Source organism: Callorhinus ursinus, unplaced genomic scaffold (genome assembly GCF_003265705.2).
Source record: "Callorhinus ursinus isolate GAN/ISIS: 27379988/994484 unplaced genomic scaffold, GSC_fseal_2.0 scaffold2, whole genome shotgun sequence".
NCBI classification, from domain to species: Eukaryota; Metazoa; Chordata; class Mammalia; order Carnivora; family Otariidae; genus Callorhinus; species Callorhinus ursinus.
The window spans coordinates 48,332,928-48,405,016 of record NW_027397064.1 but is presented as its reverse complement, the minus strand read 5'-3'; the positions used below and the strand labels follow the sequence as shown (position 1 = coordinate 48,405,016).

Genomic DNA, 72,089 nt, shown 5'->3' with positions numbered 1-72,089 from the left:
AGGGGGAGCTCTGGAATCTGAGAGCAGAGAGTAGCTGTACTGGAGAAGAGAATGCCATCCAAGATGGTGCTTCTCTCCCACTGGCGTCATGGCCCCTCTCTGCATATCTACTCTATTCTTATTTGGGAGCAGAAATTTTCAGCTTCTTTGAGCGCCTAATAGAAAGTGGCTATCTTAAAGCTCTCCAGTTTGTGGATCATTCTAGCTGTCTTGTATACCTATTTTTTAAGATTTCTTTTATTATTTATTTATATATTTATTTTTAAAGATTTTATTTATTTATTTGAGAGAGAGAATGAGATAGAGAGAGCATGAGAGGGGGGAGGGTCAGAGGGAGAAGCAGACTCCCCACTGAGCAGGGAGCCCGATGTGGGACTCGATCCTGGGACTCCAGGATCATGACCTGAGCCTAAAGGCAGTCGCTTAACCAGCTGAGCCACCCAGGCGCCCATAAAATTTAAAAAAAAAATTTTTTTTTTAAGATTTTATTTATTCATCAGAGAGAGACACAGTGAGAGAGGGAACACAAGCAGGGGGAGTGGGAGAGGGAGAAGCAGGCTCCCTGCCGAGCAGGGAGCCCGATGTAGGGCTCCATCCCAGGACCCTGGGATCATGACCTGAGCTGAAGGCAAGACACTTAACGACTGAGCCACCCAGGTGCCCCTTATTTTTAAAATTTCTAAAGATTATTTGATCAGTTTTGTTTAAGTCAGGTGTCTGCCTGAATCCAGTCAGCTGTACTAGGGGAGGAGTAGGGCACTGTCAGAGCCATATCTAGGACTAGAAGGGGCAAGAGAGGCAGAGCTGGACAGATAGTCTAAAATATATGTGAAATACATGAAAATACAGAGATCAGGCAAAACCTAACACCCATGTTAAGAGAGAATAAGTACAGTGAGGCATGTCATAACAAGAAACAGCTCCTTGGGCGCCTGGGTGGCTCAGATGGTTAAGCATCCGCCTTCGGCTCAGGTCATGATCCCAGGGTCCTGGGATCGAGTCCCACATCAGTCTCCCTGCTCGGAAGGGGGCCTGCTTCTTCCTCTCCCTCTGCTGCTCCCCCTGCTTGTGCTCTTTCGCTCTCTCTGTTAAATAAATAAATAAAATATTAAAAAAAAAAGAAACAGTGCCTTATTTTTCTGATCCATTTTGCTTTTGAATTCTTTTAATTGACTTTCCACATGCTTGGTAGACTGTAGGAAAGGAACTCAAATGCACAGATGTAGTAGAAGGTTGCTTTTGTGTACCATTTGAAAGAAAATCTTTCATGACCATCCTTTCAACCAGACTAATTCATTGGAATCTCTGGGTTTGAGGCTCTGTGGCATTGACATTTTTAAAAAACTCACTGAGTGATTCTGATGGGCAGGCATACTTAAGAACCATCATATTTATGATGAATATGAAGGAAAATCGGGAAATAATTATTGAAAGGGAAGTTTCTATTATCGATCTACTTCCCTTATTCGAGTTTATTATATGGATATTCATTGATTTTTCTAACAAATATTTTAAGTAATTTCTGTGCTCAGGTCACTGCTCACTCACACTGCTTACTTGGAATAGTGAATAAACCAAACATGGTCCCTACCATCATGGAGTTTCTAGTACCATGAGGGAGACAAATAATCTCAAAGTGGTAAGAGCTATAATTAGGGCAAGTAGAGGGTGCTATGGGAATGTATAGAAATTAGCACTTCTGGTGAGGGATGGGCAGTCAGAGAAGGCTTCCTGCAAGTATTATTCAAGTGAGTTATGCTTAAATTGTTCTTGTTACAAATCTCAACATCCCATTCTCTTTTTAATTAGCCTAATATTAATTCATTAGAGAATTTTTAAAAAATCATCTTTTTTTTTCTCTTTAAGGTGACTCATATTCTCAATGTTGCATATGGAGTTGAAAATGCTTTCCTCAGTGACTTTATATATAAGAGCATTTCTATATTGGATCTGCCTGAAACCAATATCCTGTCTTATTTTCCAGAATGTTTTGAATTTATTAAACAAGCAAAAATGAAGGTAAGTTTCATTTTGATCCACAGTTCTTCAAAGGCAGAAATTTTAAAATACAAGTCCATTATCCAATCTATTCTTTTTGTGATGAATACAGAGAACCACTATGAAATTTCTCCTCTACCAATCGTTCATGAACTCCTACAACTTTTTAGTTCTCCAGTTTTTCTTCTCAATGAGATACATACTTTTTTTTTTTTTTAAGTAATCTCTGTGCCCAATGAGGGGCTCAAACTCATGACCCTGAGATCAAAAGTTGCATGCTCTATTGACTGAGCCAGCCAGGCGCCCCTCAATGAGATACTTACTTTTAACATTAATTTCTCATCTTCCTATGGCTTCCTGAGAAATATTAGATAAAAATCTCCACTTAACTGAATTTTCCTGTGTTTATATGTACTTAGATTTCCTTTGATGGTTTATAACCACCTGCCCTCTAACCAATATGCAAGATAATTAGGTGGAGTATGGGATAGATACTGCTGTAGTCCTTTTAATGTATTTATGAAGATTAATTTGCATTTTTGTGGATGTGGTAGGGATAGTGAATTTATGCATTTTTAAATAATAGAAAGTTATAGGGTGCTCTAAGGACTAAACGTGTATTGCTTTACTGAGATTGTATGAAAAGTTGATCAGAAGCTGTCCATCGGTCCTCTTACTTTAAAAGACCAACAGATAACATCCTTCTTCAACTTTGGTAATAGATCCAAGTCAACGCTGGGCTTCTCGGTTGGCTGTTACCAGTAATTATACCTTGAAATGATACCATTTTTAGTTAGCATATAATTCTTAGAAAATTTATGTGAGATAAATAGATGGGAGTGTGGAGGTACTTACAGAGAAAAGTTAACTCTCCTGGGGCACCTAACAATTAATGACACTCAAGATTAGAATCCAGTTTAGTTGAATTCTGGCTAATGATTTCCCTTCTACCTTTTCTCCTTCCCTTTTTTCTTCCTTTTATTTAGTAGAATTTATTGAATGCCATACGTGCCCAGCACTGTTCTAGGTGCTTTCCTTTAGATTATCTGGAAAATATAGAACTCTTCAACTCTACCATTCAGCTTTATTTAATAGCAGATATTTAGATAAAAGAAGAGGAAGAGGGTTTCTAATTGAAGGCCTAGTATTGGCCAGTATTTTCTCTTATGAAAAATTTTATGAGATCTGGATTATAACATTCCAGTGTGCCAGTTGATAGTGTTAAAAATAAACATGATCATGTTTCTGTATTAGCTGCTTCTCTAAGGAGATGTGAGATATGCCTTAAATGGTAAAAGAAAAATATAGGCATCATCCATATGCATATTCATATTCGAAGATATGTACATGTTGCAAGCAAAAAGTAGAAAGGGTAATAATTGATTAAAAGTTTCCTTGGCTTGGGTTTCCTAAAAAACAGAACCTGAGACAAAGATTAAGAGCTGGTGCCTCATTTGAGAGATTGGAATCCATGGGCAGTGAGAGTGGGAGAAAGGGAAGTGACTCAGGAAAGGATGGGAAGCCACGTGAGTTGATGTGTTTCCCTTGCTAAGCAGAATTACACAATGAGCTGACAGTGGAATAGTTGGGTGCTTAGCAGGTGTACCTGCTCTGCCACTTAAGGCATCTCCCGGCAGGGAGCACAAAGAAACTCCACTTCTGTACAGACTTGGGGAGGGAGGGAAGAGAGAACTCATCTGCCTGGCTCGCTGTCAGCTCCTGTTTTAGTGGTCAAAATTTACCCCCCAGGGAGGTAACTAATCCCACAGTTCCAGGTTACACACTCTGTCCTTCAGCAGCTGCCTTGAAGCCAAACTCAGTGGCCTGTGGACTTTGCATCCACGTTTAGAAGCAGCAGGGGAATCCAGAACTCAGGGTGTACTTGTTTATGCAGAGACCATCACACGGGAAGAGCCAGGTCTTCTCAGTAGGCCAGCAAAACTCATCAGGCCTAAGGGGGACAGTGGGCCAAGAAGTGGAGGCTGAGGTGGAGAAGCTTAGGGCCCATGTAGTGATGGCACCAAGGCAATCTGAGGAGGTACCTACAAGGTTTCTGCTACTAGATGTATTAGAATTCCATAATCTGTTCTCATTTCTCAAGCATTATGTTTTATACTGCAGTCCTAACCTCAGCCAATATTTCCTTGCCCTGAAAACTCTTTACTGTTCAAATTAATACATACTTAGTTTTAGCAATAGAATTCTTGAATTTTCTTCATTTTTTTCTAGAAGAGATCTTTTCATAACTTTCTGTGTTATATATGCAGGTTTTATTAAATGTGATTACTCAGTGAATTGAGTGTCTCAAAACTACATTTCTAGGCCCTACACTTTGTTGTTTTATCTTTTCACATACAGCTGCCAAAAGGAATCTCTTCTATTTTCCCATGTCTTTTCTCATTTTCCTCTGTACTTGTAAAACCCTGTTGTTTGGTTTCTCTGCCTTTTCTCTATGTCTGCCTCATGCATTATTTGTTAGATTTATGCCTTAAGGGACAGAAATACACACAAGAGGAAAGTGGTAGAGTAACCTCTGTAGCCTTAAGAGTTCTTTTATGAAAATTTACTTGACTCCCTTTTTTTATGGACAAAAGGTTTTGCTAATATGAAAAGGTGTATTTGATAGTCCATATTTACTTTATTACTCATTTTATTAGATGTGATTTTAAAAACATGATGTAGGTAAACTATGTCATTGTAGAAAAATTGGAAAATACGAATAAGTAAAAATTTACCCTCCTCACACCATTTAGACGTAATTACTGGTAACATTTTCATATATATTTTTTTATATATCAAACGACTCATTTAAAAAAGACCTAAACGTGGCTCAGTTAATCTGTCAAGAAATATTAATCACTTATTCTGAGAGGATATGAGGGATACATACGTACTGCTGCCCTCAAGGAGCTTGCAGTCTAGTTGAAAAGTTATTCACAACAGCGTGAGAACAAAGAATGCTTGATAAATTGGAAATACTATAACATGATTTCTATCTGCCCATAGCAAAATGGTGATTCAAATTTTTAAGAGAACACTTTCTTCTTGGGAATGGAGAACAAAATTAATTTATTTGCTTGGCAAACATTCATGGAATATCTACTGTGTGCCTAAAATAGCACCAAGGATGCAGCATACAAAGATGGCTAAGAAACCCCCTGGACCCCATCTCACTCAGAGAGAACAGGCTTCTTAGAGCAGAAGCCAGTGTTAGCTGGACCAAGAAGTGGAGCAAAGGCCTTCCAGGTGGAGGACAACAGTTAGTGTGGAAAATGTTTCTTTATAAATTTTTAAATCATTACTATTTTGAGTCCTGGAAAGGGGATATAAAGCGAATAACTTTTTTTTTTTTTTTAAGATTTTATTCCTTCATTTGACAGAGAGAGCACAAGCATGGGGAGCTGCAGCCGAGGGAGAAGCGGGCTCCTTGCTGAGCAGAGAGCCTGAGAGGGAGAAGCGGGCTCCTTGCTGAGCAGAGAGCCTGACGTGGGACTCGATCCCAGGACCCTAGGATCATGACCTGAGCCGAAGGCAGACGCTTAACGGACTGAGCCAGGCGCCCAAGCCAATAACTTTTCTGAGAATACTTTCTCTCCTTTTTATTTTAAGATTTATTTACTTATTTTAGAGAGAGAGCGAGGTGGGGAGGGGTAGAGGGAGAGTAAGAGAGAATCTCAAACAGACTCCCCGCTGAGCACAGAGTCCAGGCTGGGGCTCGATCTCACGACCCTGAGATCATGACCTGAGCAGAAACCGAGTCAGACACTTAACCCACTGAGCCACCCAGGAGCCCCTCTGGGAATACTTTCAAGGACTATATGATACCCAAAGAATAATAAAAGATAAGTCAATTCAAAGGCTATAGAAAGCAACAGAAAGGTAGCTGTTACATAAGGGTATAAGAAAGAAGAAAATAATAACATTATTAAACATGAGCTGACACTGGATGCATAGTATATAAGACTGAAAATAAAGTTAGTTTCATTTTCAAAGACATATTTTGAGTCAAAACAGAGATGAGTAGTATGTAGTCAGGAAATATTAAAAATGACATTGAATGATATCTCTTATTTAGCTTACAATTCTGGGTTTCTTTCGAACATCTGATTTGTTTTGAGATGAAAGAAGTTCCTTACTAGTTTTCATCATTTACTGTAATATGATTTTTTTTTAAACTTTTTATTTATTTATTCATGAGAGACAGAGAGAGAGAGAGAGAGAGAGAGGCAGAGGGAGAAGCAGGCTCCCAAGGAGCAGGGAGCCTGATGCGGGACTCGATCCCAGGACCCTGGGATCATGACCTGAGCCGAAGGCAGACGCTTACCCATCTGAGCCACCCAGGCGCCCTGTAGTACGATTTTTAAATGCCTCTAATCTCATAAAAATGAGCTATTACACAAAGTGAGAAAAGTTGCATGTATGCATAGTGAGTATTGGTGTTAGCCCATCCTATACAGAATCAGTTAAAATTTGGAAATAGTCATATATATAAGGAAACAATTGAAATTGTCTTTTTTGATAATGAGGATTTTCAAAATATTAACTAATTTTATTGTGAATCATTTGGTTTTCTTGAAATGAGAAGCATTTGCAAATTTATTGCAATAGATTAGGAAAGGAATTTTGCAACAGATTTATAATTGTGAGAGAACTGCCTTGCAAAAGTGGAATAATCCAATGAGTCCTAAGTATGGTATTGTTAATCTATGCTTTGGGTAGAGAGTTTTCAGTTTAGTTTTTATTTTGTCCCCCTTCCCCTTTCCCATCTTTCTTTTGTGTTGTACCAAAAGAAGAATCGGGAAATGAAGTAATTAACCAGAATGTGTAATTCTGTAGGGTTCACTTCATTTCATCTAGATCATTAACTTTTTAAAAGCCTGAGATAAGCCAACCTATATCAGTGCTGTTCTGTCAGCTCCATCATTTCATTATTAATGCAGTATTACCCCCATCAGCATTGGTCTTGCACTGTGTCCCTCTTCACTTGTAAAGTATCATTTGCAAGTTAACCCAAACATTTTTCATTTATTGACCTGATCTAAGGTATCTAATTGCCTTTTCTACTTCACATTGTCATGAGCTGTTAGTGTCATCTTTTTACTACCTCATAAATGTAACTATTTTTTAAGTTACTTCCTTCCAGAATGAAGTATATACAAGGGTAGAAAATTTTTTCCTTGCTGGCCATTTTACACATAGATTACCAAGCCAGTGGACACTAGTTTCTTTACAGGAACACTGCGTGTACCTATGATGTCTCGGTCTTTCTGGTCCGTCTTATGATTGTCATTCTATTTGTTTCCACATATATTACCTGTGATTTTTCTCTTATTTTTGGATGTGTATCTCCTAAGTTTACTAGGCTTTTATATGTACTTTACTATATTACTTCAGTTTAATAAAAGATACTTTTCCAGAATTCTAAATACATTATCAAGGCATTTCAATCCCTGGAGGGTAGGAACAGAAGTTGGTTGATTGATTAATTGATTTTTTTTTCCATTCATTGCTTACAAGGAATTGTATTTTGGTGATTGAATACATTGAATCAAACAAATTGATAAAAGGAATATTTTTATAATTTCAGGTAGTATAAGAATGTACAAGTGATTTAATAACCTTTCGAAGTGAATAATGGAGATTTTTGATTGATTTTATTGCAGGATGGAGTGGTTCTTGTTCATTGTAATGCAGGAGTTTCCAGGGCTGCTGCAGTTCTAGTAGGTTTCCTGATGAATTCTGAAGAAATCTCATTTACCAGTGCTTTCTCTTTGGTGAAAAATGCAAGGCCTTCCATATGTCCAAATGCTGGCTTCATGGAGCAGCTTCGTACATACCAAGAGGGCAAAGAAAGCAATAAGTGTGACAACATACAGGAATTAGAAAGGGGTGACAGCTCATGAGTTACATTCCAGCAGATAAAGGACAACTGTAATTTCTGAATTGGCCCCTACAGCCACCCGTCCCCTTTTTTGAAGAGCAGACTACTAAAAACTTCCTTTTGTCTTGTGTTTTTCAAGTGGAAATGGAGGTTAATTGATTGTCTTGAGCTAGTGTATAAACACATTTTTAAATTATATCATTTTCTCTTTGGTATTATAATGTGTGATTGAATGCTTCTTTAATTTGCTAAGAGGAGGTAATGTATTACCAATAATTGATTTCTGTAGAAGAAAAAGATTTAATTCAAAATCTTTATTAGAGCATGAAAGGATTTTTTCTATTCCAGCAACCATTTCCATGAAGGAAAAAACTTGAAGTGCTACTTGACTTACTATTTCAGAGGGAGGTAAATTTCTTTGTAAAGAATTTGAGATTAAAAACTAATACCTTAAACCTCCCAAAGAGATAACCCAAATCTGAAGGTTGACACAATATAGGCATACCTCATTTTATTGCACTTCACTTTTTGTGCTTTGCAGATGTTACGTGTTTTACAAATCAAACTTGGCATTCCTGCATCGAGGAAGTCTATTGGCACCATTTTTTTCCAATAGCGTTTGCTCACTTCGTGTCTCTGTGTCACATTTTGGTAATTCTCACAGTCTTTCAAACTTGTTCATTATAATTGTATTTGTTATGGTGGTCTGTGATCAGTGATCTTTGATGTTACTATTGTAATTGTTTTGGGGTGCCACGAACCAGACCCATATAATACAGTGAACTTAATTGATAAATACTGCATGTGTTGTGACTGTTCTACCAGTTGGCCCTTCCCCCATCTTCCCCTCCCCTTGGACCTCCCTTCTCCCTGAGACACAACAATATTGAAATTAGGCCAATTAATAATACTACAATGGCCTCTAAGTGCTCAAGTGAAAGGAAGAGTCGCATGTCTCTCACTTTAAATCAAAAGCTAGAAATGATTAAGCTTAGTGAGGAAGGCCTGTCAAAAGCAGAGATAGGTCGGAAGCTAGGCCTCTTGCGCCAAACAGTTAGCCAAGTTGTAAATGCAAAGGATAAGTTCTTGAAGGAAATTAAAAGTGGTACTCCAGTGAACACACGAATGATAAGAAAGCGAAACAGCCTTATTGCTGATATGGAGAAAGTTTTAGTGGTCTGGATAGAAGATCAAACCAGCCACAACATTCCCTTGAGCCAAAGCCGAATCCAGAGCAAGGCCCTAACTCTCTTCAATTCTCTGAAGGCTGAGAGAGGTGAGGAGGCTGCAGAAGAAAGGTTTGAAGCTAGCAGAGGCTGGTTCATGAGGTTTAAGGAAAGAAGCCGTCTCTGTAACATAAAAGTGCAAGGTGAAGTAGCAAGTGCTGATGGAGAAGCTGTAGCAAGTTATCCAGAAGATCTAACCAGGGTAATTGATGAAGGTGGCTACACTAAACAACAGATTTTCAATGTAGATGAAACAGCCTTATATTGGAAGAAGATGCCATCTAGGACTTTCATAGCTAGAGAGGAAAGGTCAATGCCTGGCTTCAAAGCTTCAAAAGACAGGCTCACTCTCTTGTTAGGGGCTAATGCAGCTGGTGACTTTAAGTTGAAGCCAATGCTCATTTACCATTCTGAAAATCCTAGAGCTCTTAAGAATTATGCTAAATCCACTCTGCCCGTACTCTATAAATGGAATAACAGAGCCTGCATGACAGCACATCTGTTTACAACATGGTTTACTGAATATTTTAAGCCCACAGTTGAGACCTACTGCTCAGAAAAAAAGATTCCTTTCAAAATATTACTGCTCATTGACAATGCACCTGGTCACCCAAGAGCTCTGATGGAGATGTACAATGAGATTAATGTTGTTTTCATGCCTGCTAACTCCACATCTGTTCTGCAACCCATGGACCAAGGAGTCATTTCAACTTTCAAGTCTTATTATTTAAGAAATACATTTCGTAAGGCTATAGCTGCCATAGATAGTGATTCCTCTGATGGATCTGGACAAAGTAAATTGAAAACCTTCTGGAAAGGATTCACCATTCTAGATGCCATTAAGAACATTCGTGATTCATGGGAAGAGGTCAAAATGTCAACCTTAACAGGAGTTTGGAAGAAGTTGATTCCAGCCCTCATGGATGACTTCGAGGGGTTCAAGACTTCAGTGGAGGAAGTAACTGCAGATGTGGTAAAAATAGCTAAAGAATTAGAATTGGAAGTGGAGCCTGAAGATGTGACTGAATTGCTGCAATCTCATGATAAAACTGTAATGGATGAGGAGTTGCTTCCTATGGATGAGCAAAGAAAGTGGTTTCTTGAAATGGAATCGACTCCTGGTGAAGATGATGTAAAGATTGTCGAAATGACAACAAAGGATTTAGAATACTACATAAACTTAGTTGATAAAGCAGCAGCAGGGTTTGAAAGGATTGACTCTAATTTTGAAAGAAGTTCTACTGTGGGTAAAATGCTATCAAACAGTATCTCATGCTACAGAGAAATTGTTCATGAAAGGAAGAGTCCATCAATGCGGCAAATTTCATTATTGTCTTATTTTAAGAAATTGCCGCAGCCAGCCCAACCATCAGCAACCACCACCCCGATCAGTCAGCAACCATCAACATCAAGGCAAGACCCTCCACCAGCAAAAAAATTACGGCTTACTGAAAGCTCAGATGATGGTTAGCATTTTTTAGCAATAAAGTATTTTTAAATTAAGATATGTACATTGTTTCTTTAGATATAATGCTATTACACACTTAGTAGACTACTGTATAGTATAAATGTAATTTTTATATGTACTGGGAAGCCACAAAATTCACTGGACTCACTGTTGCAATATTTGCTTTATTGTGGTGGTCTGGAACTGAACCTACAATATCTCTGGGGTAGGCCTGTATTTATATAGTGGTTACAGTATTCACAAAGTTTTTATGTCTTTTTATGAAAATGTACCTACTTTTCATTTTTATTTTTAACTTAATTCTATTGCCTGTATTTATTTTTTATTTTTAAAACTTTTGTATAGATGTTCTCTCTTATGTGATTGTGAGCTTATGGTTCTTTTGGTGATCTGGTCTCTTATAGTAGGTGTTTCATATCCTGGGTCCCTAGCCTTCTGTTTTTGGGTTACATGTCATAATTTTTGGTCTCCTTGGATCTGTGGGAAAATATTTTGCACTGAAAGATCATGCTTTAGGTGTGATTTGTTCAAATCTCTTTTCTGGTTTGGTATTCTGCTAGAGAATGTATTTTTAAGGAAAGAAGACTTATGGTTTTGTAGGAAAATTTAAGTACTTTGTTAGAAAGCCTAAAATCATAATTTTATCTCTGGCCAGAGGCTTTGAATAGTTTTCTTTTCTTTCTTTTTTTTTTAATTAAGTTTCCATATTGGCAAGGCTAAACTCTGTACATTATAAATTTGCTTAAAGATATTGCTTGAATTATTCAGAATAAAGTGTACTTAAAATTAATTATAGTAATTAGGATAGAATTTAATAGCTTTCAAATAGTCTTTCATGACTTAGAAAATTTCATTGCCATCTAGATTTTATTAAGAAAGTCTTGAGCGCTTCTTAAATACACATTCTAAAGAGCAAGCATATTCCTATGTGTAAGTTGGAAAGAGCACATTGAGTACCTCTGTGTATTTGAGAAGGCAGGCTTTCTTACACTGCCATGATCAAAAAGTAGAAATGATAAATGCAAATATTTGCATTTTGAGAGTGTTTATAGCTTGACAAGATGCCATCACATGCAAAGCTATGGACTTTGCTTCTCTTGAGAAGCAGCATAAATATATGTAATCAAGCTACAGTGAGCTCTTTGAAGCAGACCAAGGAGACAGAATCTTCTCAAGTATGAGACTGATACATAATGTCTTTATGGTCAGTATTGGTGAGGGTTTGCTAAGTGAACCTTTTCGATTCACATGAAAGCATTTATTTAAATACGTTTTCTTTTGCTAGCTGCTCTTTAGTTTTTAGCCATTAAATGTTTTGACATGAAGCCTTGACTAGAACTTGTTCATAATGGATAGTATATGATTTATGTCTCTGGTTTGTGTGCTTTGTTGTTGCCTGTTATCTGGCCATGGGGCAAACATATCTTCTGTATCATCTACAGAAGTACTTTGAACATCAGTATTGTTTTATCTTAAATGATAGTAATTTGCCGTATCTAAAATAGATAAATAGATCAGTGAATGTAATTCAGGCTTTTAAATTAGGGGAACTATATAAGGCAATGGTGTGTTATATATATGTGTGTCATACACACACACACACACACACAGTATTTTTCTTGTGTGTCCCATGGATATGTCACTCTGTCAGACCTCATTACTTATAAGAAGAAAACTGTTTCATTATGATCCTCTGTCTCCTGTTTTAAAAATTAAAAAAAAAAATGTATACCAAACATAGGTCTGTTTTGAGGTGAGGAAAAATGTTTCAAGGAGTTTTTGCCTCTGTTTTAAAATAGATTTTTTTCTACCGTTTTTAAAGGGAAGAGGAATGAAAATATCATTTGCTTTTAAACAATGAAAAGAGATCTAGAGCCTTCCTAGCAAGCTGAAAAAGATGAGTAGAACAAAGGTACTGGAACATAAGATAAAATTATATTTATTTGAGGTTGATATTTTTTAAATGTTTTGCTAACTTTGTACTTTAATATAGGTTTGTGATTACCTATAATTTGAATTGAAAGTTCAGGAAGTATTTAAATTTTTGGAAAACAAATATTTTTCCTAGTTTCTTTTGGGCAAAATTTAGACCGTTATACTAACTCAAAGCCAAAGATTTAAGGGAAAATGGAGTGTGGTATTTAAAATTGTTATTGCAGTTTTTTGCATCTCTTCTTCCCTTTTGAACCTGATTGAAATGTATGGATATAGAACTTGGAAATTTTTTTGCATGTGACATAGGGAACCTACTTTGATTCTGATGGATAATTTCAGTGGTGGTGGGGAAATTTTCTGAATTTGTCAGTGTGATTATTAGTAACTCAAATGGTTCAAATGTATAAAGTAATTTCTCCAAATATTCAAAATGTAGCAAATATAAGTCAGAGTATTTTGTCTTATGGTATTACTCTGAGTTAATGAATTAACACCTCTATAAGCAAAACCGTGGTACATTTTAAAACAACAGAAATACAGCATAATGAATTATAGTTGATCCTTGAACAACACAGGTTAGGGGCATCAACTCCCACATAGTTAAAAATCCATGTATAACTTTTGACTCCCTCAAAACTTAAGTACTAATAGCCTACAGTGGACCAGAAGCCTTACGGACGGATAAGGTAAACAGGTGATGCATTATGTACTGTATTCTAACAATAAAGTAATCTAGAGAAAAAATGTTATTAAAATCATAATGAAGAGAAAATACATTTATGGTACTGTACTGCAAAAAATCTGCATGTAAGAGGGGCCATGTAGTTTAAGCCCATTTTGTTCAAAGGTCAACTGTATTTGGCTTGCTAGGTGACTCTAAATAATTTTTATGCCCAAAGGATCCTGAACATATTTAGTCATTCTGTAGTTATTGAAGAATTTAAACAAGAAGATTTTAAAGTTTTATATTCTTACAATACATATAGTGGCATTTAAAGTTAACAAATTTATGGTTTGTTTCCATTGATATACTTTTAAAAATAACTTATAGTTAGTTTTCTATTTCAAGTGACTCTTTGACCTACTTATTTTGTATCCATATTTATAATGTACCCTTAATTGTTTCTAGGTATTGATAATACTTTAATAAAAATAATACATATACTATTTTCCCCTATTAATATCTATTTCTTTGAGGCTATTTGTTTTAAAAGATTTACTACTTATTTGTTGTCAAATTCTGGGTTAAACCCTCTATTAGCAAGGCACAAAATTATACATTTTGGAATATAAGTTAGTTAAAGGTCTATGGAGATTTGTTGTGCCGGCTACTTCAAGAAATGAAAAACTAAAGGTCTTAAAATTGGCATTACTGTGGATAAATTGGCAGTGGGAATTCAATAGAAAATTCTAGTATTTTTAAATCAAGAGAATATGCTGAATTACTCTTAAAACTACTGACAGCATTGAGATTATTTGGACACAGTCTGGCCCCTACCTCCCATGTTCACACATTATTACTTCTCTGACCTCATTGCTGCTGCTTTCTCCCTCACTCTCTGCTTCAGCCACGCTGGCCTCCGCTGTTGCTTGCATACACGTAATCAAGACTCTATGGCATTACTTCCCCAGCAGAAACATCCGATCTGTGCCCAAGTGTTAAGTCTTAGTAAAGCCTTCTCTGACACCTTATTCAAAATTACCCCCATCCCTAACACTTTTATCTCCCTTTCCTACTGCATGCCCTCATTATCACCAACGTTCTATTTATTTTACTTCCATACTTTGTTGTTTTTTCCATCAAAACTTGGGCTCCCGGGGCACCTGAGTGGCTCAGTTGGTTAAGCGACTGCCTTCGGCTCAGGTCATGATCCTGGAGTCCCGGGATCGAGTCCCGCATCGGGCTCCCTGCTCAGCAGGGAGTCCGCTTCTCCCTCTCCCGCTTTCCCCTCTTATGTACTCTCTTTCTCTCTCTCTCATTCTCTCTCTCAAATAAATAAAAATCTTAAAAAAAAAACAAACTTGGGCTCCCAAACAGGGCAGAGATTTTTACTATGTTTTTTATGTATACCAGTGTGTATCCCATTGTAGTCTTTCAAAAATTGCATGTTAGAAGAAAGGGAGGGAGGAAGGAAGGGGGGAAATTGTTGCATGCTGGTCGTTGTGGCAGTTTAATACTAGCCACTGCAGGTTTCAGTTCAAGCTCTGGCAAATGGTCCACCCTGTACATCGGCAGCCACATCTGATAGTGCATGAAGGTGACAGTTTGGAATGATAGGTCTGAAACAGGATCCATGTAGGACTCAGCAGCAGCAAATATGAATGCCTTTTACCCAAGGTAAAGTCTTCTACCAAAATTATTTAGAAATCAAAACATCAGCAAGAGTATTCAGTATATGGTATTTTGCATTCACTCATGATACAAAAACAATGGTTTATGTGCCGATTATCAATTTATTGTCTCTCAGCTCTAAACCCACCCACCCTTCATTGCTTCTGCAAAAAGGAGGATGGACCATTGAAGGATTTTTTTCCTTTGACAACTGGTATGCTGCTGAGTTTTGTCAGTGGAAGGCACTGTGTTGGAGAGACCTTTCAGGAGGAAGGTCTGATCTGCTCCCGAGGTGGGCTCCTGCAGTACGGACTGTTCTCTGGCGGTACAGCCAGGGTCCCATGGTGCTCACAGCTTCTCCGCCACCTGGTCTTGTGGTGCGGGTGGCTTCTCCAGCGCTTGGCTCCTGTAACGCCCAGGGGCCAGCAGCTTCTCAGATAATTCCCTGGGGTGGTTTCGTAGTAGTACCTATGGTGAGACATCTCCCTGTCGACAGCTTTGCCTGGCGTCCTAGAGAGTGACCTCCCAGCAAGTTCTACCAGTCAACATCACAGCACTATCTCTGCCATCCAGTGAGCCATGGCTTCCCTCTGCAACAAGATTCAGATTGCAACCCCGGGAGTGTTCTTCCTTGAACTCTCAGCCCCACGCGTGGTGGCTGCTCTTTTATCTGCTCTTCCTATGTTGTTTAGTTCTAAACAATCGCTCATTACTCCAATCCTGTTATAGTTAATAAACCTTTATTAAACTTCCCTGTTCAAATTAGTGTGTGGTTTATCTCTGCTGAATGGATCCAGGCTGATCCAGCCTATAGTGTACAATTATTTTAGTAATGGTTAGTGTGGAGTATTTCTAACAGCAGTTCAAGTTATGTTACAATCATGCAGATTATCATAATAACAGCTCAAATTGCAATTAGTGTTGGAATATTTTTGAGGGTTTAATTCTATCAATATAAATGGTGTCCGATGTAAGAATATATATGCAATGACCTGATTTTGTTAATGCTTGTTATCTACAGAGCGATGAATTCTTCAGTTAAAAAAAACACACAAATAGTACAATTTGCTTTTATTCTTGTTTTTTACCCACTCTTTCACTTGCATATCAGCAGGAGAGGAAATGTGTTCCATTGCTTGCACTCTCTAAGCGCCCATTCCCCTCTTTCTATAGTTCAGTTCTTCTCCTTAATTTGTGAATTACTTAATAATCATTGTAATTACTGCTGTGCAACTTCATGAACTCTGAGGGGTAAATGAAAACAGATTATGTCTTGCCACTAGAGATTTGTTTATATATACTTTTTATAAAAGCAAATGTGTTTTTTCTGAAATAAGAGCCTGAGCTCTGAAGTCAGATTGTCTTAATTTAAATTTCTACTCCATTGCTTGTGTGGGTAAGTTAACATCTCTAGGCCTCTTCATTAAGTTGTTTTAAAGATGGGAGATAATATAAGCTAATCTTTTAGTACAGCACCTGGCACATTGTTCTCAGTAAGTATTAGTTACTATTATTAAAGTAGTAAAAGTATAGTAGTTACTGGGGTTGGATCCAGCTGGCAGCCTCATCTGATAAACTACTCCCTTAGAAATGACTAGAAAGATAGATAAATACATAAATCTTCAAGAGCACAGTAAAGCAAGAAACAATGTCACCAGTAGAGTAGAAGTTTTGAGCAATTTCTGAAAAATAGAATGTGGATTAAGGATAAAAGAATCCATAAATCGTGTATACTTAGGACTCCTTTGGAGATGGAGTCATTCCAGAATTGCTCTAAGCTGAGGCTGTGGATGGATATTGTCTGGGGACAGTGTGTTGGTGTGGGCTGGGTATAAGGGTTGGGAGGTGAGTTGGGCATTTGGCCGGCTCCTCCCCGCTTTTGCTAAATAATCAGCAGTGGGGGGCTTTAGCCACTAGTTAAAACAGGGATGTAAGTGCTTTGCCTAGTGAGGCAGATAGCTACTGAGAATACAGGAGCATTTCCTCTACTCCCCCCATTAAAAACACAAACTCCCCAAATGCCCCCAATAGTAATTAGCATCATTCAATAGTGTGGTTTTCATGCAAAGAGAGACAAATAGATCAGTGGCAGAGAGTAGAGTACAAAACAACAGACCCCGGTGTGTGTGAGTATGACTTCTCTAGTTTTGGTCACTGATAGATGCATTAGGGCAACTCAAAGTTAAATGCTTTCCCAGGAGCCTCATCACATTACTTAGAGTCTCATATTGTACTTGTAATTATAATTTTTTTGATCCTGCTTTTTTCACATCTCCATCTTGCACTTTTTCTTTGCCCCCCTCAACCTAAGTAGAATTTAAAACTAGGGGGGAAGATGGCTTACTCAAAAAGGAATTAAAGATAATTTAATAAAGGGTCAGTTTACAAAGGTGTGGACAGAGGGGACATTCAGGAGATGGAGAAGCACCTTGAATAGAGCAATAGTAGACAGCCATTGCAACCACTTGGACAGAAAGTCGGGTGGGTAAGAGAAGTTACCAGAACATTGGGAAACTTGTAGCCATGGAGAGGTCCTGCTGGATAGGAGGGAGCAGTGGCCTTAGGTAGAGGCACACAGCCATTGCCAAACTGTGGCCTGACAGGGAGGGAGCCCTGGAATTCTCTTTCCTCCCCTCCGATCTCTTTCCTGTGACTTTAATTGGCTGACTCAGCTGGAAGCAGGAAGTCAGTGGAACCCAAGATGACACAGTCTTTAGATCTCCTGAGGTGTGCGGCAGAACAGAAAAAGATAGTAAATCTATAGGATCCAAGAGAGAATATCTAGCATGCTAAACACTGCAGATCATTTGGGATCTTGATTCTGCCACCCACCATATTATTATTTTTGGTTTCATAAAATCTGTGAACTTCGTAAGAATGCTATGTCTATCTTTATTCAGGTTATTGACAAAAAGAGTTGGAGTGTCTAGGATAGAGCAATTCTGCATATTACTACATATCATTAGACACAGCTCTCTTAGTTGAATTTTCCTTTTCAAGTTAATCAACCATTTAAACAATTGTAATCCCTCCCCTAAGTAAACTCTTTTGTACGGTTTACAAGGCTAGTGTGGTGTTTTGTTTTGTTTTTTCTTTCCTATGCCTTACTTTTCTCCATCCAGCAACCTAGTAATTCCATCACTGAAAGAAGTGGTTCTTTATCGGCCATGACTTCATAAAACAAAGTTTTCTCTGGTGTATCCTTTCTATAAGTGCTCAGAAGCAAAAAGATTTATAAACTTTTCCCAGGATTCGGAAATATATAATTTCCCATAACAATAGCTTTTTATGTATAATTTACAGCATTCTCATTTAACCTTTTTTTTTTTTTTAAACTGATATGATGGGGTACCTGGGTGGTGCAGTCAGTTAAGCCTCCGAGTCTTGGTTTCAGCTCATGTCATGATCTCAGGGTTGTGAGATAAAGCCCAGAGTCAGGCTCCCGCACTCAGCAGGGAATCCGCTTGGGATTCTCTCTCCCTCTCCTTTTGCCCCCCACCCCCGGTCTAAACTAGCCAATTAACTAACTAACTAAATAAATAAATAAATAAATAAATAAACTGAGATAATAATGGCCTATCTTCAGCTGTATGGCACTCTCACAGCATGCCTCAAATATGACTGATCTGACTTTGGGGACATGATTCGCAGTTTTTCTCAGAACTTTTTCATCACATAAAAAGAACTCATTTCATATTAGGGGCTCCTCTATGGACTATTTTTTCATGGAACAAATATTTATTGGTCATCTACCACATGTCAGACACTGTTCTAGGCACTGGGGATACAATGGTGAGCAAAACAAAAATTCTTGCCCCTGTAGAGCTTGTGTTCAAAGTAATACCGTTAAGTAATAATCAGATATTATCTACATTGATCTCTTAGTCTTCTGCTGGTGAGATTTTTTTCCTATATTAAAATGTCTAAACCATGGAGCCCTTTTTCTTAGGAGAAGTAGACAAATTGCCAAAAGTCTTGGTCTGAAAGGGCAGGATTTTCTAAGCATCTCCACAGTTACTCCTGGTCTTGTTGAAGTAAATAGCAGTCTTAAGAAGAAATATAAAAAACTCCTCCTTACCAGCATCTTCTTACAATGGTAACATCAATTAACAATGAAAAAAGAAAGTTTAAAGAAAGCAATTTCCTGGTTATCATTACCAGGTAAAAATTTGTCTACAGACACCAATTGTGTATTCTTTTCATTGTAAGAAAAGATCCCTAAAAATCATAGTTTTATTTGTTTGTTTCAAGTTCAAATTCTAGTTAGTTAACAGGGAGTGTAATATTAGTTTCAGGAGTAGAATTTAGTGATTCATCACTTACATATAACACCCAGTGTTCACCACAACAAGTGTCCTCCTTAATCCCCATTACCTGTTTAGCCCATCTCCCACTCCCCTCCCCTCCAGCAACCCTGTTTGTTCTCTATAGTTAAAAGTCTGTTTTATAGTTTGCCCCTCTCTTTTTTCCCCTATGTTCATCTTTTTTGTTTCTTAAATTCTACATATAAGTGAAATAATATGGTATTTGTCTTTCTCTGACTGAATTATTTTGTTTAGCATAATAGACTCTAACCCCATCCATGTCATTGCAAATGGCAAGATTTCATTCCTTTTTTATGGCTGAGTAATATTCCATTGTATGTATATGTGTATATATATATATATATATGCCACATCTTCTTTCTCCATTCAGCAGTCGATGGACATTTGGGCTCCTTCCACAATTTGACTGTTGATAATGCCACTATAAACATTAGGGTGCATGTGTCCCTTTGAGTCAGTATTTTTGTATCCTAGGGTGAATACCTAGTAGTGCAATTGCTGGATTGTAGGGTAGTTCTATTTTCAACATTTTTTTTTTAAAGATTTTATTTATTTGACAGAGAGAGAGAGCACAAGCTGGGAGAGAAGCAGGCTCCCTACTCAGCAGGGAGCCTGATGCAGGGCTCCATCCCAGGACCCTGGGATCATGATCTGAGCTGAAGGCAGCTGCTTAATGACTGAGCCACCCAGGCGCCCCTATTTTTAACTTTTTGAGGAACCTCCATTCTGTTTCCCAGTGGCTGCACCAGTTTGCATTCCCACCAACAATGCGAGATGGTTGCCCTTTCTCCACATCCTTGCCAACACCTGTTGTTTCCTGTGTTGTAAATTTTAGCCATTCTGACAGGGGTGAGGTGATATCTCATTGTAGTTTTGATTTGTATTTTCATGACGAGTGATGTTGAGCATCTTTTCATGTATCTGTTAGCAATCTGTATGTCTTCTTTGGAAAAATGCCTATTCATGTCTTCTGCCCATTTCTTAACTAGGTTACTTGTTTTTTGGGTGTTCGGTTTGATAAGTTCTTTACAGATTTTGGATACTAACCCTTTATCAGATATGTCATTTGCAAATATCTCCTCCCATTCTGAAGGTTGCCTTTTAGTTTTGTTGATTGTTTTCTTCACTGTGCAGAAGCTTTTTATCTTGCAAAAGTCCCTATAGTTCATTTTTGCTTTTGTTTCCCTTGCCTTTGGAGATGTGTCTAGTAAGAAGTTGCTATGTCTGATGTCAAAGAGATTGCTGCAAAAATCATAGTTTTAAAACTTCCTTCCCCTGGGTTGCCTGGGTGGCTCAGTCATTAATCGTCTGCCTTCGGCTCAGGTCTTGATCCCAGGGTCCTGGGATCAAGCCCTGCATCGGGCTCCCTGCTCTGCAGGAAGTCTGCTTCTCCCTCTCCCATTCCCCCTGCTAGTGTTCCCTCTCTTGCTGTGTCTCTCTCTGTCAAATAAATAAATAAAATCTTTAAAAATAAATAAATAAAACTTCCTTCCCCAATGTGCAGCTTATGTTTTTTGAGTTTTGATCAAGCTGAGGATATATATCATATAATACATAATATATATTCAAATATAGGTAGTGAATGTTTTATTAGTGATTTTCAAAAAGAACCTTATTCTTTTAAAATATTAATTAAAAAATATTAGTCAAGCCTGATATTTAAAGAAAAAAAGTATTGATATTTTCTATTCCATGAAGGTATGGAGCCTTTGGATGACTGTATCTGTTAACATGGGTAAGCTGTTTATTAACTGTCCTCACAAGAAAGTTGAGAGAATTAACAATTGAATGTTAGCTTTTCATTTCTTGATTGAAAGGTGTTGCAATTATTATTACAATAAGATTAAGTAAGATTATTGAAGAAGTTACAATGATAGCACCTAGCTTAATAGTAGGCACTCAATTGAAAAAAATTAAAGTACATTTTCATATGATTAGTAGCCTAAGAATGAAAATTCTCACTATATAGTCCATTGGTTAAGCACTTATTTAGATCTCAAGAAGACTCTTTTTCTTTTTTTAAAGTAAGTACTAACATAACCTACAATTCTTATTATTTACAGATAAAAGAAGCATTCATAAAACTTTTACTTAAGAAGTAAATTACTATTTCAGTAGAGTTAAGAAATGGGGACATCACTAAAATTCAATGTTTTAGTCTTTTCCCATTCAGCAAGGATGAACACTGTGGACCTTGTTCATAAATAATACCCCAAACTGACCAATGCCACAAGTGTATGGCTCCTTGACATTGCAGACTCTTGGTCCAGTTGAGGCTCAACTACACTCACACCAACCAATGACTGGTCTACCTTTTGCAATACTTTGGTCAGAGGAATTTGGAGCAAATTAGGCATCAAGTCATTCTCTTTTGTTATACCAGGCAAAGAAGAAAAATCACATGATCACGTCAATCAATGCAGAAAAAGTTTTTGACAAACTTCAACACTGACTCAGCATCCTCCCAGAAAAATAAGAAAAATACAGAACTTTCTCAACTTGATAAAGAGGAGCTACAAAAAATCTATAGCTAACATACTTAATGGTGAAAGTCTGCATGCTTTTTCTTTATTTTTCTTTTAAATTGGGAACAAGGCAAGGATGTGCATTCTCACCACTCTTCATCAATATATTGCTTCAGTTTCTAGCCAGTGCAATAAATCGAGAAAAGGAAATAAAAGGTTTACAGATCAGAGAAGAAGAAATAAGTCTTCATTTTGCAGACAGCACTGTGTCTACATAAAAACTCCAAAGAATCTACAAAAAGACTAGAATAAGTTAAAGTTCAGCAAGGTTGTAGCATACTAGCAATGAACACCTGTTCACCAAAATTTAAAAGGCAATACCATTTATAATAACTCAAAAAAGAGAGAGAGAGAGAAAGAGAGAAAGGGGGAGAGAGAGAGACAGAGAGAAATACTTTGATATAAATCTAACAAAATATGTATAGGACTTCTATTCCCAAAATCTCAGAAGGCTGATGAAAGAAATTGAACATCTAAATAAATGGAGAAATATATTGTGTTCATTGATTGGAAGATTCACCATAGTAAAGATGTCAATTTTCCCCAGGTTGATATACAGGTTTAATGCAATTCCTACCAAAATCTCAGCAAGAATTTTTAGAGATATAAATAAGATTATTCTAAAATGTATATGGAAAGGCAAGGAACAAGAATAGCTACAATTCTGAAAAAGAATAAAGTATGCTTATACAGCGATAGCAGTACTTATCATATAGCTCTAAGACTTACTATACCACTACAGTAATCAAGATTGTGTGGTATTGGCAGACAGATAGACACAATGATCAATGGAACAATAAAGAATAGAGAACCCTGGAAATAGACCCACACAAACACACTGAATTGACTTTTGACAAAAGCAATTCAAACAAAGAAAGATAGCCTTTTCAACAAATGGTGCTGGAGCAATTGGATATCTGGATTTCCATAGCTTAAAAAATGAACTGTGATGTAGTCTAATACCTTCAACAAAAATCAATTCAAAATGGAGCACAAAGTTAAATGTTAAACTATAAATATTCTAGAAAAGAATAGAAGAGAATCTTTGGGATCTAGTGCTAGGCAAAAAGATCTTAGACTTGACACCAAACTTAAGATCCATAAAAGGAGGGCGCCTGGGTGGCTCAGCTGGTTGAGCGACTGCCTTCGGCTCAGGTCATGATCCTGGAGTCCCAGGATCGAGTCCCACATCGGGCTCCCTGCTCAGCAGGGAGTCTGCTTCTCCCTCTGACCCTCTTCCCTCTCGTGCTCTCTATCTCTCATTCTCTCTCAAATAAATAAATAAAATCTTTAAAAAAAAAGGTTGAAAGGATAAGCTACAGAGTGGAAGTAAATATTTGGGAACCATATATCCAACAAAAGACTAGTATACAGAATATATAAAGAACTCTCAAGAGTCAATAGTAAAAAATCCATCAAATTAGAAATGGACAGAAGATATGAAGAGACATTTTACTGAAGAGGATATACATATGGTAAATAAGCACATGATAAGATGTTCAACATCATTAGACATCAGGAAAGTGCAAGTTAGAACCACAATGAGATATCACCACATCCCTAATGGAATGGTTCAAATAAAAAATAGTGACAATAAGTTCTGGCAGGGATGTAAGGAAACTGGATCACTTACATGTTGCTGGTGGAACCGTAAAATGGTCCAGCCACTCTGGAAAACAGTTTGGCAGTTTAGTTTCAAAAAGTTAAACATGCAATTACCAAAAGGCCTGGCAACTGTAATACTGATCGTTTTCCTCAGAGAAAAGACAATGTACATTAACACAAAAACCTGTACATGAATGTTGAGAGCAGCTTTATTTATAATAACCCAAACTGGAAACATACTAGATGTTCTTCAGTGACTAAACAGTTAGCCATACCATGGTGGTAGCACATCCATACCATGGAACACTACGAACCAATAAAACGAAATGAGCTGTGACACCTGCAATAACCTGGGTGAACGTCAAGAGAGTTATGCCAAGTGGAAAGCCAATCCTCACATGTTACGCACTGTATTATTTCATTTATATAACATTCTCAAAACGACAAAATTATAGAAACAGAGAACAGATTAGTGGTTGGCAGAAAAAAAGAAGTTGGCAGCAGCAGAGGGAAGTGGCTGTGGTTATAAAAGGGCAACGTGACAGACCCCCCTGGAACTGGAAATATCTTGTGTCTTGATGTATCAATGTTCAATATCCTGGTTGTGACATTGTACTATAGTTTGGCAAGATGTTACCATTGGGGTAAACTGGGAACAGCATATATGGGATCTCTCTGTGTTATGTGTTACTTTTTACAACTTCCTGTGAATCTGCAAGTATTTCAAAATAAAAAATTTCATTTTAAAAATATTAACAAAAAAGCCAAAGTACCTGACCGCATGGAGTTTATAATCTAGCTCTCTCCCTCTTTTGTTCTCTCTCTCTCTCTCTCTTTTTTTTTGAGTGATTATAAATGGTATTGCCTTTTAAATTTTGGTGACAATCTAAACTATTATATAGTTTACAAACTATATAATAAGCATACTTTATTCTTTTTCAGAAAATAGATATTATTTTAAACATTACAGAAGTGTATAACTCAAAGTGTGGTCTTGTCTAGTTACACAGGAAAGTTTTCCTAACTTCTGAGTGACATTTGAGATCAGTTCTAAAAGATAAGTAGGTGTTAACCGATTGAGGGGGAGTGGGTTGTTGGGGATCTTTCAGAACTGAGGGAAGAACACATGTAAAGATCCAGGAAAGGGAAGAAGCACAGCACATTAATGGAAAGAAGGCTCAGTGGCTGGAGCAGTGAACAAGAGATGAGATGGTGTTAGGTGAAGCTGAGCCATTAGGCCAGTCAAGTAGAGGCTTATAAGCAAGCAGCTTTCGGATTTTGGTCTTTTAGAGCAGTGGAAACACCTGAAAGGTCCTAAGCAGGAGAGCAACTTGCTCAGAATATTGTTTTTAAAAGGCCACTCTCAGTGCATTGTGGAGAATGGATCAGGGAGGAAAGACAAGAGCTGTCAGGAAGCTAAGTTCAGGTATCAGATGATAAAGCTGGGATCTGGTTATAGCAGTAAAAACAGAAAGAAGTGGATATACTTGAAAGGTATTTGAAGGCAGAATTCATAGGACCTGACACTGGATTGGTGTTGCAAAGAGGTTGTCAAGACCATTCCCAGGTTTCGGGCTTTTCCAGCTAGATAGCTGGTGGTGTCTTTCTCTGAGATAAATATTCATGTTTTACAGAAAAGATCTTGAGTTTGGGTTTTTATATTTGATTTTGGGTGCCTTTGAAATATCTAAGTGCAGATGTCATAGAGGCAATTGGATATATAAATTCAGACCTCAGAGAATGATCTGGGTTGGTGGTATGAATTGAGAGCTGCTGAGGGAATGGACACAGGTGACATCACACAGGGAAAGAGTTTTGAGTAAGACCAGACCACAAGGGAACACTGGGTGGCTCAGTCGGTTAAGAGTCTGCCTTCCGCTCAGGTCATGATTCTGGGTTCCGGGGTCAGGCCGCGGGTTGGGCTCCCTGCTCAGCGGGGAGTCTGCCTCTCCCTCTGCCCCTCCCCCTACTCCTGCTCTCTCTCTTTCTCAAACAAATAAAATCTTAAAAAAAAAGGGGGGTTGCCTGGGTGGCTCAGTCATTAAGCGTCTGCCTTCAGCTCAGGTCATGATCCCAGGGTCCTGGGATTGAGCCCCACATCAGGCTCCCTGCTCAGTGGGAAGCCTGCTTCTCCCTCTCCCACTCCCCCCGCTTGTGTTCCCTTTCTCGCTAAGTCTCTCTCTGTCAAATAAATAAATAAAATCTTAAAAAAAAAAAAAAAAAAGACCAGACCACAAGACTGAAACTTGGGGAACAACAACATTTAAAGGCTGGATAGGGAAGGAAGGAAGGAAGGATGAGTCAAGAAAAGAAACATAGCCATATGATCTGAGAGGTAGGAGGAAAACCAAGAGAGTATAATATGAAAGAAACTAAGGAGAATTTCAAAGAGTGTTTAATGTGAAGTAATGCTGTTGAGATTTATTTAATATGAGGACTGAAAATGTCTTGGACTCAGTTTCATGGAGATCTTTGGTGACGCTGGCAAGAGCTGTTTGGTGGGTTAATGGAGAAAGAAGCCAAATTAGTTTATTAAAAGCTATGTAATATGCTGAATGACAGATAAGAACATTAGGATAAATTTCAGTTACTGAATATATATTTTATATATCTATCATTAGGTGAATAAGTCAATGTATTACATATGAGGTAGTTACTATTATTTCCACTATTCAGATAGAAGAGCTAACTTTTAGAGATTTTAATATCACATACTATTATTTAAAATCAAGATTTACTCCTGTCCTCAACAAAATGCTGCTTCTCTAAATGAAGACACTGTCAAGTAAGAAAAGATTTATTTTTCCATTGATTTTTTTTTTTTTTTGCTCACAGTTTTTTACATAAATTGGGGCAAAATGTATGACCCTTGAACATCTTAGAATTTAGGCTTTTGGATAAAAAAAGAATTAATTAGCAAACATGTCTAACATACACAAAATTGTAGAGAATAGCAAAATCAATTACCCATCAGTAATTATCACCCCATGGTTTTTCTTGTTTAAGGGATACCTTCAGCCATTATACTCCTTCCCTGCTCCTGCCCTCACCACCCCAATAGATTATTTCAAGGCAAATCCCAGACAAAGCTCTTTCTAAAATCAATCCTATTTTTTTTTCAAAGCTGTCTATTTTGCTTGCTATAAACTTCCACAGGGCTTTCAAATATCTGATTAAATCTATATGATAGTTCAAATATAAATGCAAGGAATAAAATTATACCTGAAAGTTATATGAGTTTTTAAAAAATATACCTTATTTTTTAGAGCAGTTTTAAATTCACAGCTAATTTCCCACATACCCTGTGCCCATGCTGCCCTCCCCACCATCTCCCACCAGAATGGTACATTTGTGGTGAACCTACACTGACAAATCCTTATCATCTAAAATCCATTGTTTATGTTAGGGTTCACTCTTCCTGTTGTATATTCTGTGGTTTGAACAAATTTGTAATGACATTTTTCCACTATTATGTATCATACAGGGTAGTTTCACTGCCCTAAAAGTCCTCTGGGTTGCACCTATTCATTCCTCCCTCTCAAAGTTATGCAAATTTTGATGTTACTTTTTCACTTCCAACAGATGCAAGGAACCATTTAATTGATTTAAAAACAACAGGTGAATCAGCTAACTTGATGTTTCCTGACATTTGGCTGCCCCCTTTCTGTCAGTTGTTTACTGTAATGAAATAAGACAAAACTTGTACATTCCTAAATGTAATAGTTTATTTTTAATTTATAAAGACATAGTTTTGGTGATTATTTATAGAAGTCAGATAATGCAAATAGTAACTAATGGATTTGTGTTTTTCTAGACATGTTCCCTACATCTTAAACATCACAAAAGTCTCTTGGAGATCACTTGTCCTTGGGCCCTACGAAGTCTTGACTCCTCTGTGTGCTTTATGTGACATCACAGTCTAAGTGACCGGCAGACCATACTACACCAACTGCCAAAGGCTGAGATGAGGAGAACATGAGTGATAAGATGCTTCCTCTCCCTGCTTTCTTTCTGAAGGTGATAAACTGTCCTGTTCTTAAAGTTTTCTTAAAGGTGGATATCTTTTTTTCTCCACTTTAATTTTAAAAAGTTCTTTGTTTTTATTTTTAGAATAGACTGAGCGGGGTTTTTTTAGGAGAATGAATTTATGCTTATATATAAATACTGCATATTGATAAACATAAGTAGGTACTGAGTATTGAGTATATATGATATATACACAAGTAGTTTGGCTGTGAATATATCAAATATATTGAACATAAATAAATTTTGAGATTTCATATATTTCTGAATTCTAACAAATTTGTTTTGACTTTAGAAGAAAGTTCAAATATACATAATGCCCAGAACTAATTTTCAAGTTGGGCTGTCTGTAGCCCCAAGTACTCTACCCAAGGGTTTCAGGGCTCACCTGGAGGTGTGAGAGTCCATAGACAGTTTAGCGCACAAGAGCCTGATGAGTTAGTGGGGCCTCATATTCTTCCCATTTTTTTCCAACGAGAGCAGTTCTGTTGTATGTAGTAAGTATCTGCACCATACTTTGTTTAAAGAAAGGGTTCCCTCATCTAAGTTTGAATATCAGTAGTCTACAAAAATAGCACTTTGATGAAATCTTATGTCATCAGAGGGCCGGCTTCAGGGAACCATGAATGCAGAATAGAACTAGGGAATAGGTGTTCCACTTTATGGGAAATTTTATTTAATATGTTCAGAAAGGAAAGTAGGAAAACAAGTATTGTAATTAAGATAATAATATCTTATTGTATAGAAGAATATGGTGAACATGCAATATTGTTAAAGATTGTAGTTTACCTCTTAAGGTATTGTTTCTATTTTACAGAAAATAAAATCTGGAGATATTCAGTACAAATCCAAGTAATATAGGATTTAAGTGGGCAAGTTGGGCTCTGAATTCAAGTCTGTTTGACCTTAAATTCTGCTTTAACATGTTATGATTTTAATTTTGGGTTTCTAAGAGACTGAAAGAAAAAGGGACAAATACAATGAGGCTGGTTGTAGGGGTAAGATGAGTTTGTTTTTGAGGTTTTATATGCTGGTAGATTGTTCAGCAAGCATCTAGAAAAGTAGCATTTGGCCTTAGAGAGTGGTGGGGCTTTAACTGCACAGATGAGAAGGTGGGGGGGACCAAGTTTTGACTAACAATAATATGTCCAGGTTAGAATGAAATGGAATCAGGTACGGAAAAGTTTGGGAAAGAGGAGAAAGTTGTAAGGAGAAATAGAAAATGTAGCATCACCAAAATAGGAAAAAACATTTGTACTGAGGAAAAGATTGTCAAAGCTGTTAAATACTGCAGAGGTCAAAGAGGCAGGCCTTGACTTTTGGCAATTAGGAGAGAGAGTTGGCGTCAGTGGTTTCAAAAGAGGATTTACACAGGGGCCAGTATGTAATGAATTAAAAAAAAAGATGGAGATGTTAGGGAAAGAGATCATCTATTAAAGTCTGTAGACCCTTCTTTTGAGATCTTGAAAAAAAAAGAATGTGAGTGAAATTAGTGCATGGTATCTAGAAGAAGGAACAATGTCTAGAGAAGGTTTTTTGATAGGGCAAACTGGGCATCTTTATAACTTGATAAGAAAGAGCCAGTTGAAAGGGTAGAAGATTGAAATGCAAGTGAAGAAAGGAAAATAACTTTCTTTCTTCAAAAAAGAAAAAAAGTTTTTTTTTTTTTTTTTTAAAGATTTTGTTTATTTGAGATCGAGAGAGAATGAGTGGTGGGGAGATGCAGAGGGAGAGAGAGAGAGAGAGAGAGAGAGAGAAGCAGACTCCCTGCTAAGCAGGAAGCCTGATGCAGGGCTCTATCCCAGGACCCAGAGATCATGACCTGAGCTGAAGGCAGACGCTTAACCGACTGGGCCACCCAGGTGCCCCCAAAGTTGGAAGAACAATAACAATAGTAAACAGCACCTATAATCAACCACTAAAAAGTTATAAAGAATAAGTTAAAGGCCCTTCTTAAGCACTCCAATCTACAAACCCCTCTCCTACTCCATTTTCCCTGTTAATAGTTTGGCACAAATGTGTTTCAACTTCTTCCTTTATTTAAATAAGCATTCCCCCCACCCCTTTGCATATGTATCCAAATATTCTTTTAAAGAAATAAGATAAAATGCCATATATATTTTTCAAATTACTTCTTTCAGTATATCAATCATGAAGATTTTTCTAGGTCAATACACACACTCATCAAATATATCTCATGCTTTTTAACAGGTGCATAATGTTCTTTTGTTTGGCTACATCACAATTTATATAGAAATTCCTTCATTTATGAACCCTTCTTGGTACCTTCATTCTATTTTTTTTTTAAGATTTTATTTATTTATCTGAGAGAGAGGGAGAGTGAGAGGGAGAAGCAGACTCCCTGCTGAGCAGAGAGCCCGATGTGGGACTTGATTCCATGACTCTGGGATCATGACCTGAGCCGAAGGCAGATGCCTAATGGACTGAGCCACCCAGGCACCCGTACCTTCATTCTAAAAAGGGGACTGGTGGGTGTGTTGGGCTGAATGATAGCCCCTGAAGGCATCTTCACTCTAATCTCTGGAACCTATGAATGTTACCTGACATGGCAAAAGGTGCTTTGCAGATATGACTATTGACTTAGTACAACTGGATATTGATGTGAGAAGATTATCCTGGATTATCTCAGTGGGCCCTAAATATAATCACAAATGTCCTTATCAGAGGAAGGGACAGGAAGAGTTTACGACAGAAGAAGTGCATGTGATGCCAGAAGCAGAGAGAAGCAGTGTCAGGAAGATAGAAGATGTTATACCACTGGCTTTGAAGGGGGATAGAAGGAGCTATGAGCCCAAGGAAATAGATTTTCCCCTGAATCCTCTAGAAGAAACCAGTCTTGCTGACACCTTGATATTGGCCCCATAAGACTCATTTCAAATTTCTGGCCTCAGAACTATAAAAGATAAATTTTTGTTGGTTTAGCCGCCAAATTTGTCCTAATGTAGTATGACCTCATCTGAACTTGGTTACATCTACAAAGACCTTATTTCCAAAAAAGGTCACATATATACGTACTGGAGGTTAGACCTTAAACATACCTTTTTGAGGGACCAATTCAACCCCTACACCTGTTAAAAAAAATAAATTGGTTTTAAGTTTGGTTTCTGGGAACTTGCCAGATATTAATAATGCTGGAATTGTTATTGCCTCACTCAATTACAACATTCTTGCTGGATTTGGGATTTCAGGAAATCCCAGAGGAAAGAGGGAGGGAGGATGGGTGGATATTTAGAGGATAATGAATTTGTTATGGAGCAGAGAGCATCTCAAAATATATACATGCAGCATATCATTTTCATAAAGTTAGTGAGCAAAACTAAACATTATTTTTGCACAAAGAGATATAGAATGTGAGTGTGTGTAACATATATTTGAAGACCCTCTAAAGAAAAGCAGCAAAGTGGGGGGGAGGATGGAAAGAGCACACAGGATTCTCCAGTGTGTTGGGTTCACGTGTGTTCATTACTAGCATACCTTATTTAAAATCTTTTCTATGTAATAAAACGGCATATGTATTATGCTGAATGTTAAATTGTGCCTCTATAATAACGTGTTTTTTTAAATGGCACAGAGACGGTAGGAAATACACTTTGAGAATGGGACTCACACTCTAAGCCCGAAATCAATATTGGAAAACGGCACCAACTGCTTCATTAAGGTAATTTTTCCAGGTGTCCCTTAGAAAAGCTGAAAGATGACAGGGTACTGGGTAAACTCAACGGTAATTATAAAACCGTGAGTAAAAGAACTTGTGCTTCCATGAAACTCAAGCACCAACAATTCAGGAGGCGCACAGCGTCCCCATGAACCATCGTTTCCACTGTGGTTCTTCACATTCCCCGCTAAACGCTTGTTGGAAACGCAGTCTACGCAAAGACCTTCGCCCGTTTCCAAAATGACGGCTGCAGCGCCCACAATACACGTACAGCGCAAGTCCGGAAGTTACGCAACCTCATGAGGCAGCGCGCCCTTACCCGTGGGGAGAGTTTCCGCCATTTTTGAAAATCGGGAAGGTCCGGGGCAAAGTGTAGTTGGTGCTGCGATGGCAGCCTTTGCTGTGGAACCCCAGGCGCCCACGTTGGGTGAGTGAAAAACTGCTTTTTCTCTCTGGCGCTGCGATCCACGCCGTAGGCCTGGGAGCAAGCAAGGTTGAAAGCCAGTAGTCATCAGGCTCTTTGCTAGTTTCGGTCGCGGGGACAAGTCCCTGGTTCACCCCCAAGTTTCTAGTTGTCCCCTTGCTCAGGGCGTCGCCGCCCTGCAGCCAGCAAGGCGGCTCCGGGAAGCTGCGGGCTCTGGGTAGAATGTGGATTTGATTGTCGAGTGGTTACGACGCCGTTTTGTTCCCCCCACACGCGGGCTGCGCTCGACCTGCCCATACCTGAGACCTCCCGGGGCTGGGGACGCAATGCTGGGTTCCCAGATTCGGGGAGGCTTTGGTGGGAAGGAACTGACCCGCGTACACGTGGGTGGGCGGTGCCCTGGAATGTGGTTACAGTTTACGGTTCTTTGGTCACCAAGGCTTTTAGTTCCTATTTGATTCTTTCCCTCTCCTGGGCCTTGTAAAAGGAATCTGTTATTAATAGAAACTTGAATCGTGTGATATTTAACCCGTTGATGATAGCTGTGGAGATATTGGAGTTAATAGGAGGCCAGCAGTTCGTACCATTTTCCCGCCTTTATCTTGGGGAAGTGACTTTGGAGGAGGTCTTTTCTACTAATCAGTCACGTAATGAATTTTTAAAAAAATTTCCATTGTTTAACGGAGAACCTTGCAGAAAATGTTGGAAAAAAAAAAAGTGAACAGGAGGTCGATTTCCTTTTTTTTTCCCTGACTTTTGGCACTTGTGAGAACCGTCAAAATTTTTAGAGCAGAAAAGACGCATTTGAAAATTAAGCTACAACATTCCGAGCTTGGAAAAGAGCAAGCGCGATATGTGTTTGTAGAATGAGTTTTTTGGGTTTTTTTAGATTTGAAAGGTGTTTAGTGCTTGCTGTGCTTTGTGCAAAATGTTTGAGACTAGAGTAACTTGAATTGTTTTAGTATTAGTCATAAAAAACTAAATGCATAATGTCAGTGCAGATACTCTGCTGCCTTTAAACTTATGTACAGATAGATGTTGGTCTAGGTATTTATGTTTTGTGTTATTTTAGAGAGCAGGAGACCATTCATTTCCAGTTCCAAAGTTTTCTATTCAACAAAACATTTTGGGAGTGCACAGTATTTCTTAGAGCTGCAAATGTGAATAAACTTGTCCCTGTTCATTGCCTGGTTAGAAAGCCGACATTTGCTGATATTAATTGTTCAAATCCACATATTGCAGGTATTGCAGGTGAAGAATAAATAATTTTCCCAGCACCTAATGTTATATTAAAATTAAGGGTTACTTGAGCAAACAGTGCTAGCTGAGTAAGACCTAGGACTTATCATTTTATGTGTACAAACCATGAAATGGAATTTAAGACTTGCAGGATCCATTGTGATAACTCTCCAAGTGAAATTTAGACTGAGGAGTGGTTAGTAACAGGTGAGTTAAGACCCCTTTGTGCCCTCACTCTGGTGCTTTCTAGTGTATCACAGTATATATCAGAACTTTTCTTGACTTAATTCTTCTTCTTACAATTGCCATATGTTTTTTTCTTTTGGGGGATGGGAGAATGAGGTAGTAGATGGTACCTAAAACTTTGTATTTACTACTTTAGGTTTCTAAAGATCTGTTCAGAATATGCCATAGTTTAGACTCTGGTGTGTATGTTCTTTGGAAATATGTAATGGTAACATAGTAACATAGCACTTTAAAATAATCACAGTGTAGTTACAGTTCTTCACAACTTATTTCAGTATTTGCTTTATTTTTTCCTAAATGACTTTGCCTTTTTCCTTTTTTATACACTTGGATTGGCATTGTTAATATCTAGGTCTGCTGTAATGAGGAAGGATAAATAATTCTGCATTTGGATAGCAAGAAACACATTTTTGAGGCTGCTTAAAAGTCAAGGAATAGTTAACCATTATAAATAATACATTAAATGTTTGACCTTTCTGAGTGCCATGAATCACATTCAGGCTTGTCACATAGTTGAAAACTTAAGTTTTCATAAGCAGAAATTGCAAACTCTGCATTTACCTTTTAGTCACTTAGTTTTTGCTATTCTAAGATAACCTTAGAATAATAACTAATGTTTGCTGAGTACTTACTGTATATTAGGTACTGGGTCAAGTGCTATATATGCTATAATTCTAAGCAAAGCTCTGTGACTGTTTATGTAACCCTTTTTGCTGAGAGACTTGAACCCAGGTCTCTGACTCCAGCGCCCATGTTTTCCTTACCGTGCTATTTTGCTCTGAAATTAGAGTAGGTTATAGACTCCTTATCTTCATAGTGGGAATAATAATACCTACCCTGTAAATTGTGAAAATTAATTTTGAATTGATGATTGTGAAATATCAGCTCTCTTTAAATTGGTTTTATGTTGGGGAGACTTTTGTTGATTATTCCTAACTTTAAAATTATTTTAAAGAATGATCCAAAAAATAAACTTTCCAAATTTATCAGTGTTTCTTAGTTGGGATGCTAGTCATTACTATTATTTTATATGTGTTCTAATGTGTGCATTATTTTACTTTTATTACACAAATGATTTACAGTTTTTGTTTGTGGGAAAGAAAAAAAAGCTAAACCCATTGTGTTTGATTTGCTAAGACTTTCTGTAAGTAACTGGTGCGCCTTGCCCTTGTTTTTGGTTGTTGCATAGTAGAAGCTGACCCAGAAGTTATTCTGTGTGTAGTAAGAATTTTTTTAAGATAATCCAGAATTTTTCCATTTAAAAATAAATGTTGATTCTTAAACCTGCGAAATAATGTAAACAAGAACAACTGGCAGATTAATATTGTTAGTAAAAACACTTCTACATTTTTATAGATGGTTTTTAAAATAATAAATTCAACTATGCTTCTGTGTTAAGTTTTCGTTAAATTCTCAAAATTATTTATGCTAGATTCTTGCATCTTTTTGTTAGATATTGTAACTTTGAGGTCCTTTGTTTTATTTTTTGCTTCATTTAGGATCTGAACCAATGATGCTAGGTTCACCAACATCTCCAAAGCCAGGGGTTAATGCCCAGTTCTTACCTGGATTTTTAATGGGGGATTTGCCAGCTCCAGTAACTCCACAACCTCGATCAATCAGTGGCCCTTCAGTAGGAATAATGGAAATGAGATCACCTTTACTTGCGGGTAGGTAAATTGTTTAAAATAATTTCATAGTACTATTAATACATGTATTAGAATTTTAAAAAGTAATGATAAAACATTCACCCTTATCAACACATTTATTAGCAATGCCTCTTTAATTTTTAGATTCTTGGAATAGAGGTATAAGTAGTATAAGCTACTGTTAATTTCAGGAACCACTCATTAAAACTGTGTGTATTACATCTCATCCAATTTAAGATGCCCTTGATTGTAAAACTCACTATTATTTAAAGTACCACTAAGGAAGAAAAGCACTAAATATGAAAGAATGCCAAGATACCATTTTTTGTAAATTATCCATATCAAAGATGTTAAAGTGTGGAGGGCTGGGGAAGAAATATGGTCGTTTAACTTCAACTGAATAATTTTAGTTCATTTAAATAATTTATCTTAAATATGGTAATAGATATTTAGTCAAAATAACTGTAATTTGTCTTTTTAATTGAAGTATAATCAACATACAATGCTATATTAGTTTCAGTGTACAACATATTGACTTGAAAATTTTATATTATTGCTCACCATAATTGTAGTCACCATCTGTCACCATACAACGTTATTACAATATTACTGACTATATTCCCTATGCTGTACTTTTCATCTCTGTGGCTTGCTTATTTTATAACTGGAACCTTGTTTCTCTTAATCCCCTTTATTTTACCCATCCTCTCACTCTCCTCCCCTCTGGCAACCACCAGTTCTCTGTATTCAAGAGTCTGGTTTGTTTTGTTTGTTTGGTTGTTTTTTTAGATTCCATGTATATGTGAAATGTCTTTCTCTGTCTGACTTATTTCACTTAGCACAGTACCCTCTAGGACCTTGATAGATGAATGGATAAAGAAGATGTATACGTACACAGTGGAATATTACTCAGCCATTAAAAAGAATGAGACATTGCCATTTGTGACAATAGGAAGTGTAATTTGAAATTTGTAGATATGAATTCTACTTCTAGTCATAGTGATTAAGATTCTCACCTTGTTTAGTTAAAGGATTTACTCTACAAACTATGGGGTTTTTTGTTTTTTTTACACAGGATTCACAGTTATCAGCATAAAATATCAGTACCTAAATGAAGCATATATCTTACATGACTCCATTAGCAAAGAAAGAATTTAAAAGGTAACTGAAGTTTTGACTATGAGTAGTGAGAATTAGCTACAAAAATGGTTGAATTCGGGGCGCCTGGGTGGCTTAGTCGTTAAGCATCTGCCTTCAGCTCAGGTCATGATTCTAGGGTCCTGGGATCAAGCTCCGCATCGGGCTCCCTGCTTGGCGGGAAGCCTGTTTCTCCCTCTCCCACTTGCCCTGCTTGTGTTCCCTCTCTCACTGTGTCTCTGTCAAATAAATAAAATCTTTAAAAAAAAAAAAGGTTGAATTCCAAATGTGAGCTAATATCCTTTTAATGGATGTTTAAATGGAAAACTTCTTACTTTGATTGTCCTTAAGGTATTATTTATTTTAAAGTGGTTTATTATTATTTTAAGATTGATCAGGGATAATATAAATTGTATTTGAAGTAATTGACTTAATCCTATTTGGATAGGATTTTGTTTTTTATGCAGTTGATCCTCGAACAATGCAGGGGTTAGGAGAACTGAACCCCTGGACACTTGAAAATACTCATATAATTTTGACTCCCTGAAAACTTAACTACTAATAGCCTACTATTGACTGGAAGCCTTACCAATAACAAATAGTCGATTAACACATATTTTGTATGTTACATGTATTATAAATTATCCATATGGTAAAGTAAGCTAAGGAGAAGAAAAGGTTATTAAGAAAATCATAAGGAAGATGGGGTGCCTGCATTGCTCAGTAGGTTGGCCATCCGAATCTTGATTTCTGCTCAGGTCATGATCTCATGGTTCTGGAATTGAGCCTTTTGTTGGGCGCTGCACTCAGCGGGGAGTCTGCTTGAGGATTTTCTCTCCCTCTCCTTCTGCCCCTCCCCCCACTTGCACACTTTCTCCCTTTCTATCTCTAAAATAAATAAATAAACCTTTTAAAAAAAACCATAAGGAAGAGAAACATTCGCCGTACTATACTGTAAAAAAAAAAATCTATGTATAGGTGGACCTGTACCGTTCACACTTGTGTTTTTCAAGGGTTAAATGTATATTTTAAATGTATTTTTATTGTAGCTACTATATATTGAGTACTTATGAGCCAGGCAGTATGCTAAGCATTTTATATGTTACTTTCATTCTTTTGTCAATCTTAAAGGATAAGTGGTAGTATCTACCTGATTTTCAAAATAGGAAACTGAGGCTTAATGTAATAAAGAACTTGCTTAAGCCTATTTGTTAATAAGTGACAGAGGAGGAGGTTAAAGCGTAGGTCAGTCTTGTTTTATAGCCTATGCTCTAAATAGCTTATTCTGTACTATTTAAGCTTAGACATTAAGTCATAACAGAGTCTGGATTGTTTCACTGTTTGGCATTGCTGATTCTCTGACTTGTAAAGACATCTTTATGTCCCCAAAAGTTGATCCTTTTCCTATATATTTATTATGTACTTAAATATACTTCTATTGTGAGAAACATGAATGGGATCTATTTAATTTTGACAGTCAAATTCCACATTAAGGGATTATATTTATTCAGGTATATACAAGCTGGAACCATTTACCTACTTTCAAGTGAGGAATAGCATTAAGTTTTGTATTGAAATGTTAAGGATTTTGTAGAGAAAGCAAAAGCTACATGTATTTACTAAAAACTAAAATTTCTGTTTTCTTATTCTGAAACCTTTTATTTGCGTAACTGGGAGCTTGTTAGAAATTCATAATCTCAGTCTGCACGTCACATGTTCTGAATCAGAATCTGAATTTTAACAGGATTCCCAGGTGATTCTTCAGTGTATTGAAGTCTGAAAAGCCCTATGAAACAAGAGTTTAAGTCAGTATTTTAAAAATATAAATGAAAAAGAATCTTACCAGAAAGGTGGAAGATTTTTTCTCACCTGAGTGTATTTTTTGTACATTGTAGGTGGGTCACCACCACAACCAGTTGTACCAGCTCATAAAGATAAAAGTGGAGCTCCACCAGTTAGAAGTATCTACGATGATATTTCTAGCCCAGGACTTGGATCAACACCTTTAACTTCAAGAAGACAGGTGACATACATACTGTTTATGATCCACAATGATTTCATGTTTTTATGTGGATGCACAGTGAGGATCAGTAATTTAAAGTGTTTTTCTGAGGTCTGCTTTAGTGTAACTGTGTCGCACAGAATAAGCACTAAGGACATTTATCATAGAATCTACTTAAATTGTGTTTATCATGAAATGTACTTAAAAATGTAATAGAACACCAGATTATTTTCTCAGATCAGTAATTCTGTGGTTTTACAGGTTCTGATCTTATTATTTCAGTTGATCCTTCCTCAGGGTGAATTTGCAAAGTAGCTATTATGAGCTTCATTTTATCATTGAGGAAACTAGGACACAGAAAGCTTAAGTAATTTGTCAACTAGTCTAGTGGAGCCAGGCTTTAAAGGCAGTCTTCAATCTAGAGCCAGTGTTTGTAACAGCCATGCTGTGCTAACACTACTGTGGTTAACTCTTGTTTGTTAGTGGAAAGGTAGTATGGATTTTTCTTTTAAGTATGAAGTTTAGTAGCCTGTATAGTCACAAGTGTTCTGTCACTATTGTACTTAGCAGGACTTAAAACAGTGTGTCAGTTAAACTGATAAGTTATTTGAATAAAGACATTTCTGCTGTTTGGTTTGGAGAAATGTTTTGTCTTTCCCTAAACCAAATATAGCATAGTTATTGGAAAGTTTAAGAATGGTAGGAAGCATCTTTCAGTAAATTTTGACTATTTATAGGCTTGATACGCCTAGCATACTAGGCCTACTTGTTAAGCAAAGCAAAATTAATTCATTGTGTTAAACACATACCTTCTCTTTCCAACACTTTTATAACTGCTCTACTGTCCCAACACAGTAGCCACTGGCCAAGTGTGGCTGTTGACACTTGAAATGTGGTCAGTCCTGTACTTAATTGAGATATACTTAAGTGTAAAATACACACCAGATTTTGAAGACTTAGAAAGAATGAACTATCTCACTTTTTTATATTAATTACATATTGAAAGTGATAATTTGGATGTACTAGATTAAATAAACTGTACTTGTTTTTACTTTCTTAATGTGTCTGCTATAAAATTTAAAATTACTTATATTGCTTGTGTTATATTTGGACAGTGGTATTCTAACTAAATGAGAATATTCTGGCCTGGGATAGTTTTCTAAAGGTTGGCAAGTAAATCTGATGTTTAGTTTGGTATGAGAACCACTGGCTTAAAAATTCATGCTAGGTTTCATTACTTCTGTGATGATCAGTGAAAGCAAAGGTTGTTTACAGTTATTGCTATGTTCAACATGTTTAAAAGCCTTGTGTCATAATTTGTAGACAATGTTTTTGACTTAAAGGTTGGTAAGAATATTATTATTAAAGCCCCAATTAGTTTTGCCCCTGAGGCTTTGCTCAGCCTCTTTCTAATTATGAAAGAAACTGGCATTAAGAATTGAACAATAAAGTATTTTGTATCTCTCTTAACATTATTTCAACATTTGGTTCTGGTTGCTAGATAATAGCCAGATTTTAGATTTCCTTAATCAGAGTTTGTTACAAAAGAATCTATATTTGTATATTTACTTCTGGAGAGTCTATTCTTACTCTTGATTAGATATTGTTGTCTTTGTTTATAGGACTTTTAACTGTTTAATCTTTAATTTTCTCACATTTAAAGGAATTAGTATTGATAATTTTCCTGCTTTGTAACTTCCTACTAGTAGAGACAGAGATATGCTGTCTTTATTATATAGACTGATTTGAATCTGTATTATTTTATGGTTTGTAAATGTCTGTTTAAAAATGGGATTCTGCCATCTTTGTATTTTTCTGTGTGAGCTTGGTGAAATGAAGAATCACCATGCTCTCTGTTATTTCAAATACTATACCTTAGGAACTAAAAACAAATAGCAAAGTTACTTTCTACTAAAAATAGTGCCTTTATCTGATGTAACTTATTTTAAACAAAGAATATGCTAAAGGATCTAGCATATTTTAGATTAATACTGCTCAACTTAAAAAGGAAAAAAGTTGGAGTACTCTTAGATTGTGAACTAATTAGCGGCAACTATAGTACTTGGTAGACATGCAGTTGTCTGTTAAATAAGACCTTTCAACACTTACTGTGTTATGGTTATGGTTAGAACTTTGTGCTTTTACTTTAACACTTTATTCTATTTTCATGTAGCCAAACATTTCAGTAATGCAGAGTCCTCTTGTTGGAGTTATGACAACTACTCCTACTCCTGGAACAGGTAAATAACACTTTAACATCAAAGATTCTTCTCTCCTCTTTGAGATAATATAAGACTTTGTTGATCATTGCCAAAATTTTTTCTTTTATATTTCAAACTTGGAGACTTTCTCAAATGTTAGTAACTTCATTCAGAGAGGAAATACTTTGCTTATTGGGTTTTTTTTTCTGAATTTATAGGTAGTATGTGATATTCTCAAAATATTAAGAGTTTAAAAAAAACACACTTTTTTTTTAAGATTTATTTATTTATTTGAGAGAGAGAGAGAGCATGAGAGGGGGAGGGTTAGAGGGAGAAACAGATTCCCTGCTGAGCAGGGACCCCAATGCGGGACTTGATCCCAGGACTCCAGGATCATGACCTGAGCTGAAGGCAGTCGTCTAACCAACTGAGCCACCCAGGCGCCCACACAGTTTTTTTTTTTTTTTTTTTTTTAAAGATTTTTATTTATTTAGAGAGCGTGCACGCAAGTGTGGGGGGAGGGACAGAGGGAGGGGGGAGAGAGAATCTCAAGCAGACTCCATGCATGGAGCCTGTTGTGGAGCTCAATCCCATGACCCTGAGATCATGACGTGAGCCGAAATCAAGAGTCGGCCACCCAGGTGCCCCCCAAAAATACATACTGAATAATGTCTTCTGAATTACTAAAAACTGTAATTTAAAAAAAAGGTGTTGCAATTGGGAAGAAAAGGAATACAGAGACTGAGAAATAAAGGTGTTTTGAAATGCATACCTATAAATCTAAATGTCATTAACTGCAAACAACCACTGATTATATGCAATTTTTCTTGAAGATTAGTGGTATTTTTATCACCATCAGCATCATCATTAGCATAATCTTCTTACATATTCATATAATCTGTCAAATGTTCACTCAGCAAATATATGAATACATATATTCGTGGGACCTGGGAAACTGAACAAAATATATAAACCTTGCCTCTGTGGAGCTTGCATTTATTTACAGAATTTACATTTATAGATAAAATAATTAAACTGTAAAGTTTGTTAGAAGGTAATGCATTTTATGGAGAAAAATTAAGCAGCAAAGGGGGAAAGTAGGGGATGTCAGGGCTTATAGATTTAAAAAAGGTAGTATATTAATTTTCTGTTGCTGCCATAACAAATTACTACAAACTTAAAGGTGGCTTAAACAACAGTTCTAGAGGTGAGAAATCTGAAATGGGTCTCAATGGGCTGAAATCAAGGCATAGGTAAGGCTGTGTTTAGTTTATAGAGGCTCTGGGGGACAATCTGTTTTTTTTCCTTTTCCATCTTCTAGAGGCTACCCATATTTCTTTGCTTGTGATCCCCTTCCTCTTCTTCAAAGCAAAACTTTGCATTTTTCTAGTCGTTCTTCTGTAATCACATCTCCGCTCCTCCCCTCTCCCCTTCTTTTAAATACCTTTGTGAGTACATTGGACCCTTCTGGATAATCCAGGATAATCTAATTTTAAGGTCAGCTAATTAGCAGCCTTAATTCCATCTGCAACCTTAATTCTTCTTTGCCATGTAACATGGCTTATTCCCAGGTTCCAGAGATAAGAACATGGACCTCTCTGGGGGCCATTACTCTGCTTCCTACAGAAAGGTAGAGGAGAAGTATTATTTGCTCAGAAACCTGAACTAAGGAAGGGAAGTAGGGACAGTGATCTAGAAAGAGGAAATAGCAAGTACAGAGGCACTGAGGTGGGAGTGTGTCTAGGGTGTTAAGGAGACTAGTGTGAAATGGAGCGAGTGAGGGGTAGAATAGTAGGAAATGAGGTCAGAAATATAATGGGCGGGGACCCATAGTACAGGGCCTTGTATGTCATGGTATCAACTGATCTTTACCCAGAGAAGGTGGAAAACAAATAGGATGAGACTGCTGCTGTGGTGATTATAGACTTTGGGGTGAGGGGAGGGTAGAAGCGAGGAGACCAGGTAAGAGGCTGCTACTGTATTAATCCAAATGAGGGACAAAGCAAGGTGGGAAAAGAGAAAAAAGGAACAACAAAGATGGAACAGAAGAAACAATAGCAAGACAGTAGATTTAAAATGAACCAAATCTACAATTGTTATAAAGCCAAATGTACTGAACACTCCAGCAAAAGGCAGAGATCATCAGAATGGATAACAAAAGCAATATCCAAAGACAGGTTAGATCTTTTTATCTTCTAGGTCCAGGTTTTTTGTAGCAGTCTGAATCTTCATTGGTGGCAGTGTCCTTAGAGTCACTTGTAGGTAGATTTCTACTACCAGTTTGATCAAAGCAATTTAGCCTTTTTCTGTTACGTACCTCAGATTTCTTCCAGGATCCACCCACCGCCTGGTTCCAAAGCCACTTCCATGTTTTTAGGCATTTGTTGTAGCAGCACCCCCTTGTATCAGAATCTGTGTTAGTTTTAATTTGCTGCTTTAACAAATTATCACAAATTTAGTAGCTTAAAACAATACAAACTTACTATTTTTTTAAGATTTTATTTTTAAGTGATCTCTACACTCAATGTGGGGCTCAGACTTAAAACTGTGACATCAAGAGTCTCATGCTCTACCAATTGAGTCAGCCAGGCGCTCCCCTCCCCCCTCTTTTTAAGATTTTAAAACAATACAAATTTATTATCTTACAGTTCCTATAGATGAGATGTCTGGGCAGAGATTGTTTCTTTGCTTTAGAGTTTAGGTGTTTGGAGGGCTGTGTTCTCGAGGTTCTGGGGATGAATCCACTTCCAAGCTCATTCAGGTTGTTGGCTGAATTTACTTCCATGTGAAAGTATGACTGAGGTCTCTGTTTTTTTGCTTGCTGTTGCCTGGAGGTGTTTCTCAGCTTCTAGAGGCTGCCCTTAATCTTCGGCCTGTGGCTCCCTTTCCATCTTCAAAGACAGCTGTGGCAGATCAAGATCTTTTTTATACTTTCAGTCTCTCTGACCTCCCTCTTCTGTTGTTTCTCTAACTTTTCTGTCATCTGCTGCTATTAAGGGCTCATTTGATTACACTGGGCCCACTGGAATAATCCAGGGTAATTCCTTATTTTGAGATCTAACTATTTAATAACCTTCATTCTATCCGCGAAGTCCCTTCTTTTTTTTTTTTTTTTTAAAGATTTTTATTTATTTATTTGAGAGAAAGAATGAGAGAGAGCGAGCACATGAGAGGGGAGAGGGTCAGAGGGAGAAGCAGACTCCCCGCCGAGCAGGGAGCCCGATGCGGGACTCGATCCCGGGACTTCGTGACCCGAGCCGAAGGCAGTGGCTTAACCAACTGAGCCACCCAGGCGCCCCATGCGAAGTCCCTTCTTAGTAATACCTAGATTAGTGTTTGAATTACCAGTCAAACCAGGGGACAGAAACTTTGAGGGGATATCTTTAGATTTCTGTCTGCCACCTATATTATAGTGAAAGTCTAGGTTTGTTACTTCAGTTTCAGTTACATACGTGAGGTGGAATGTTCTGGGGGAATTAGTCCAGGTTTTAATAGTCTTAATCTGATCATACAAATAGGTGGATGACAGTGCTGTTACTTGACTAGTTGCTACAGTAGTGACTATTCAGTTATTTAATTGAGTCAATAAATGATCCCAGGGACATTGAAAATGCAAAAACACGTAATGTTAAGTAATGTATTTTATGCTCTAAAGGATCTCTTAGTTGTTTGAAGAGCATGCATTATAATATTCTTATTGTTGTCAAGTGGAAGAGCACATGATTAAAGTTAATTCCTTTTGTTATCTTATTTTTTCTAATAGTGTAACTTCTATGAGGTTCTTGTATTTTTAGAAATTATATGTGAAAATACAAGAACCGTGGTAGGAAAATAAATGTATCATAAATTGACTACTGGAAGTCTTAATGGGGCATAAGTGAAAAAGAATATTTTTGAAAAGATGATAGGCGTGAGGATCTATCATACATGGTCAGTAATAAGCAAGAATTGGGAAAAGGAGTTGAGAAAATTGAAGGGAAAACAGACTTTTTAGAGCTATTTTTTTTTTTTAAGCTCCTATAACTAAATGAAGATTTCTTGTATAATTTGTCAATTTTAACTTTCTACGATGGGCAGCTTTTATAAAGGGATGTCATAGGATTTAATGATATGACTTATTTTATGCTTAGGTCTTTGTCCAGTAAGGAGTTTATTTGTTTTAATTTTGTAGCTGATGTTAAAATCTTTTTTTTTTTTTAAGATTTTATTTATTTATTTGACAGAGAGAGAGATAGCGAGAGCAGGAACACAAACAGGGGGAGTGGGAGAGGGAGAAGCAGGCTCCCCACTGAGCAGGGAGCCTGATGCGGGACTTGATCCCAGGACCCTGGGATCATGACATGAGCCGAAGGCAGACGCTTAACGACTGAGCCACCCAGGCGCCCTGATGTTAAAATCTTTTTAAAAATCTTATTTCTGGTGCAGGGAAACCTTGGTCATATTACAAAGTGGGAACTCTAGATTAGAGACTTTCAGAAACTTTTTTCAACCATGGCCTATTATTGCCCTGAATATGTTTGCCCTGTTTCCCCTTCCATACCCCTCAGTTTTCTTCTGCTACTATTTAAATATTCCTCTGCTTTTTATACTCTTTTAAATTTTCCTTAAAAAAAATTTTTTTTTTGAGAAGCTCTTTCCTGTATCTATCAGTTGTCTTCTCAGATGGTATACCAATTTTATCTACTGAATTAGAGTCATTATTTTAGCATATTGTTAATAAAGTGTGATATTCAGACTATAGCACCTTCTGACTGCTTTTGTTGATGCTAGGAGCTCAGAGTTCTGATAATGTTCTTAGAAGGGAAGGAAAAGGACTAATTTATCTGTGAGGGACCTTTTCCTGACACTTCTTTTTCTGATCTGGGTTAGTGGTTCCTTGTATGTGCAGCTGTACAGCTCCTGTACAGCTCTTTCTGCTCAGCTCCTATCTTTCGCCATTACTGGATTATGAACTCCTTCAGGACAGAGATTCCTTCTATTTTTTCATTATTTACCCATCACAGAGCTGGTTATAAAGGGACCTCAGTAAATATTTGTTGACTGAATGAATTGGTGGATGTAAATTGTAGTGAGTTAAATGGTGGCTATGAAATGATATGTCCATGTCCTGATCCCTAGAACCTTTGTGGTTAAAACAAATGGTTTAAGATCTTGAGAGGAGGAGCTCCCAAGGAAAGCTAGGGAGTTACGGAGAGAGAAGAGTGGGGAGAAGGTAATCCTGGTAATTACCTAGGTAGTCCCTAAATCCAATTACTAGTGTCCTGAACAGGAGAGAGATTTGACACAGACCTGAGAGACATACAGAGGGTAAAGTGATGTGAAGACTGAGGCAAAGATTAGAGTGTTGTCACTACAAGCCATTGAACAACAAAACATGCCAGCAGTAGTAACCAGAAGCTAAGAGAGGAAGCAATGGGTTTTCTCTTCGTGCCTTTGGCATACATTTGACACTGCTGAAAATTTGATCTATCTTGGACTTTTGGCCTCCAGAACTGTGAGAGAATAAATTTCTTTTGTTTTAGCCACCCAGTGTGTGGTAATTTGTTATAGGAGACACAGGAAACCAATATATGTGTATATAATGTTTTGAGGCAGTGACATCCCAATACCAAAAAGAGTATTGGAGTATTTGTGTGCAACTTGGCATGGCATAGTGTTTAAAAAATATAATTAGGGGCGCCTGGGTGGCGCAGTCGGTTAAGCGTCTACCTTTGGCTCAGGTCATGATCCCAGGGTCCTGGGATGGAGCCCCAAGTAGGGCTCCCTCCTCAGTGGGGAGCCTGCTTCTCCCTCTGCTGCTCTCCCTGCTGTTATCTCTCTCTGTCGAATAAATAAAATAAAATAAAATAAAAATCTTAAAAAATATATATATACACACACATATATATAATTAGAATAAACTGTAATCTTATTCTAGATTGCATTAGTTTCGGATACTACTGAAACAAATTACCACAGATTTATGGCTTAAAACAACTCAGATTTATTATATAAAAATTCTGGAGGTCAGAAGTCTAAAATGTGTCTCAGTGTGCTGAAATCAAGGCATTGGTAGGTTCTTTTACTTCTCTATATTATTTTCTGGAGGTTCTAAAGGTGAATTTTCTCTCTCTCTCTCTCTTTTCCAGCTTCTAGAGTTGTCCATATTCCTTGGGTTGTGGTTTCCTACCATCTTTGAAGCCTGTACTAGCCAGTTGGACCTTTTTTATATCACTCTTTTCCTTCCCCATTTAAGGAACCTTGTGATTATGTGGACCTACTAGGTTAATCCAGGATAATCTTCTCATTTAAGATCAGCTGATTAGCAGTCTTAATTCCATCTACATCCCTGTTTCTTTTTACCATGTAATGTACTCATGGTTTCTGGATATTAGGATGTGGGCATATTTGGGAAACCATTTTCGGTCGACCATATTGACTTTTTAAAAATTAGTCTTCAAAATTTATTTAATCTCATGCCAGACTAACCGTAGTACCATTCGGTGGCATCTAATTGTGGTACAGATAATATTTTATATTTTAGTCAAAATAATAAAAGCAGATAGTTTTTAAAAATCAAACAGCACTTAAATACTTATAATGAAATGCAGCATTCTTTAACTTTATTCCTCCAGAACTAACCAGTCCAGATCTTAGAGCTATTCCTTTTGGAATTTACCTCCATTTATCTAAATGAGATGCTGTATTAGTTTCCTATTGCTGCTGTAACAAATTACCACAAATTTAATGGCTTAAAATAACTTGATTTATTCTCTTTCAGTTCTAGAAGTCAGAAGTCCAGAATCACTGGGCTAACATCAAAGTGTTGTAGGACCAGTTTCTTCTGGAGGTTCTGGGGAGAATCCATTTTCTTTTTTTTTTTTTCCCTTCCTCCCAGCTTCTAGCAGTTACCTGTATTCTACGGTTTGTGGTGCCTTTTATTTTCAAGTGTGGTGCTTTTTATTTCCAGTCTCTGTTTCCATCATCACATCACCTCTCTATAGTTAAAATCTCCCTTCCTTTCCCTTTTGTAAGGGCACTAGCGGATATATTGGGGGCTCACCTGAATAATCGTGGATAATCTTCCCATTTCAAGATAATTATATCTGCAGAGTCCCTTTTGTCATATAAGGTAAATATTCACAGGTTCCAGGTATTAGGATTTAGTCATGTTGGAGGTCCATTACTCAGTCAACCATATATGATTATGTTGCTAAATGATTTTCAGTTTTCAATATTGGTATATTTATCTTAAGGTAATTGGAGATAATCTATCTTCTCTCCCCTCCATTACTGAATATAATTACATCAGACTTTATTCATTTGTCAGTGTTTACAACTATATAAACACTTTTTTATGCTGAACCAAATAGTATAATTTAGCCTTTCTCTAAAATTTTTATGTCTCTTTAAGTTAATAATTGTTTTTTTCCTGTTTGCTTTTCTCTGTGCCATCTGCTCCCTTTATTTTAAGCAAATGTTGCTAAGATACGTATCTGTCTTTTTAAAAATGCTCAAAGATAGTTTCAAATACTTTTTTGTTTTGCTTTAAACTGAGAACTTCTCTCTCTCAACCTCTCTTTTGGCTGTTTCCTGTTTCAGCATGGTATACAGCTATCATCTTAGGACTTGCCTTAGCAAATTTCTAGAGTTGAACTATTTTCCCTAGATGATATGCTTCTTTTTTAGTTTATTTCCTCATTTTGGTGAGGAACATATTTGAGTAGCTTTCTAAGAAAGCTTGTGAGAGAAATGAAATTTAAGACCTCATATCTGAAATGCTTTTTTTCTGTCCTCACACTGGATTGCTAGTTTGTATAGTATTTTAGTTCAGAATTTTGGAGGCATCATTCCATTGTCTTCAAGCTTTTAGTGTTTCATGGAAGTCATGTGTGGTGATGATTTCTTAGGCTTTGTATGTGGCCTGGTTTCCAAAAATTTAAGATCTCTCTATGGTTTGTGTTCTCAATTTCACAGCTGTGCCTTGGTGTGGGACTTTTTCATTTGTTTTCCTGGGGAATTAATGGATAGATCCTTTAAATCAAGACACTTACCTACAGTTCTGGGAAATTTCCCTGAATTTGTTTGGTAATTGCTCTTAGGTTTTTTGTTTCCTTTTTCTGGAATTCCTTTTGTTTGTGAGCTCTGCAGAGATTTCTAATTTTCTACTTTTTCTCCCTTACATTGTGTTTTATATATGTATTCTACTTTCTAGGACATGTCTTTAACCTCAGTTTCCAACTCTTGTAATAATTTTTTATTTTGCCATTTTAAATTTCCAAAAACATTTTTGTTGTAGTTCTCTAAATATACTTAAAAATATAGTATCCTTTTCTTGTTTTATGGGTAAAATATCTTACCAGTGAGATTAATGTTGGTTTTTATTTTATTCCTGCTCATATTACCTTTTTCCTTCTAGTTCTTATTTCTCTCTCTCTCTCTCTTTTTTTTTTCCAGTATTCATTCTTTCTTGGTGGGAGTGTATTTAATTGAATGAGACACTAAAAAGGTACTTGGAAACTGTGCATGTATGTGGATCAACATTGGCTGGAGAGTGGAAATTGGTGGCTGTTTTGTCTCTTAGTGGGCTTTACTGTAAGAGGAATGAACAGTCCAGCTAGATTTTTGTTGGGAAAATCTCTGATTTCAGCATATGTAGGTCTTTTTTTCCTTTGAATTTAATTTCCCAAAGAAGAGTTCTTTACATTCAATCTTTAGTCTAAGCGGGTATTCTGAATATAGAAAAGGGAGAAGTCTCCTTTTCAATATGCAGACTTTCACTTAGTCAGTTTCCATATAGTTCTCTACAGTGATTGGACTCAGTGGGTCCTGAGTCAGTAAGGTTCTTCCTCAGATACTGAATTCTTGGTCTCTTGAGGTGGAGTGGCTGAAGGATAGTCCTCTGGCTGCCTAAGATAAGGAAGGCCCTGCCATATCATTCCTTTTTATATACACTTTAAACAAGTTTTCCTTGATTTCAGCCAGCATCCTCTTTCACACCTTCCACAGTTCCTGTGTTCTCAAAACCTGAGACTTTCTAGAACACTGTCATTGGGTGTCTGACCGGGCTTAGAGATGAATACAAGTGTTCAGTTTGCCATGTTTTTGATTGGGCATTGTTCTATCCATTGTTCAATATACTCTTGGGTACAATGAGTTTGTTATCTGAAAAATCTGAGGAAACATTCCCCCCCAAGATTGCCCTTACTTCAGATGCCACTTGCAAATTTGGAGGTCCCCAAGGCTGCTCTCCATTCAGACCAATTGGCTACAAATGCAGGGATTTCTCAAACCTACTCTTAAGGTTTGATAATTCATCAGAAAGACTCAGAACCCACTGAAAGTGCTGTGTTTAAGGTTACAGTTTTATTATGGCAAAACAGTATAAATTAGAGCCAAAGAAACGCATAGGGCAAAATTTAGGCGAGTTCCAAACATGAAGCTTCCATGACGTGTTACTCTCCCAGCATTGTTAGTGTGGTGCTTATACATGCAATATTGCCAGCTAGGCAAGATTACTGAAGCCTTCATGTCCAGAGTTTTTATTGGAGTTTCGTTACAGAAACGTGATTGATTGAGTCATTGATCAAATGGCTAAGATCAGTCTCCAGTCCCCTCCTCTGCCTACAGGTGGGATGATGGCATATGGCTCAAACCCCCACCAGAATCACATGGTTGGTGTTTATGGTGTGATCTGCTCCCAGCCTGGGCATAAACTATCAAGTGCCCTTGAGGCATGTGTGTGAATAACAAAAACACTCCTGTCTCTGGGAAAATAACTAGGATTTAGAGGTTACCTCCAGAAACCTCAACAAAGGCCAGACCTCTTTTTGGTCTGAGGCCAAATTCTTTAGTACACATTGTGCTACTTTGTTTCATGGTAAAAAGGCAACAACACTGCCAGAAATCTCTTTTTCCCAAGTTTCATATGCCATGTATCTGTTTAAAATTTACCACTCTTTTTATCTCTTGTTTTCATTGATGTTAGTGGCCTATTTTGAAATAATTGAATCTGTTCCTTAATGGAAGACATTTCGTAAAGGGTAATAAGGTCTTTTGCCCTCTAATTTGATCTTATGAAGAGTGTTTGAATAGTGATTTACCAAGGGAGACACATTACAGTCCAATTTGATGTGGTTTGATAGGTATACTTTATTTTCATCTTAGAAAGCTTAGCATATGTGTGTACCAGAAGTCTGATTGAAAGGAAGTAAAATCAGTGGAGCAATTAAACATTAACAAGATGGGGGGCAATTATGCTAAACTTATGTAAATAGTTTTAGATTACGTATAAGTAATTACGTTTTTCAGAGCAGTTGACAGGGCAAAAATTAGATTGCTTATTTGTTTGAGACTTAATTTTGATTTGTTTTATTTTTAAAGGTCATAATGGTTGTCTCATTTTGAGCCTTCATTTAATTTCTTGCTTGAGGGTTATTACATGATGTAGCATTACTAAATTGAACCTTTTTAATGGTAATACACAACATAAAAAATTGGAATTGGCTTCAGATTTTATACTAAAATGCCTTTTACTGTCTTTTGTATGTTAAAAGCATGTCTTTGTAGTAAGAACTAAATTTATTTAAGAGTATCTTTTGTGTGCTTTTGCTTATTTCCTGAAGGGATAGTTGATAAGTTAGTTGATAAGCAGACAATTGTCAAGTAGCGTGTTCCATTTTAAATCGTCTTCATTTTAAAAATGTGTTGTACTTATTAAATGCATTTGTGATAATAAGGAAAAATAATAATTGTTAAATGTATTAAATCATGTATGCGGTTTGACTTTTTTTTCCAACAAATTGTATTGTCTCTTCATGAATTTGGTTTTAGAAGATAAATCTGTAAGACTGATCCATGTAATATACTGAGATTCCATTTCCTTCTTGTATACCTTTTCATTTTCTTTAGAGTTAATAATGATTGCATATCTTCATTTGTTTGATTGCTTTTATAAAAAATATTTGAATATTCATTTTTCAAGCTTTCTGGCTGCTAAGCTGTTTTTTGTTAACCTGGTTACTTGATGACTGAACATAAGCAGTCAGTCTTGAGCATCTTTCCTTGTTTTCTAGTAGTGTCTAAGATAGTGTTCTGAATTAAATAGATGTTTTAATAATGCCTATAGATCTGAGGTGATCTGAAACATATTTTTTTTCTGAAAGAAAGCCTGTGTTACTAGGTTAAATTAGATTAATTGTGGGTTTCTAAATTTGAGTCCAAATGAAGTATATGGATTCAAGTTGTATAGCATACAAAGAGTTAAGAATTTTCAAATCTTTAGGTGACCACATTTTTTTTCTTTTTAGTTAGAATCACATGGTTGCATTAATAGTTTTTACTTAATTGGTACCTTTAACTTTTGATCCTGTTGAGGGTATAGTTTTGGTTTGGTACCATCTGGAGGCAAGAGTTGGACATCATTTGTGGAAGTCTTTTAGACTTGACTCAATATATTTGTGCCTTCAGTATAAAAGAATAATTGTACCAAGTACATCATTTATATTGAAGTTCTATATTGTTAAAACAGTTAACTTTTGTGAGTTCTTATCTACCACTGTTCCATTTGATTGTTGGACTAACGGTTAATTCTTAGGGATATAATAACTTAGGGGAACATTTATTACAAGTTCCAGATATGGTTGACATAAAACATTGTTTAAGTTTAAGGAATACGGTGTGTTCATTTGACATACATATATTACAGAATGACTGTGGTGTAAGCTTTCAATTATATAATACAATATTATTAACAATAATCACCATGGTGTTCTTTACCTCCCAAGAACTTACTCATATTATGAATAAATTTGTACCCTTTGACTAACATCTCCCCATATTCTGCAGCCCCCGTGCCATAGTAACCACTACTCTCTTACTCTGAGTTGGGCTTTTTACATTCCACATAAAAGTGAGATCATACAGTATTTGTCTTTTCTTTGTCTGACTTCTTTCACTTAACAGCATGCACATCATGCCCTCAGGGTCTATCCTTGTTTTGCAAATGGCAGGATTTCCCCCTTCTTGTGGCTGAAAAACAGCCATGACTTATATGTATCACCCCTTCTTTATCCATTCATCCACTGAGGGACACTTTGATTGTTTCTGTATCTTGGCTATTGTGAGTAATGCTTCAAGGAACATGGGAATGTAGATATCATTTTGAGATCCTGTTTCCATTTTCTCTGGATATGTACCCATAAGTGGGATTGCTGGATCATATAGTAGTGCTATTTGTAATTTTTGAGGAACCTCCATACAGTTTTTCATAGTGGCTGTACCAATTTATGTTCCCACCAACAGTGTACAAGGATTTCCTTTTCTTCAAATTCGTGACAACACTTAGTGTCTGTCTTTCTGATGATAGCCTTTCTAAAAGGTGTGAGGTGAAACCTCAGTGTGGTTTTGATTTACATTTCCCTGATGATTAGTGATTTCGAGAACCATTTTTGGTACCTGTTGGCTATATGTGTGTCTTTGGAAAAATGTTATTCAGTTCCTCTGCTGATTTTTTTTTTTAAACAAATTATTTGGTTTTTTGCCGTTGAGTTGTATGAGTTCCTTATGTATATTTTGGAGTAACCCCTACCAGATATATGGTTTGAAAATATTTTCTTCCATTCCATATGTTGCCTTTTCATCTTGTTGATGATTTTGTAGATGGCTTTGAAAAGTATGGACTTTAACAGTATTAATTAATGCTTCCTATCCATGAACATGGGATATCTTTCCATTTGTTTGTGTCTTCAGTTTCTTTCATCAAAGTCTTGTGGTTTTCAGGATACAAATCCTTCATCTCTTTTGTTGATTTTATTCCTATGTATTTTATTGTTCTTGATGGTATTTTAAAGGGGATTGTCTTGTTTATTTCTTTTTTTGTTGTTAGGGTGTAGAAATGCAACTGATTTCTGTGTGATTTTGTATCTCGCAACTTTACGGATTCCATTAATTAGTTCTAAAAGTTTTTTAATGGAGTCTTTAAGATTTTCCATGTATGAGAATCATTTTATGTGCAAAAACAGTTTTGTAGCTTTCTTTCCAATTTCGATGCTTTTTATTTTTTATTTTTTTCTTGCTTGGTTGCTCTGGCCAGGACTTCCACTAATATGTCAAAAGGAGTGGTAAGTGGGCACCCTTGTTCTTGATTTTAGAGGAAAAACTTTTCACCTTTCACCATTGAGTATGATGTCAAATGTGGGCTTGACATATATGGCCTTTATGTTGAGGTAGGATCCTCCTATACCCAAGTGTTGAGCATTTTTATCATAAGAGGATGTATTTTTGTCAATACTTTTTCTGCATCTATTGATGATCATCTGATCTTAATCTGGCTTTTGTGTCAGAATAATGCTGGCCTCATAAAATGGAAACCAACATTTATTGAACCTCTTAAACATGTTCTTTCAGTTAATCTTTAATTATGTTGGATAGGTGTTTTATATGTTTGTGTTTTGTGTTCCTCGCGTATAGAATGCAGAACATAGGTTCTATCTCATAGAATTGCTTTTAGTATTAAATATGAATACATGCAAAGAACCTGTAAGTGCACCTTGAATGTAGTATAAGTGCTCAGTACTTGCTAGCAATTATCATTAATATTGTTATTGTTTTTGTTTTTATTTTTGTTGTAATATTTAGGAAGTGACGTTCAATAACTTGTTCTAGTTGTGACAATAAGTAATAGAACTCCATGTGAACTAACTACATACTCATTTACTGTCTTCTATCTCATTTTCCCATAATGCTGTCTACCAAGGTTAATGATTAGTCCAGAGCTAGCAACACTGGCCTTCTGCCATCCAATCCAATCCTGTTCTGGGCTCCTAACACAATCACATATTGCCTTCCAAAAGAGCAAGATATTGTACTTCTTTTTTCACCCATACATTAAAGATACTTTTATTTATTTTTTTATTTTTTGTAATTCACTAGCAGTTGGAACATGAGGATCTAAAATAAAGTAATAATATCCCAAAATAAAATTTGGAGGACTGTTTAGGATTCTTTTTAAAATTTAGTTTGGGGGCGCCCGGGTGGCTCAGTCGTTAAGCGGCTGCCTTCGGCTCAGGTCATGGTCCCAGGGTCCTGGGATCGAGCCCCGCGTCGGGCTCCTTGCTCGGCAGGGAGCCTGCTTCTCCCTCTCCCACTCCTCCCCCTGCTTGTGTTCCCTCTCTCGCTGTGTCTCTCTCTGTCAAATAAATAACTAAAATCTTAAAAAAAAAAAAAAATTTAGTTTGACCTTTTGAGTGTTATAGCTGGAGAGTAACTTGAGTATCCAGTACTACTTTGTTGTGGATTAACAGCGTGTCACTCTGACTGGTCATTGAATATGTTTGGTAAGACAACTTTTTCTGTATGGTTCTGAGAAAATCATTTTGTATTCATAAATAGGAAATTAATGAATAGGAAAACTCAGTTACCCTTTTGCATCTCAGCTTTAGATTTGAATAGCTTTATTTTTTTTTAAAGATTTTTATTTATTTATTGAGAGAGAGAGAGAATGGTAGAGAGAGAGCATGAGAGGGAGGAAGGTCAGAGGGAGAAGCAGACTCCCTACTGAGCAGGGAGCCCGATGCAGGACTCGATCCTGGGACTCCAGGATCATGACCTGAACCAAAGGCAGTCGTGTAACCAACTGAGCCACCCACGCACCCTGAATAGCTTTATTATTCATTTCCTTATAGCAGTTCCTGTAAATTCTTTCGTTAATCAAGCATTTTTATGGTATATAGGATATACTCAACCCAAGATCAGCATTTACCAAAATACGTGTTTTATGAAGGTAAAATGGCATTATAGGAGATTTGGGGTTGAATAAAGTTAAAAATATTTCTTTATTCAATAATCTTTCAGAGTTTTTTATGTGAATTGTAAATCTCCCATCAGGATAATATATATAGTATATGGCCTTTTATAAAACTTAACACAGTAGCTTTGTCCCCCCCCCTTTTATTTATTTTTTTAAGAGCATACTTTTAGAGCTCCATTTGACTACAAACACTTTGAAATGATTTAGGTTGATTTTCAACTCAATTGGGAATTCAGGACAAATGACTAGGCAGCAGATACAGTGGACACATAGTTAGAATGTATTGAGCAGGGGCACCTGGATGGCTCAGTCAGTTAACCATCTGCCTTCAGCTCAGGTCATGATCCCAGGGTCCTGGGATCCAGTCCCGGGCTCCCTGCTTGGTGGGGAGTCTGCTTCTTCCTCTACCTCTCCCCCCTGCTTGTGATCTCTTTTTCTCTCTCTCTGTCTTTCGGATAAATAAATAAAATCTTTAAAAAAAAAATGTATTGAGCAGAGAGCTTCCAGAAATCAGTAAACATGGATTGTAAATCACTTATAAGGCCCTGTAGTTGTTCTCAGACTTCTTAGTTTCAGAGTCCTTAATACTTTTTTTTTTTTTTGTAAGATATTTATTTATTGTTTTAGAGAGAGTGTGGGAAGAGGGGCAGAGGGAGAGAGAGAATCCTCAAGCAGACTCCTCGCTGAGCCCAGATCCTGACTCAGGGCTCCAGCTCAACACCCTGAGATCATGACCTGAGCTGAAATCAAGAGTCGGACGCTCAACTGACTGAGCCACTCAGGCACCTCTTGGGTCCTTAATGCACTCTTAAAAATTGAAGCCCAAAGAGCTTTTGGATTATAGCTATTGATAGTTACTAGATTAGAAATTAAAATAATATTTTACAGTATGTATTCATTTAAAAGTAATTTGTTTCATGTAAACATAAGTAACCTTTTTTTAAAGTAAAAAATAACTTTCTATAAGAAAAAATTCTCATGAGAAGAGTGACATTGCTTTGTGTTTTTCAAATTTTAAGGTCTGGCTTAAGAAATAGCTGAATTCTCTATGTACTTCTATATTCAATCTCTATATTCAATTCTGTATTGAATCACATTAAGTATCCTCTGGAAAGGTCCACTGTATACTCATGAAAGTGAGAGTGTAAAGGCAAATGAAACCTTAAAAATGACTATGAAAATAATTTTGATCCCATGAGAGGGGTCATCGGGAGCTCTGGGTCTCCAGTGCACACTTGTAGAACTGCTCCCGTAGTAAATGCAAGTGTTAACTACATTACTTCCTGAGAGCTCATACTTTGAATTTGGATTGCCTAGATTGTTAGAATCAAATAAAATTGTACATGTAAAAAATGGTACAATAAATACTCAGTAAAATGCTGCTGTTCATTATTATTTCAAGATTTTTGTCCTGTTATGTCACTTTTGCTCTCAGTTTTCCATTGGCTTCCCAACTCACTTGAGGTAAAAGCCAGAGGCTTTATTTACAGTGGGTTACAAAGGGTTGTTTTCTTCCTCTGACTTCTTGTGGCCTCTCTGTGTTCATACACTTGTTTTGACCTCAAGTGCCCCTCCTCACTGTGCAAGTACTGGTTTTCTTACTGTTCATCAAACACCAGTCATATCTTTTCTCACAGCCTTTGTACATGATTGTTTTCTCCAGGTTACATTTACTTCTTCAGATATTGGCATGTTTTGTCCTCCAATTCCATTGGGATTTTGGTTTTTGGCTTAATGGCACCTCAGTGAAATCTTTTTTTCATTTAACCCTTCGATGTATGATATATACACTCTTCCTCTCTCCCTTCTCTGCTTTATTTATTTATTTTTCTGTGGGAGTTTCTGTTTTCTAACATTATTTACTTGTCTCTCTTCCACTAGAATTTAAGTTCCATTAGAGATAGGTTGGTTTTGGTTTTTTTGTTTGTTTGTTTTGTTTTTGTTTTTTGGTCTAACTTGTTCACTACTGTATCTTCAATACCTAGAATATGCTTAGTGCAATTTTTTTTTTTTTTAAGAGAGCATGAGCTAGGATGGGGAGGGACTGAGGGATAGGGAAAGAGAATCCCAAGCAGGTTCCATGCCCATCATGGAGCCCGACATGGGGTTCTATCTCACCACCCTGAGATCATGACCTAAGCTGAAATCAAAAGTCGGATGGTTAACCAACTGAGCCACCCAGGTGCCCCTGCTTGGTGCATATTTAAGTGCTAAAAAATATTTTTTGTTTGAGTGAATCATTATTATTACTACTCTGAAGATGAAAGAATAATCTCTGCTTCTCAGAAATGTGTGGTCTCAGTAAGACAGTGCCTTTGAAATAAAATGAACATGTAAAGCATTTAGCTTGGCATTTTGGACATGTAACAGTACTCACTAATTGGTAGCTGTTATTGAAGGATAAGCAAAGAAAGAACAGAATTAGACATTTCATACAGAAATGACCTGAATAAAAGAAAACTGCATTTACATCTCAGGAGCTAGGGTAGATACATTTTAGGGGAATATTGAAAAAATAAGGTTGGAACTATATTGTGGACGCCAAGGCATTTGGATTTTTCCGTAGGTAATGAGTTACTGCATATTTTTAAGGCAGAGGTGCTGTGATGAAAGTGGTAGGTTTGGAAGATGAATCCAAATGGAAGTCCTTGAGGTTGATTGGAAATCCTTCTGCTGTAGGCTGAACTGGAAATTAAAACATTAGCAAATTTATAATAACAAAACTTTTGCAAAATCATAAGTTATGCTCAGTTATTAATGAGCTCTGAAATTGTATGGTAGTATAAAATTATCATTTAATTACAGTTGTATGTTTTGAACTATGTTTGCAGTTGCCAGCTTTTAATGTATTTTTTTCATGTAAAACAGATCTTTGATTTAAAATAAACCAAGATGTTTATAATTGGTAACTAACTTACTAAATATACTAATCTAGGGCAAAGTATGTTTAGTCCAGCAAACATTGGTCAACCACGAAAGACAACATTATCTCCTGCACAGTTGGATCCTTTTTATACTCAAGGAGATTCTCTGACTTCTGAAGATCATCTCGATGACACTTGGGTGACTGTGTTCGGGTAAGGTTTCTGAATCATTTACCTTTCCAAAAAAAAAAAAAAAAAAAAAAACCCATCCCCAGCATTTATAATAACAAGCATACCAAAAAAAAAAAAAAGGATTGCACAACAAATGCTCATATACCTACCAGCTGGCTTCTACAGTTGTTAATATTTTACTTACATTCATTTTATCTTCCATTAATTCATCTTTTTTTGTTGGTACATTTCAGAGTAAGTTGCACACATCACTACAAATCAATCACCCTGACACTTCAGAATGTATATTATTTATTTAATTTAATTTAATTTAATTTTTTTTTTAGAGAGGGAGGGGGAGGGGAAAGGGGAAAGAGAATCTTAAGTAGGCTCAATGCTCAGCGCAGAGCCCTACGTGAGGCTCCATCTCACAACCCTGAGATCATGACCTGAGCTGAAATCAAGAGTCAGACACTTAACCGACTGAGCCTCCCAGGTGCCCCCAGCATGCACATTATTAACTAGTGTTCAGTATTTGTATGTAGTTTTTTTTTTTTAATCGTTTATCTGTTTGCCACTTCTCATATTCTTTTCTCTTAAGCGTATTTGCTGGATAATGGAACAGGATTGCCTCTTTAGACTTAGGAATCTCCTTTCTTTGTAGTGGTTATTACTCTGCCTTTTTTTTTTTAATTTGAGAGAGGGATTGAGCACGAGCATGGGGAGGAGCAGAGGGAGAAGCAGATTCCCCACTGAGCAGGGAGCCCAATGTGGGACTCGATCTCAGGACTCTGGGATCATGACCTGAGCTGAAGGCAGACGCTTAACCGACTGAGCCACCCAGTCGCCCGTATTACTCTGCTTATATTGGACTTAACCAGTTTGGAACTATCACATTGAATTTCATGTGTATATGTACATACTGTGTCACAAGGTTGGTACTTTATAGTTACAGGATACTGAGTATTAATAGAAATTGTACATGCCCTAGATACATTTTGAATAGATTTTTAGATTAAAAAAAGTACTTTAAAGCATTTTGGAGATCATACTGCATCATCTGCAGATGAGAAAACTGAGGTTTTAGATTAAGTGATTTATTCAGAGGTCTACATCTAGTTATTAGTAAAGTGTCAGCAAAAAACCTTAGGTCCTTTGATTTTTAAGCTGTTATTGTTCATACTGTACTACATAAGGTTTGCTTCTGAAAGTGTGATACGTCATACTGATATTTGGTCTTACTATATTTAGTTTTGGGGTAAAAAGTGAGCTTCTTGAAGAACAATGCACAGTAAATGTTAGTGGACTTTATATATTCAATTTATTTAAAATTTAAAAATTCAAAGGAATATATAGGAATCTCCAGTGAAAACTTTTCCTTCCTACTTTTGTCCCCAGCTACAGTTTTTCTCCCCTTTAAGGCAGTATTTGCCACCTGTTTTTTGTGTAACCTTCCAGAGAGATTCTAATCCTCTTGAGGTAAAAAATTGAGATCATCTTATTCTCCAGAAAGCCCATTCATAGCAATTGGATGGCTTGATTGTTTTTTTCTTTTTTATGTTTAAATTTTCATATTCTCTCACGACATGGCTATGCCTTTGAACTTGGATGTCTACTCCCAAATCTGTTTTGGGGCTCAGTATTAATGGTGTCACTTTTAAGATTCCTCAGTAATTAGATAAGTTACTTGACGTTCTTCTGTTAGTCTTTTTCTTCATTTTTAAGATATACACTTTCCCACCTATTAATTTTCTGTTGGTTTTATGTTTTAGTAACCCTCTATATGAGTTTGGTTGCAAGACATGAAACGTTTTCTTCTAAGGGATAAAATATTTTGATCATTTTGGGCGCCTGGGTGGCTCAGTCGTTAAGCGTCTGCCTTCCGCTCAGGTCATGATCCCAGGGTCCTGGGATCGAGCCCCACTTCGGGCTTCCCTGCTCAGCGGGGAGCCTGCTTCTCCCTCTCCCACTCCCCCCGCGTGTGTTCCCTCTCTCGCTGTGTCTCCCTCTGTCAAATAAAATAAATAAATAAATAAAATCTTTTAAAAAAAAGATTTTGATCATTTATAGTGATCTAGAGTAGTACATCTAAAATATGGATGTTCTTTCTTTGATAATTTAACTTTTTCCTGTTGATTCAGGGTCATCATGAAATGTTATTCATTATTTTAAATAGGGGTTCTTTTACAGGATACTGGAATGTTTCCACTCAAAGTGGTCCCTAGAGTCTTAGAATTACATTTTCTTTTTCAAGTACCTCCCTCACTTGCAACCGTTAATTTTCTTTCATTTTTATTTTCTTCAACTCTGCTTTGTAGGCACTTTGCTTTATTTGTTGCTTTTCTTTGAGGTTACAAATCTTATATCCAAACGTATATAACATAAAATAAAATTTCAGTCCTGAATGCAGTATTTTACTCATACACATTTTAATATGTGGACTTTATCATTTATTTTTGTGACTCAGATTTTTTTCCCTTAGGTTCTAATCCAGGTTCTTGATAACTGAGAGTTACTTGTTAAGGAAACTCCAGATTTTCAATTTAAAATAGCTTTATTGTTTGGACTATAAAAATAATGTCTGATAAAATATTTAAACCATATAGAACTTTAAGAAGAAAATAAAAATCACAATTTTCTCAGACATTTTTGGCTATTAAAACCTTGGTAACCATCCTTTTAAATGTTTCTATACCATTGATATTGGTACTGACTTTTCATTTTTGTTTCAGAACTAAATTTCTGAATTTTCAGTTGGTGCTCAATGTATAATAATATGAGTATATAATTTAAAATTCTTTTCCTCTTAATAACTGTAGTATACCTAAGTATTTCACACACACACACACACACACACACAGACACACACAAACGCTCACATGCGCTTGTAAAATATATACAGAGCTGCAACATCATAGTTCTTTCCTTAAGGGTTTGGTAATGGCAGTGAGAATGGAATTTTAGAGTTTTCATAGATGGAATCTGGGGATGGAGAAGAATGGCTGAGTCAAAACTAGCTTTAATATACTTGCATTTGGGTGATAAGCAATGATAGATTTAAGCTGATATAGGGGGAAACAATGATCAGGGATTTCCTATTATTCTAGTCTGTTATGGGAAACTTATCTTGAAACACAAGTATGGTAATTTGCATTTGTATTTATTATGAAAGTTGACTGGACAACTCTTTTTTCAGGTTTCCTCAAGCATCTGCTTCCTATATATTATTACAATTTGCACAGTATGGGAATATCTTAAAACATGTGGTAAGGCTTACTTCATTTCAGTTCAAGATTTAGTCTGAAGAAAAATAAGCTGTAAATTGAGGGAAACTCTGCTGCTGAATATTGTCTTTTTCCAAACTTAAAAGTTTTTCTTTCTTTTTTTAAGTTTTCATTGAATATGTCTTTTGGAGTCTAGAAGGCTAGAAGTTGCATAGTAGTTGATAAAAAGGGATGAAGAGAGAAGATAAGAGAGTGAGAATTTCAGGCTCCACCCCCCCACTTCTTTTTTAATAGTTCACAGTCTTAACAAAAATTACATCAAATATTATATTACTTTCTTCCAGTGTGAGCTTGTTTTATTGGAGATAAAGGAAAAGAGAGAAGTTCCTGATTTACAGAGTTCTTAGGGCTTTTTTTTAACTTGTAGAGAGCTTTTTTGAAAAAGTATCTTACCTTACCTATAACAAGTTATAAATAACAAATCTTTTTTCTGTTACCAGGGATTGACTTACTTTAATTCCTACAGAAAATAAGATTGATGAATACAATTTTTAAAAACTTGATAGCAAGTGTTAATAAGACCTATTTATAAGGAACAATTATCTTTTGAGGATTACTTTCAGAGAATATTTGCCACATATCCTTTTTTCTCGTTTTTTTAAAGATTTTATTTATATATTTATGTTAGAGAGTGAGAGAGCATGAGCTGGGGAAGGAGCAGACGGAGAGGGATAAGCAGACTCCTTGCTGAGTGTGGAGCCCCACGCGGCTCCATCCCAGGACCCTGAGGTCAGGACCAGAGCCAGAATCAAGAGTTGGATGCTTAACTGACTGAGCCACCCAGGCGCCCCAGTATTTGCCACATATTCTTTATAGTAGAGAATTGAGAGTTAGGTAGAAATTATTGAAATTGTTTAATAAGGGGCACCTGGGTGGCTCAGTCGTTAAGCATCTGCCTTCGGCTCAGGTCATGATCCCAGGGTCCTGGGGTTGAGCTCTGCATCGGGCTCCCTGCTCAGTAGGGAGTCTGCTTCTCTCTCTTCCCCTGCTCCTCCATCCTGCTCGTGCTCTCTCTCGCTAACTCAGTCTTAAATAAGTAAATAAAATCTTTAAAAAAAGAAAAATTGTTTAATAGGGTTTTTGTTGAATCCTGCATACAGCTTGTTATGGGGCATCAAATAAAAAGTGGAAGCAGATATATATATTTTTTAAGATTTTATTTATTCATTTGAGAGAGGGAGAGTACAGAGGGAGAGTGAGATGGAGAAGCAGACTCCCCACTGAACAGGGAGCCCAATGTGGGGCTCAGTCCCAGGACCCTGGCTTCATGACCTGAGCCGAAGGGAGATGCTTAACTGACTGAGCCACCCAGGTGCCCCTATATCTTCATATATTTGTATTTTCTAATAGAATTCATTTTTTAGATTTTATATATTTTATGTTTTAAGAGACAACTTCATTCTTTGCAGATGTCTAACACAGGAAATTGGATGCATATTCGTTATCAATCTAAACTGCAGGCCCGGAAAGCCTTAAGCAAAGATGGGAGGATTTTTGGAGAGTCTATCATGATTGGTGTAAAACCATGTATAGATAAAGTAAGTTATTGCTGATGTAAGGAAAATAGCTTAATCTATATGAAGAGCAGGAATCTAAGCACTGACATTGACGGTTATGCCACTTTGCTTCACTATGCCCCTTTTTCTTGCAAAATGTGATGATGTTATAGTACTGTTTTCATGGGAAGCCAAAGATGTCACAGGACTTTAGAATTTAGAGATAATCCATACAAACCACTTCATTTTACAGATTAAGAGGCCAAGAGGACCTAAATAACTTACGGTGGTTAAAGGTGAGACCTAGATTTTAGGTCTCTTAACTTCTCATTCTCTTGTGCAAAGCAACATCAAATTCTTTAATTACTTTAAAAGAATGCTGCTGTTTCAGAACAAAAGGTTTCACAGGAATAGTTAACAGTGTTAACTATTAAATGGCTGAAGCTTTTTATTAGTCATTTTTATTTTAAAATCTTTTAAAACATATATACCTATAAAATAATATTTAGCACAATTTATACTTTGTGGCTTGTAAAATCATGATCATTCTTAAATAATTTTGCATGAACTTCTACTGTCCACCAGCACTGTGCTTGGTGCTTGTATACACACATTAATGCACAAAAGCAGGCATGGTTCCTGTTCTTATAATCTGTGGTTGCTCTAAAGTTATGTAATTATTATATTGTGCTGTAACAGATGTTTGTAGAGGCTAGAGGAGAATCTGGGGTTCCTGGCTACTAAGTAACACTGGACTTCAGTCCTCCCCCCTCCCCCAGGATTTCCTCAAGATTCTGGTTTTTCTTCCTTGTATTTTTTCCTAGTATTTGTTAGGAGATTTTTACTTTTGAAGTCTCTAGTTGTCTTGATCATGTTTGAGGTCACTGAAGTGAACTTTCTGTCTGAGCATTGTATCTCAAATAGTGTAAGCTAAGAAGCCTATATTGTTTTAGCAAGACTAAAATTGTTTGAAAGGTTAATTAGATCAAAGAAAATATGCTCCTTTTAATAAAGTTTCCTTTCCAAATAGGATGTAATAGTGAATAATAACATATTATCTTTATAAACAGAGAAGTTCTTTATCTTTATTTCTCCAGAGTGTTATGGAAAACAATGACAGGTGTGCTTTATCATCTCCATCTCTAGCCTTTACACCACCAATCAAAACCTTAGGTACACCAACCCAACCTGGAAGTACTCCTAGGATTTCTACCATGAGACCTCTTGCTACAGCATACAAAGCTTCTACTAGTGACTATCAGGTATTTTAAGAATTAGATAAAGAAGATATACTTTATTTGTTTTTGTATTTATTTATTAAAAGATACACTTTAAAGGGGGAAGTGCCTAGCATGTTTAACTTTTTCATTGGGTTGATTTGTATGCCATTTAATATTTCTTACTGAAGTGATTGCCTTGATGAAATACCTATAAACTTTGCATTCTTAAATTTCCTATTTTAAAAATTAGAATTTTGGCCAATTGAAAACTTATGTTGAATTTTTAAAAAATGTCTTTCCCATTATTTAAAACATTTTGAGAGTTTTAGTTTTTTCTGAGTTATATTTGCATACATTAAAAGTTTTCTCTTGTGAACATCTCTGGCATGAGGGAATATCAAAACCCTTTGACTAAGTCTGATGGCATCACAAATGAAGAATCTCAGGTTGGAGTAGCTGTGGTTATCAGAGAAACTACTGGCCAGCTCCCATTTCATAATTTCTCATTTCAAAAAGTTTAAAGGAAAAGTTCATTGTATTCATTGAAGAATGATAAAAGTATTATGACTCTCATTCAGTATGTTATTATTGTCCCCTACTAAGTTAACCAGGTTCTGAACTTGCCTAGCTATAGACATGGGTCCTGAAACAGCGGATAAAACACTTTCCACTTTAGTAAGACAGGTAGTGACAATTTAGTCTTTTGATTTACCCTTAAATTTGGAGACTAGAAGTATTTTTTTCCTTTAAGTTTTTTCTTTTAAACCAGTATTTTTTATTTTTTTTATTTTTAAAGTAGGCTCCACACCCAGTGCGGGGCTTGAACTTACAACCCTGAGATTAAAAGTCACATGTTCTACCGACTGAGCCAGCCAGGTGCCCCTAAAGCAGTATTTTAAAATCCTCATTTCCTATCATATGATCTCACTGATGTGAGAAATTTGAGAAACAAGACAGAGGATCATAGGGGAAGGGAGGGAAAAGTGAAACAAGATGAAACCAGAGAGGGAGACAAACCATAAGAGACCCAACAGGGTTATTGGAATGGAGGGGGATGGGAGGGTGGGGTGGCTGGGTGATAGACATTGGGGAGGGTATGTACTGTGGTGAGCGCTGTGAATTGTGTAAGACTGTTGAATCACAGACCTGTACCCCTGAAACAAATAATACATTATATGTTAATAAAAAAATAAAAATAACAATCCTCATTTCCTGGGCTACCTGGGTGGCTCAGTCAGTTAAGCATCCGACTCAATCTCAGCTCAGGAGCTCAGGTCTTGATCTCAGAGTTGTGAGTTCAAGCCCTGCATTGGGCCCCATGCTGGGCGTGTAGCCTACTTTAAAACAAAACAAAACAAAACTCTTGTAGCTTTTGTGTAGTTTGTTCAGTTTCCTAATAAAAGGAGCAGATGTAATTTATCTTGCCAAAGGAGTAAGATTTTGTCCTTCTTTAGAGCATAAGGATGTTCTAACTGAATCCATATATTAATCTTTAAATATTACAAATGCGTTTAACTGTTTGGCTCTTTTAAATTAGTTAACTCTAGAATTGACTATGATCCTGAGGAAACTATAACCTAACAATTGTGTTTTTTTAATAGGTAATTTCTGACAGACAAACGCCAAAAAAAGATGAAAGTCTTGTATCCAAAGCAATGGAGTACATGTTCGGCTGGTAGTATAGTAAGAGCTAAGAACTCACCTACCATGGAGGAGGCTGCTACACTAAAACAGAGTTAGCAGAGTACTGCCGCCTTTCCTTTGGTTAGTTGTATAACCACTCATGGCAGTACTGGATAGCTATCTCACTTTCTTTAGAAGCCTTTTTCTTTAAGGATACAGCATATTTGTAGCTCGCACTTTAAAAGATGCTTGAGATACGTTTTAAAGAAACAAAAAATCCCTGTAAATAGGATTTTGTGCTCTCTGTGATAGTGCATGCTTAAGCGCAAAAACTCAGCCTTGATTACCGTAAATTATCTAATTGAATTTGTGGTGAAGATTTGTAGTCTTCATGAGTTGGTGGGGTGAATTTCATGAAGGGTAACTTGTACAGCTCCTTATGACAAGACACAAAGATTATAATTAACAATTTGAATTATGGTCTTTTAATTTAGATAGTATTTAATATTTTAATTATCCTTGTTTATATATGTCATGTCTTGTCGTGGATTGTCATCCTTCAGTATTCTAAAACCAAAACAGTCTTTTTAAAAACCTACTAAAGTTTCTTGATAATAAACTTTGTCAATTATATATGTTGAACCTTTTTTGTAAGTGATTTATTTTATTAACTATTTAAAAAAATTGAAGTGTTCGCTGAAATAGAGGAAATATGTCATGAATCTCCACATACCTGTAATTTAGCTTTAACAACCATCAATATTTTGCCTTGTTTCTTCTCTCCCCCTTTTGTTTAAAGCCCATCTCAGATATGATGTCATTTTATTTTTATTTATTTATTTTGAAAGATTTTATTTATTTATTTGATGGAGAGAGAGAGCGTGCGGCAGGCATAGGGAGAATGAGAAGCAGGCTCCCCACTGAGCAGGGAGTCCGATGTGGGGCTTGATCCCAGGGCCCTGGGGTCATGACCTGAGCCGAAGGCAGACGCTTAACGACTGAGCCACTCAGGCGCCCTGATGTCATTTTAATTTAAATACTTGAGGATATATCGAAAAAGAACATTCCCACTTATAATTACAGTATCAGTATCACACCTGACAGAATTAGTAACAGTTTCTTATATCTAATGTACAGTCCATTTAAAAATTTCCCAGTTATCAGGGCACCTGGGTGGTTCAGTTGGTTAAGTTCTGACTTTAGCTCAGGTCAAGATCTCAGGGTCCTGGGATTGAGCCCTGCATTGGGCTCCACCCTCAGTTAAAAAAAAAAAAAATTCCCAGTTATCTCCAAAATGTATTTATGGTTGGTTGGTTCAAGTCACTGTCTAGAGTAGGTGTACGTGGTATATTTGGTTGTTTTTTCTTTTTCTTTTTCTTTTTTTATGATTTATTTATTTATTTTAGAGAGAGCAGGGGGAGCGGCAGAGGGAGACAAGCAAATTCCCTGCTGAGCGGGGATCCCGATGAGGGGGCTCAGTCCCAGGACCCTGAGATCATGACCTGAGCTGAAATCAAGAGTCAGCGCTTAACCAACTGAGCCACCCGGGTGCCCCTGGTTGTTTTATTTTTAAAGTATCTTGAAATCTAAATTAGTTCCTGCTCTCTTCACACCGTGACTTCTTGAAGAAACCATGGGAGTTGCCTATAGAGTCTCATAGACTCAGTTTGGTTGATTGCTCTTGTGTTTAATTTGTTCTGTCATTTATCCTGTATCCTAAAAGTTGGATCTAGAGAGGAATAATTAGATTCTGATTTCTCTTTTCTCTTCTTCCTTTTTTTTTTGAGCAATAATACTTGATAGTATGGTGCACCTTATATTTAATCGATGCATTTAATTCTGGTTGTCTCACTTTTACTGAGGCTCAAATTGGTCATTGGGCACATAGGCAAAATCTTGACACCTCTGTTGGAAAATTCCCCATAACTTTTTTGCATTATGTTTTTGAGAGTGTTCGTTAATGGTATTTGCCTGAGTCAGTTATTTCATTAAGGTTTGCAAAATGAAGATTTTCCAAATCTATCATTTTCTGTTGTATTTATTAGCTGGAATTCTTTTACATATAAAAACCTTGCTCCACCCACTAGGGCTATTTGGTTACATGGAATATATTCATAACCAGAATGGCAGGATAAATATTTCATCCTTTTCCTCTTACATTTTTCAGAGTAATTTTTGGCACCCTGGCAACTCTAATTGGTGTCCAGTGAGTTAAAAAAAAATGTTTTTCCCTTTAGTATCACTAGACACAGCTTTTTTTTTTATCACTGTTTTTAGTCACTTGTCATTATTCTTTTGTTCAAATTATTACCCTTAGTAGAACCTCATCAAGCTGGCTTTTGAGTGAAAAGAGGTTTTTAATTGAAATAATATTTCATCATAGTACAAGTATCTAGGTAATCTGCATCGTTCTTTAATACATCTTTATAAAGAATAAAATAGAACATTGTATGGGAAGGTATTGATGTGCTTATTAATAAGATCACAGCAAACTACCATTGAAGATTTGTTTAGTTCTCTGAGGTGAAGTGTCATACTAAGGAATATACTGGCATGGTAAAAATCCATTTATCGTTACATTTATAGAGTTTTTCTTCTAATACTTAACATCAAAGTTTTTCTCTTACAACTTAAAATAAGATTGTATTTTATGTCTTACAGAACTCCGTTTTTCAAGGTAGAACTGGCTGCTAAATCCCATTAAACTCTTGCATTTGTATTTGTGTTTTACACATTTTTGTAAACGGATTATAGTTTTTTTGTTTGTTTTTGAGAGGGCATTTTATTTCTGTAGACCTTGTGGAGCATGAAGTTTGCTTTCTGACTAAAAATACTTGTTGCTATGTTGATTTTGTGTAAGCCCAATATTGTATTACTTGTCTTTGTATTCATAACATCATTTACTTAAAAAGAGCCAGAAAAGATATAAATGTATCAAACCAACACATTGTGTGACTTAAACTTACACGGTGTTGTATGTCAGTTATATCTCAATTAAAAAAAATAATAAAAACAATAAAAACCAAAACGAATAGAAAAGAGCAAGTAAAATTTTAGAAAGCAAACTGCCATATTTTTCAGTACTACAAAACACAACAGAAGTGGAAACTGAGAAAGCTATTAAAGTTACACTGAACCAAGCCTCGTCCTCAAAATTCAGAAAAGCTGATTTCATACAAAAATAAGTAACATAAAACTATAGTCATGCAAAGTTGTTATAAAAAATGGATGGTAATGGGGTCCCTAGGTGGCTCGGGTCATGATCATGGAGTCCTGGGATCGAGCCCCGCATCAGGCTTCTTGCTCACCGGGGAGTCTGTTTCTCCCTCTGCTTGTGCTCTCTCTCCTCTCCCTCTCTGACAAATAAAATCTTAAAAAAAAAATGGATGGTAAGGAACAAAATATCTGAAAGACATTGAACACCAGAACGGCATGCCCATAAGAGGTCAGAACTATGACCTAATATTTAAAAATGACTTCTAAGATGTTTTGAAAGTGATACGAAGTATGAAAGAATACCAAAAATTAGAATTTCAAAAACTTTGGGAAAGTACTAGAAATACAAGGAAAAATAATTTGGAAGTAAGACTAAACTAGGTTAAACGCAAAAGCAGACAAACAGCAGATAACATGGGAAATAGAATGTCAAAGTAGGATCGCTTTATAAAAAGGATTCATGGGAAAATTACAAATTTTAGAGAGTAAAAAATATATATACAGAAAAAATTATACGAGGAATATTTTGCTTAAAAAAAAATACTTGGAGCTACACATTGAAAGAACACCCTGCCTACCAGACAGTGTTCTCTCATTTAAAACTTTGGATTTGGCTATCTAGATAAAAGCAAGTGACTTAGAAACGGCACTGTGCCAGAAGAAAATAATACATTTAAGCTACTTGTGGGGAAAAAATGAACAAAATATTTTATTTCTAACAAAACTGATTTTGAAGGGTAAATATTACTTCTCAGACATCAACTTGCAGGAATTCAGGAAACATGTTTTCCTTGAGTGCTTCCTGGGAAATGGACCAGAGAACGTGCTCAGATGAACTAAATAACTAGGAAGATGTTGACACAAAGTCTCTGGTGAGCATTAAATTTGACATCACGTCACCACCAGAGTGCTGACCAGGTTCATTGCTTGAAACTCAACCCACTGGGTGGATTGTCCCTCATTACTGTCTTTGTGTCTAATATGGCAGCAGTCAGTGTTTGGCATATAGCAGTCTGATCCATCTGTGAATAAAACTTGTATTTTTTCTCCCCTGTTAGCTGATGATAGTGAATTCTAAGTTGTAGATGGTGAATTGAGGGAGAGGTGTTAGTATCTTGGACGTAAGTGATGTAGGGTTCTGGGCCACCTTTTCATGAACCTTGGGAGCCTGTGGTCCTGCTTGGTCCCCATCCTGAATGTACCATGGATTGCTGCCGTGCTGGCTAGGATGGTGGCTGGTGAATCTGACAATACTGAGCTCATGATGGGCTGCTCTGGTCACCTGGTTGATATACTATGTAATTGACGCTTAGTTACTAAGTCACTTGTGGTGCCCTCTCTCACTGGGGGCCCAACTAAAATCTTCCAAGTAACCTAAGGAATAGTTGGAAGCATTTTTCCTATCTATTTTGTGTTGTCTCAAAAATCCAGAAGCCTACGAAGTGCTTTTTAGTGGTGAGAGGAGGAAGGTACAATAATTTATCCTTTAGAGAGCAATGTCCCAGCACGTCCCAGTGGTAGAACTTCATAACTGCACCAGTGTGGTGAAACTGCGTTTTGGTGCTTTACCTCTCACCATCTGGCATACATTGGCCTTTCGAAGATGTCTGAGTATTTGCCACTTACTTCTTGTAGGTTTAATGAACATGATGCCATCAATGCACAATATTTGAATGATCGAGTTCTCTGACTATATACTGTGATTCGCCCACGGACATGGGCCAGGATTCCATTTATCAGGAACTATAGAACATTTGGGTTCATCAGTGTCACCTTATGGCCCCATTCTAACAGGAACTGTGAGAACATTTGGGCTCATCAGTGTTACCTATGACCTTGTATCTAACAGCCCTTAAAATATCTGGGTATTTCTCTTCAGTGCACTCTGAAAAATGAAGACTTGGGAGAATAGCTAGTGTATATACTTGCTGTGGCATTGAAAATTCCTTCCTCAGTTGCAACTCGTCTCCCATTTCATCTGGGTCTAAGATTTGACTGGAAACTGCGCTGTAGGGCAGCAGACATCGTCTTCTGCATATCTGCTTTTGATCTTTTTAAATTGTATGTAAAGCGAAACCTCTTTTGGTTTCCTCCCCCCCCCTTTTTTAAAGATTATTTGACAGAGAGCGAGAGCAGGAACACAAATGGGAAGTGGGAGAGGGAGAAGCAGGCTTCCCGCTGAGCCAGGTATCACGACCTGAGCTGAAGGCAGATGCTTAATGCTTAATGCTAAACGACTGAGCCACCCAGGTGCCCCCTTTCCCTTCTTTTTCAAAAGCATTTTAGTTGCCAAATAAGACATAAATACAGAAATTAAAATACGGCTCAGTGAAATAGAATTTTACCTGCAGTTTCCATATGCCCCATTCCGATTTCTCTCTTTCCCCACAAAATTAAACACTACTATAACTATTTTTTGGAGGTCCAGGTAGGCTTTAAAAGTTGGGATTTCTACTTGATGTAGAAAGCCGATGGAAGTTAAAATTCTTAATGAGGTTGTAAGATTTTTGAATGCTAATGAAGGAAAAGCATGGGTGTTGTAACTCATAGAGATTCAGTTTCCAAAATTAACTGCAGGTTAGTAAATAAGTTGAATCAATATTATTTTAACTTAAATTTAAGTAGGTCATGATTTAAAGTGAAAGTAATCCATTTGACAATTTTAAAAAGCTTTCCAAAATGGATATCTGACTCTTATTTTCTTGACTTAAGGTCCTTCCATTAATTTTAGTAAACATTCTGATAATGTATGCAGTTCAGATTACTGTAGTACTAATTGGTTAATTAAAAAGTAGTGGTTAAAGTTACTGGAATTTTAGAATTTGCTTTTTACAATGATTAAGAGCATGGATTTTGGAGTGAGACTTAAAATCCTGTCTCTGTCTACTAGCTACATGACCTTGGACAAGTTAACATTTTTGTGCTTCAACCTCATCATCAATAAAATGGATATAATATTAGTGTCTGCTTCATAGGGTTGTTAGGATTAAATGAATAACTACATGTAAGTTGTTTAGAACAGTGCCTGGCTTATACTAAGAACCCATTAAACATTAAGGTTAATCATCATTAAAGTAGGTAGCCAGATTAGTTAACATGCTTGCTAATTAGGCTAATTTTTAAAAAAACGAGTATGTGGTAGATTAAAGATGTCTTCAGATTTTTGACATTGCTCCCCTGAGAGGCAGGATCTATTTCTCCTCTCTGGGTAGGTTTTGTTTTGTCTTGTTTTGTTTTTAGTATAAAACCAATATAGTACAGGGAAAGTGATGTCATGCCAGTTCCACAACTAGCCTGTAAGAGGACCAGCAGCTTCTACCTTGGTCTCTTGAAGTCCTGATTTGCCTCCATAAGAAGACCCCTTACCCTGCAGGACAGAGATGGAAAAGGCCTGAGACACCGGAGTGGAGAGGGACCCAGATCAGCCCAGCCTTCCAGTTGCCTAAGGCACCAAGTGTGTGAATGAGGCTGTCACAGAGCCTGAAGCACAGCCCGAATGCCAGGTCCGTGTTGCCCAGAGTTCACATCCTGTGGA

The 72,089-nt window shown here is 36.7% G+C and overlaps 2 protein-coding genes across 9 annotated transcripts in view; both read left to right on the top strand.

The window, feature by feature from the left end:
* DUSP19 (dual specificity phosphatase 19) overlaps positions 1–15,602 on the top strand; it is a 29,847-nt gene extending 14,245 nt beyond the window's left edge. Inside the window, exons 3-4 of one of the 3 annotated variants that reach the window (XM_073881604.1) lie at positions 1,985–2,019; positions 15,337–15,602. In XM_073881604.1, coding sequence (XP_073737705.1) covers positions 1,985–2,017 — 33 coding nt within the window. In that variant the 3' untranslated portion in view covers positions 2,018–2,019; positions 15,337–15,602. Of the gene's footprint in view, positions 1–1,866; positions 2,020–7,661; positions 7,902–15,336 lie in introns of those variants that run through there. The other 2 variants (XM_025849015.2, XM_073881599.1) reach the window with 2 other exon arrangements.
* Positions 15,603–27,208: 11,606 nt separating this feature from the next.
* NUP35 (nucleoporin 35) lies at positions 27,209–65,980 on the top strand. Of its 6 annotated transcripts, none has more exons than XM_073881574.1 (10): positions 27,209–27,348; positions 30,911–30,997; positions 34,403–34,573; positions 37,585–37,712; positions 39,865–39,931; positions 57,616–57,757; positions 60,912–60,981; positions 62,409–62,537; positions 63,593–63,757; positions 65,317–65,980. In XM_073881574.1, exons 3-10 carry the CDS (start codon positions 34,414–34,416, stop codon positions 65,392–65,394), a joined length of 939 nt encoding a protein of 312 aa, XP_073737675.1. In that variant the 5' UTR covers positions 27,209–27,348; positions 30,911–30,997; positions 34,403–34,413; the 3' UTR covers positions 65,395–65,980. The 6 variants fall into 6 exon arrangements, with proteins under 6 accessions (XP_073737675.1, XP_025704779.1, XP_025704768.1 ...); XM_073881590.1 differs by having other exon boundaries at positions 27,261–27,312; XM_025848994.2 differs by lacking the exon at positions 30,911–30,997 and having other exon boundaries at positions 27,229–27,312.
* The last annotated feature ends 6,109 nt before the right edge of the window (positions 65,981–72,089 follow it).

What these genes read in the sequence shown, in the direction of transcription:
- NUP35 (XM_025848974.2), top strand. Translation starts at nt 31,382, where the DNA reads ATGGCAGCCTTTGCTGTGGAACCCCAGGCGCCCACGTTGG. An exon ending in ACTTGGGTGACTGTGTTCGG is followed by an intron (nt 57,758 to 60,911) that starts GTAAGGTTTCTG and finishes CTCTTTTTTCAG; the next exon opens with GTTTCCTCAAGCATCTGCTT. An exon ending in GGAATATCTTAAAACATGTG is followed by an intron (nt 60,982 to 62,408) that starts GTAAGGCTTACT and finishes CATTCTTTGCAG; the next exon opens with ATGTCTAACACAGGAAATTG.